At 41.6% G+C, this 72,089-nt stretch overlaps 1 protein-coding gene across 2 annotated transcripts; it reads right to left on the bottom strand.

The window, feature by feature from the left end:
• Positions 1-31,497: 31,497 nt before the first annotated feature.
• On the bottom strand, positions 31,498-67,816 carry NCK2 (NCK adaptor protein 2). Of its 2 annotated transcripts, none has more exons than XM_075265146.1 (5): positions 67,592-67,816; positions 52,692-52,743; positions 38,640-38,879; positions 37,234-37,955; positions 31,498-32,552 (listed from the first exon to the last, which is right to left on the bottom strand). In XM_075265146.1, exons 3-5 carry the CDS (start codon positions 38,863-38,865, stop codon positions 32,358-32,360), a joined length of 1,143 nt encoding a protein of 380 aa, XP_075121247.1. In that variant the 5' UTR covers positions 38,866-38,879; positions 52,692-52,743; positions 67,592-67,816; the 3' UTR covers positions 31,498-32,357. The 2 variants fall into 2 exon arrangements, with proteins under 2 accessions (XP_075121247.1, XP_075121248.1); XM_075265147.1 differs by lacking the exon at positions 67,592-67,816 and adding an exon at positions 67,202-67,250.
• Between the last annotated feature and the right edge of the window lie 4,273 nt (positions 67,817-72,089).

The raw sequence follows: 72,089 nt of genomic DNA, 5'->3' as shown, positions 1-72,089 counted from the left end.
ACTGCGTGGGAACCACCACTGAGCATATAATACTATGTGGGAGCCACCACTGGGCATATAATACTGTGTGGGGGCCACTGCTGGGCATTTAATACCGTGTGGGGGGGGGACACTGCTGGGTATATAATACTGTGTGGGAACCACCACTGGGCATATAATACTGTGTGGGGGCCACTGCTGGGCATTTAATACCGTGTGGAGGGTACACTGCTGGGCATATAATACCATGTGGGGGGGGGGACACTGCTGGGTATATAATATTGTGTGGGAGCCACCACTGGGCATATAATACTGTGTGGGGGCCACTGCTGGGCATTTAATACCGTGTGGAGGGTACACTGCTGGGCATATAATCAGTGGTGAACCTAGCCTCTCTGCTGCCTGAGGCGGACGATCGAAAGACGACCCCCCCCCCCCCCCAAAGACAGCAGGGGGGGGGGACATTGCAATAAATACAATGCAGTAATACTCACAGGACACGTCTCGCCACATTTCCAGTCTCTTCCCTTTGGACCACCATAACCACTTCTTTCAGCTGTGACTTGACTCCATAGAAGAGCACTATCAGGAGAGGAGGGAGCGTTCCTCCCCGCTCACACAGCACAGCACTATAGGCGCTGCTGGGTAGAAGGACATTCCTGACAGAGTGTCAGGAACGCCTTTCTGACTGTGAAGAGCTACGGTACCGGCACTGCTAGCTCTTCAACCGGGGCACAGATCGGGAAAGCCAACAGTGCGCTGAATTCAGCGCACTGTCAGCTTTCCAGCGGTATATAAAACTGCCTGTGCACTGGTTCGAAGTAAAAAAAAAAAAGTAATAAAAAAAAAAAGTCGCCCGTGCGCCGCCCAAAGCGACCGCCTCAGGTCGCCTCATTAGAGGTGCGGCCCTGCATATAATACATATAAAACACGCAGCTGCCAGTATTGTTTTTCTATGCCGGGCACTGCGCTGTTCGCTCATCATATTCTTGATAACTGCAATTGTGGGTACGCCTTTCAAGTATCTGAGATACCGCTGGAGCATCTGTAACCGTCACTGTCACGGGGGCCCCGGACAAAAGTTTGTGCATAAATGTTTTATCTTCATATTGCATTTACATTACACACAGTTCGACAGTTAGAAGTCATGGGATAAGTATGTAGCATGTTGACAGCCTGTGGATATAATGTTTACATATAGTTTACACTGTTCTTTTTCCCCTGACAACTGTACTTAGCAGGTATTAGTTATGCAGGACCAGTCGTGTGCTAAATTAGATGTGTTTCTTAGTGTTATGAATTAATATCTTCTGACTATCTTGAAAAACTCTAAGATGGTGCACAGGTGCAGATGTAGAATTGATATTTTGCGCTTGGCTGGTTTTGTTAATACATTGCTGACATTAAAGCTCTTGTAAAGCTCTTAATACGCATTTGATTTTACAGTCTGCGATTTTGTGCCTCGATCTCTGTTAATTCCAAAGCCTGTTGGCACTAAAATGTGCGACTTTTCCCCTATTCATGATGTACTCAAAAATAGTCTTGCGAGTGGATAGGGTATGGGTTGACTTCTGTCGCCCAACAAATTTAAGATTTTTAATACTAGTCTTGGTTTTAACAAAGTAGAATGAACATGGACATAAAATACAACCAAACATGCAGCCGTAAAATGAGATTTATACTTATCTTCTTTTTATTCATTAAAAGTACTTTAAACATATCATGTGATATAAAAGGGTCCAATATTTTTGGTTTACTTGCTTTGTTTGCGTGTAGGTAATATATTGTACTAAATAACATAATTTACAATGAAATAGTCAAGTAACTTATATGACTTTTACTCTTTATAGTATAGCGGTCTATCCTCGTGCCTTCTTTATACAGCATCTTGTGAAGGTTCTTACATTTAGGATCAGAAAGTAACATTTCTGTAAGTACAGTATAGAAACAGGCAGCGGTAACAAATCTATGGACTGCATCTTATATACAGTACAGTCAGTACAGCCTCAGAAACAGGGATGAAACTATTCTTCGTCCTCAGGATCATCGTAACCTAAATGAGATGCAATAGGAAAGTGAGCCCAGTAGGTCCGGGCCATTTCATTTGTCTTGTCATAAGCAGCCAGTCTACGGAGTTCATCCACCCAGCCATAGAAATCGGAAGCGGACATACTCCAGTTCGGCATGGCTCGCTTTTCTCGAATCTCAGCTAAAAAGCAATGAAAGAAAATAATCAGAATCCTATGCATGTATTATTATAGTGTTTATTGCTGTTACACGCAAAACATACCTGTTCTCACCAGTGAGCCCCATAAAGACCTGAGGGCCAACCCTCATAGCTATTAGGTATAAAATAAGCTTGAATTTCTTATGTTATCTGATTAGATACTTACTATGCTACAGAGTGGTGATCTATGCCTAGCCATGTACACCCACATACGCCACTAATAATGGCCTAGTTATTGTGTTTTTGTGCTACAACTGGCAACTCTTTACTTCGTGACATGTTGTAGTTTAGCTTAATATGAACTCTTTTCTTTTACTTAGTTTTCATCTATTGCTGACCACCTGCCTGAACCTGACTATTGCTCTTGTTACATGAGTTAGCGCACATCTATACCAAACATCCCTCCATTCAGAATGTATGACAAAACTCTGTTGATCTTCTCATCGGTGGGGATTTATGTAGTCTACCAATCTGCAAATTATCCCTTATCCTATGGTTAGAGCATAACTTCTTAAGGTGGGTATATCCCTTTACCATTACATATAATTACCAACCCAAAAGACCAGGAGGATTTCTTCAATTCTGTTTATTTTAGGAATGTGCATAAAATCCTGCAAATAGATTATGTTCTATTTATTTTTATCATTCTCATGTCTCCCAACTGTTCCAGATTACAGTGGTCAGTCCCAGATTTCAGGAGGTCTTCTGCTGTCGAGGGTGGTGAGCGGTATATTTTGGCTTCAAGGATACAGATAGTGCAATGGTGCATTCGTGCATTCACCCCTACCGCTGTCTCCAAAAGACCAGTATTGGTTCAAGGGCATGAAGCAAGGTGAGGATTACTGGGGTTATTTTTGCATTTTTCTGGGCCTAAAAGGTGGCATTTATACTGGGTGGGAGCCACTGAGAGGTATACTAAACTGAGGGGGCCGTAAGGGATGTGCAATGCCAGTAAACTGTGTCAGATTGAGTGTGGTCAAAGGGGGAATGCGAAGAGTTGAAGGCTTAGTTTAATATAATTAAATTTGCTGTAGATTATGTCCCTATTTCTGTCATATGAAAGTTGTGAAGTGTGTTCATTTCTAGGTATAGAGATGCCAAGGACATAAAGTAACTCATATATCTTGGCAGAGATGAACTTCAGTTGCTGAAGATATATCTGATATACAATTGCTATTAACGGCTCCAGATCTGTTTAGATTGTGGCTAGAACTAAGATTCTTGTAGGAGAAATTGGGGGCTGAAGCAGGGGATATGCTGGCAATGTGCATTCTCTTCACATAGCTATGAACTGCTGCATAGCTATACTTAAATAGGAGTCGGACCTTTCATGGGTTTGGGCACAGGCAGTTTTATATACTGCTGGAAAGCCAACAGGGCGCTGAATTCAGCGCACTGTCGGCTTTCACGATCTGTGCCCCGGGTGAAGAGCTATCGGTACCAGTACCATAGCTATTCACAGTCAGAAGGGCGTTCCTGACAGTCTGTCAGGAACGTCCTTCTTCACAGCAGTGCCAATAGCACTGTACAGTGGAGCGGGGAGGAATGCCCCCTCCCTCTGCTCACAGTGTTCGCCCATACACGAGTATTATCAGGAGGGGAGGGGGCGTTCCTCCCTGGTCTCACAGTACAGCGCTATTGGCGCTGCTGTGAAGAAGGACGTTCCTGATTGACTGTCAGGAATGCCCTTCTGACTGTGAATAGCTATGGTACTGGTACCGATAGCTCTTCACCCGGGGCACAGATAGTGAAAGCTGACAGGGCGCTGAATTCAGCGCCCTGTCGGCTTTCCAGCAGTATATAAAACTGCCTGTGCCCAAACCCATGAAATGTCCTGTTTAAGGTAATGGGTCTGGTTAGATTCCCTATAAAGGAATACACTGCCAACATATCTCACACTGACCCCCCATTCCTCTTGAATATTCTCAGTATTAAGGGCTATATGGGAAATTGTCTTTTTCTAATCATTTTGGATAGCATTTTGTATTTCAAAAGTGGAACAGTTATATAATGGATAAGACCTGGTATACATTATTTGCAAAAGTATTCATACCTCTTGAACTTTTTTTTTTCCTTTTTTCACCTTACAATCACAAACAAAATGCATTTCATTGAGATTGTAAGTGATAGACCAACATAAATTAGCATATAATTGTGAAGTGGAATGAAAATGATACCTGGTTTTCAATATTTTAATCAAATAAAAATCTGAAAAGTGTGATCTGCAAAATCAATCAGCCCCTTGTACTCTGATACCCCTAAATAAAATCTAGTGCACACAATTGCCTTTAGAAGTCACATCATTAGTTACTAGAGTCCATCTGTGTGTAATTTAGTCTCAGTATAAATACACCTGTTCTGTGAAGGCCTCAGTGGTTTGTCAGAGAACACTAGTGAACAAACAGCATCATGAAGACCAAGGAACTCACCAGACACGTCAGAAATAAAGTTTTGGAGAAGTTTAAATAGGTTTAGGTTATAAAAACATATTCCAAGCTTTGAGCATCCCAAGGAGCACAGTTAGATCCATCATCCTAAAATAGAAGAAGTATTCTACAACTGCAGACCTACCAAGATATGGTCATTCACCTAAAGCAACAGATTGAGCAAGGAGATCCAGAAACGTCAGCAAGAGACCCATGGTCACTCTGGAGGAGCTGCAGAAATCCACAGCTCAGGTGGGAGAATCTGTCCACAGAACGACTATAAGTCGTGCACATAGTAGGATGGACGGAGCTAAATACAGGGCAATCCTGGAAGAAAAACTGTTGGAGGCTGCAAAAGGCTTGGGACAGGAAGATTCCAACAAGACAATGACCCTAAATATACAGCCAAAGCTACTATGGCTTAGATAAAAGAATATTCATGTGTTGGAATGGCCCAGTCAAAGTCCTGACATAAATCTCATTGAGCATCTGTGGCAAGACATGGAAATTGCTCTTCAGGGCTCGTTCACATCTGCGCCCAGGTCTCCGTACTTCAGGTTTCCGTTTCCTGCCTAAAACAGAGGCAGGAGACGGAAACCTGCAGGAGTCTCTCACCCATTCATTTGAATGGGTGAGAATGCTGTCCGGCCGTGAGCGGCGGTGAGCGTTTTGCGCTCTCTGCCGCGAAACCAGGTTTTATAATCCGGACACAGAGTCGGACATGAAGTACTCTGTGTCCGGATTAAAAAATCCGGTTTCGCGGCGTAGAGCCTAAAACGCTCACCGCCGCTCACGGCCGGACCCGGTCTATGGTTTCCGTCTTCTGGCATGCAGAAGACGGAAACCATAGAACGGAGACCCTGAACGCAGGTGTGAACCCAGCGTCACAGACACTCTCCATCCAATCTGGCCGAGCTTGAGCTATTTTGCAAAGAAGAATGGTCAAAAATCTCAGTCTCTAGATACGCAAAGCTGGTAGAGACATACTCCAAAAGACTTGCAGCTATAGGTGCTGCGAAAAGTGGCTCTACAAAGCATTGATATAGGGGGGCTGAATATCTTTGCATGGCATACTTTTCAGATTTCTATTTGATTAAATTTCTGAAACCATGTTTCATTTTCCTTCCACTTCACAATTATCGGCTATTTTGAGTTGGTTATTACTTAGAATCTCAATAAATTACATTTAATTTTGTGGTTATAAGGTGACAAAATGTGAAAAAGTTCAAGGGATATGAATAGTGTTGCAAGCCACTGAAGTTAGCGTCTTATGACTGGCTGTAATTAAAGGCCCAAAATGACAACATGAGCAATGAACACTACCTTACCCGCACACCACTTTCTCCCATCTGTGCAGTTTAATCCATTCTTTGTACGAGATTACACTATTACATAGATTCCACACATTACAAATAACCCGCAAGAAAAACTAGCCAAAAAATAATTTCAGGATTATTCCTGGAGCTGCATTACTTTTATCCCTAACAAAGTACAAGGCGCCATCTTGTGGACTGAAGGTGTCATTGCATATCACTAAAATCAGGGAACGTGTTAGAAACAGAGAGATCATATAATACAAATATAATAATAATAATAATAATAATAATAATAATATTACTACAATCTATATACACACTAAAATATTGGGGAAGAAGGCTAAAAGGTAAATCCTTCATAGTCTTCTTACTGGAATCAGCAACGTCGGTCACTTGATCTGAAATGCACTAAACTTTTTTCAATATTGAAGACATATCATTGACATATTGTATGTTATTTATCATACTGTGTTTCCCCAATAGTAAGACACCCCCAATAGTAAGACGTAGCGGGGGTTTTAGGGAGGTCGGCTAATGTAAGACATAGTGGGACTTTCGGGGTAAAAAGAATGTAAGACACTGTCTTACTTTCGGGAGTGTGTTACTGTGTTACTGTATCGGGGAAACACGGGGCTCCGCTGTGCTGTGACAGCTGGGGGGAACTCCCCGGAGAGGGAGGGGGCGTTCCCCCCGGCTCTCACAACAGAGCGCTGTGAAGAAGGACTTTGCCAGCGGCCGCTTAACCCCCCGCGTGCCAGCCGCTTCTATTCATTTCAATGGCACGCTTCCATTGAAATGAATGGAAGCGCTCGGCACGCGAGGAGTTAAAGGGATTCTTCCATTAAAAGAAATTCTTTCCACTGACCACGTCGGAATAGCCTTAAAGGCTATTCGTCTCCTACCTGTTGGCATATCCAGCGCCGCCTTCTTCCTCAGCTGCGTCGTCCCCGTCGGGCCTCATGGATGACGCATGCGCAGTCGGCTCTGGCTGCGAGAGCCTGTTAGAGCCGACTGCGCATGCGTCATCCATGAGGCCCGACGGGGACATAGACGGGGCGGACGCAGCTGAGGAAGAAGGCAGCGCTGGCTACGGCAACAGGTAGGAGACGAATAGCCTTCTTTAAGGCTATTCCGACGTGGTCAGAGGAAAGAACTTCTTTTAATGGTAGAATCCCGTTAAGCGGCGGCTGCCGGCAAAGTCTGCCTGCCGCTTCCATACATTGCAATGGGAGCGTGCTATTCAAATAGTATTCACGCATCTCTAACTTCAATTGTAAGAAGTTATCCATATGATTGATGATGATGATGGGGGGGGGGAGAGGGTGGTTGGTTTTCCCAATATAAGACATACCCCGAAAGTAAGACATAGTGGGACTTTTGGTGGTAAAAAGAATGTAAGACACTGTCTTACTTTCGGGGAAACACGGTATTAACATACCATGGGGGTTTAAGAACCATACATTGAAGGGGATGAAACTTATGTGGCAGATATATAATCTATCTTTATAGTCCCCAGGAACCAATAACAGCATGGCAGCATTTTCAAGATCACTATAAGGCCTCATGCACACGACCGTAGTTTTGGGCCCATAGAAATGAATGGGTCCATACTTTCATCTGTAATTGCAGATCTGCAATTCATTTCTACAGGCCCATACACAAAACTGCATTTTTTTTGTGGCAGTGTGTTAGTGCTGTATTCCAGGTCTGCAAATTATGACGCTTGTCCTATCCTTTACACAATAACAATGTGCCAGTGTGTAATAGAATATATTATATCAAAAAAAGAATATACACTCAGCTACAATCTTAAAACTATGAAGTTTATTAATAATGTTTAAAACTACTGTAAACATATAATACAAAGATACATATACAAAGTAAGGGGAACAGAACTATACCCAACCAGATGGCTGAGCGTGTACGGTAGCATACATATAATGACAATCATATATTGAATGTATACAATATGGGTATATTTTACTAGCAGGAGGACCCATATTTAATTTTTTGTTTGTGTAGAGGCCCCATAAGAATTGTCCAGTTTTGCCCTGGTGTATTTTGTATATTGTTTGTGTGTGTCCCTAAGCGTCATGTGATCATGTGTATCTCATTTTGGATATCAGTGAAAAACCTACGATCGGTTGTTATGGAGACCTGGAGTAAAGCTGTGTGTATGTGACCTTGTGTAACAGTGTCATCCGCAGCGCCCTGCCCCTTTAAGTAGTGAAGAAAAATGGCTGTGTTGCTATGGAAACCTGGAGTAAAACTCTAATATGTGGTACTCTGTGCAGAGCCGTGTATTTAATCCTCCGGCGTGTGTTACTGTGTGTTGACGCATGTATCTATTCCACTGGCATGTGGTACTGTGTGGAGTGGTGCGTATCTAATCCTCTAGCGTGTGGTACTGTGTGCAGTGGCATGTATCTAATCCTCTGGCGTGTGGTACTGTGTGCAGTGCCACGTATCTAATACTCCCCTGTGTGGTATTGTGTGCATTGGTGAATATCTAATCCTCTGGCGTGTGGTACTGTGTGCAATGGCACGTTTCCATTCCTCCGGCATGAGGTATTGTGTGCAGTGGCGCATATCTAATCCTCTGGGGTGTGGATTTGTGTGAAGACACGTGTATCTACTCTTCTGGCGCTTGGTACTTTGTGCATATGCGTGTGTCTAACACTGCAGTATGTGTAACTGTATGGAATTGTGTGAAGATGCGCATATCTAATCATGTGGCGTGTGTAACTGTGTGCATTGGCGTGTGGTATTATATGCAGTGGCGTGTATCTAATCCTGCGGTGTATGGAACTGTGGGCAGACTTGCATATCTAATCCTCTAGCGTGTGGTATTGTGTGCAGTGGCGCGTATCTAATCCTGCAGTGTGTGGAACTGTGTGCAGACGTGCATATCTAATCCTCCGGCGTCTGGTACTGTGTGAAGACGCGCATATCTAATCCTGTGGCATGTGATACTGTGTACTGACCTGTGTATCTAATCCCCTGGCGTGTGGTACTTTGTGCAGATGCGCAAATCTAATCCTCTAGCATGTGGAACTGTGTGCAGACACGTGTATCTAATCCTTTGGCACATGGAACTGTGTGCAGACGCACGTATCTAATCCTTTGGCATGTGGAACTGTGTGCAGGCGTTCCAGTCCTGATGGTTCCGGTGGTATAGGTATATTTTTTGTGGGGGTTCCATCTCAGCACACTTCAATAAGGCTACATAGGGGGTTTATGCACTTACTGGGTTATACAGTGGGTCCATGCATTTATTATGGTCTGTTATGCCGGCATTCCTTTGCATGCATACTGTTATATATTCCCACTGACTTGCCACTTCTTGTAGCTGATATTGGGGCTTATAAAATATATATACCCATATTGTATACATTCAATATATGATTGTCATTATATGTATGTTACCGTACACCCTCAGCCATCTGGTTGGGTATAGTTCTGTTCCCCTTACTTTCTATATGTATCTTTGTTTACAGTAGTTTTAAACATTATTAATAAACTTAAGATTGTAGCTGGGTATATATTCTTTTTTTGATATGATATTGTCCTATCCTTGCCCACATTTGTGGGACAGACAAGAATAGGGGATCTTACAAGTCTTTTTGTGGATTCATGACTGTGGATGACTTGTTTTTTGCGGATTGCGGGTCAGTATTTGTGGACAGTGAAAACCGCTATAGTTGTTCGCATGTAGCTGAAGAAATTAAAGCTGCACTGGGAAAGCGGGCATGGCTTATATTGAGTAACATTTTGCAATACATTTACGGTATTGTATAAAGAGACACAAATTCAGTCCAAGGCTTGACCAGTGGAAAAAGCCCAAACCATCTCACAGCAGTATAAGTCTCATGTATAAGGTGGTTGTGTGCAATATTTATTACGCGTTGTGCACCTGTCAGTATGTAAAGGGACATGGAAACTCTATATGTAAAAAATTACATGTCCTCCGCATGTCTCGTATTCAAATTCATCTTACTGTATTAAAGGCTTTATTGCTTTTTGCAAGAAGAGTAATTGTATTAAATTGGAAATCATTGAATTCTCCGACAGTTAAATCTTATGAATATGGAACAGATGTTGTCATATAATATACAAATTTAAAGAGTAACTAAACTTTTGGACAACTTTTGATTTTCTTGCAGTGTTTGCATCATTAAAAATATGTAATATACTTTATTAACAGATTTTGGCTCCTTTCTGTGAGATCCTGCATTTTTTTCACTCTGTCCTTTGTTTCTGTATGGAGAGCTGTTTCTGTCTCTCACTGAATGTTACTGTGTACAGGAATACATAGTAAAGCAAGTTTGTGTGCTTTATAAGGTCCAAGATATAACTGTTTGAAATAACTCTCCCCACCTTCATTCTCTACATATTACACAGCCCCGTACTCCAAGCCCATACTGCATACACAGTAACATTCAGTGAGAGGCAGAAACAGCTCTCAATACAGAAACCAAGGAAAGACTGAAAACATGCAGGATTTCACAGAAAGGAGCCAAAATCTGTTAATAAAGAATATTACAAAATGTATTAATGATACAAATATTGCCAGGGGATATTCATTACATCCATTACAAATGCACCAACTAGAAACAAAGCATTTGAAAAATTCTGCGCTTTTGTCAGGATTTTCTTACAGGTATATGGTACAATGAATGAAACCAATCTCAGAATACAGAATGTCAGATGTGAAACACCTACCTTTATTTCTTATGACAGCAGATGAGCCTAAGGGCAAACAAAATACAAAAGTTCATTAATAATTCGTTATTATAAAATAAATACAGTGCCAGCATTACTGACATCTCCCCTACCCAATAATAAGCTAATAAAGTCCTAAATGCATGGATACTGGTCAGTATTACAGGACAGGTCACAACTAGACAGGTGATAATTTGCTCTACATAGTTAACCACTTCAGTACCAATTTGTGGTCCAGTACCAGACACATTTTCAGTTTTTTTTGGTGTATTTTTCGGTGACACACAGGGCTTTATTTTTATGTTGTTTTTGCAAAAGAGAAGGGAAATCGTGTCTGTTTTTCACTTTTCTTTTTTTTTTTTTATTAGCAACAGATAGACCAATAGGACACCATATATGAAGGTTTTTACAGATAGAGAATAGAGATAAGCGAACAGTGAAATATTCGAGATTCCATATTCGTTTCGAGTAGAGCCTCAATATTCGACTACTCGATCGAATATCAAATCCCATTATAGTCTATGGGAAAAAATGCTCGTTTCAGGGGAAACCACTATTCGACTAAAGGAAAGTCACCAAGTCCAAAAGTAGCAGGAGGAGAGTGTTTAGGAGGAGCACTGTGCAGTTAAAGCGCGCACGGACCCTATTATAGTCTATGGGGTCCATGCACTTTAACTGCACAGCGCTTGCAGTTGCGCTGATAAAAAGTCAGCTCCCTCGTAACCGCAAGCTGCCAGCTCTCCCGACTAGCAAAGACGAGCCTGTGGCAAATCAACGCTGGTTCTGCAGCAGGCTCGTCCTTGCTAGTCAGGAGAGCTGGCAGCTTGCTGTTACGAGGCAGCTGACTTTTTTGTCATAGGAATGCATTGACCAGCGTTGATTGGCCAGTGTACAGCATTCAGCCAATCAACGCTGGTTCTGCCGGAGGCTCGTCTGTGAGGAGGCGGAGTCTAAGAGCGGACCATAATGGAGACTGCTGTGGTCCAATCTTAGACTCCGCCTCCTCACAGACGAGCAGAACCAGCGTTGATTGGCCGAATGATGTACACTGGCCAATCAACGCTGGTCAATTCATTCCTATGAGAAAAAGTAAGCTCCCTCATGACAGCAAGCTGCCAGCTCTCCAGGCTAACAAGGACGAGCCTGTGGCAGAACCAGCGTTGATTGGCCGAATGCTATACACTGTATAGCATTTGGCAAATCAACCCTGGTTCTGAATCGAATATTTACTGCGAATAGCTAGTAGTATTTGATTGAGTATGAATATTTCGAATACCATAGTATTCTATCGAATACTACTCGCTCATCTCTAATAGAGAACAAACTGTCCAACCAAAACCCTTCAGATATTTAAAATTGAGATATCCTACAAGTTTGGATATTATACAGGTCATTCCATTCTATAAAACCTATTGCCTTTGTCTTGTCTTTTTAGGGTCAGTTCACACAGAGGAATTTGTCATGGATTTGAGGGCGGATTTTTCCCTCAAATCCGGAGTAGATTCCTCCCGAATCCGCCTTCCATTGTATTCAAAGGGAGTTATAGTTCGCAGCAGGACGCGGTAAAAAGAAGCGTCCTGCTTGATCTATGCGCAGATTCCACAGTTGATCCCGCAGCTTGAGACTCCTTCCTGATTAGCCCCATTCATCCGCACCCAATCAGGAGCGAGATGCTGTGACGGAGTGCTGATGTATTGCATCGGCATTCCATCGCCTGCCAGGAAATGCCGATGTGGAAAATGAAGAGGAATTTCCTTAGGTAGTTCTGATATAAAGTAGAAGTATGTTTGGTTCATTGTCTCGCTGTAATATGAATCCCTAGCTAGCTAGGTGGACACCAGAGGGTATTGCATGACAAATCAAAGTGCTGTGGTAGCCCTTTGTCCAGTGTGCTAGTCGCCCTATGAATGTTTGACAGATAGAAATCTTCTCTTCAGAGGTAAAATAGAAATGCTTTTATTTCTTGTCTTGCTTGAAAATCTAGTGCTGTGAGGTGCTAGTCATGCAAACTATGGACTTGTCATTTGATTTTGTAGTGGCATTTGGTTTATTAGATGTCAGTGTTTCCTCAAGTTCTTTTTGATGGTGTAGGGGCAACTGTACTGACTGCCACCTTGACATCTTAGAACAGATGTACAGTTATCATTGCATGTCTGTCTTGTTGCCTTTTTCTTGCTATTATGATAACAATGTGCTCAGTCATGGGCTGCAAAACTCTCCAAATCCCACTCTGGATGGTGTTGTGACGCAGTCTGTTCCATCACTGGGTATTTAGAATCAGAGGGTTTGAAAGTAATCTACAAGAAGTTGAGACAACTCCAAGCATAGTTTACATCAAATTTCATACCATAACTTGCTTTCTTTGCAGCTGTCAGCCGTCCTTTAAAGGGGTTTTGCCGGGCATAAAATGTTTTGTTTTTTCTTTAAAAAAAGGTCTGTTAGTGCTACTAATGGGTGATAAATGTTTCCACATACCTTTAGCAGTGTTTTGAGTGATTTGTGGCTGTGTCTCTGGAAGCTCCTGTTATCTTCTGCATTTGTTTACTTGGTTCAGCTTCCTGCTATGAAGTTTCCACACTAGCATCCTCTCACCTCAGTCCCTCCCTCCTATACAGTCCCTCCCTCCTATACACTCCCTCCCTGTCTCTCTAGCTATTCTGCCCACTACCAGCCCTTCCCAACTAACTCAACCCATACAACCCATCATACTTAGCTCTCTTCCTTTCAGGCTTCCTCCTGCAGGTTGAACCATCCTTCTTTTATGATTCTGCCAGCGTGTGCGGAATAGTTCCAGTGCTGCTCTGTGTGCTGCAGCTGATAATCCACCTCTACAGTGCAGGTATGGGAGCTGTGCAGCAGAGGTGGATTATTGGCTGCAGAGCACAGGACAGTGCCGAGACTATTGTGCGCGCCAGCAGTCAGAAAACAGGGAGAAGCAGTGCCGCAGGAAGAGAGGTAAATATGATGGGGTAGATGGGGGGAAGGAGTAGTAGTGATGTTCCAGTTATGGAAATGGATCGTCACCGGATAACTAGAAAATGTCCGTGGCACAGCCACATGACCACCCCAGGGATATGGGTAAATATACATTTTTGATAAATTATGTTATTGGGAAAGTAGGCAAGGGAGGGCGTTTAGATTAGTGTTGGAATTAGCTTTTATCCCGGACAACCCCTTTAATTTCTTCCCTGGAAAAAATGCCCTTTGGTTAAAATAAGAAATTAAGACTATTGTTCAGTTTTAGGTTTTCAACTTACTTTTGAACCTTTGGAACATTTTACATTATTTGCTTTATTAGAACTATGGTTATGAAAAAATAACTAGAAATATTGAGGTATTCTAGAGCTTCTGACCGTTATTGTGTGTGTATATCTATGTAGAGAGAGACATTACTAGAACTTTAATATAGGAAATTAAATCACAGCCGATTCTTCATCTATATGAAGGTTTCCCTAAATCTATCCTAGGACATTCTGTATGGGAGTCACAGACTCAACTATCCTTAATAGAAAGATTTTGTCTGACTATAAGCCTGAGTATATCTCTTCTTTACCTGCATAATGTACTGGTATGTAGAGATATCATGCTAAATGCCAGTATGTTTTATGCCTAAAATAATATAACATACAGTATACTGACATATAGAGATATATTTCTATTTATCAGTCCATTATATATGTAAAGAAAAATACTATGGAGGTGTTTAAGTTAGAGAAATATCATTAAGAGCAGATGAGTCCGCAACTGTTATATTCACATGACGGTGAAAACTGGTAAGAAGAAACAATGGTACTGCACACTCAGAATTTGTTCTAGTGTGGTGCTTAGCAGATATAGGTTCCTTTAACCCCACAGCAAATGCAAGAAAATTCTGCTGCACTTACTTAGAAAAGGTGCAATAATTTATTAAAGAAGCAAAAAACATTACAATTGTTGTGCCATGGACATAGATAAAAATGGGCATGTGAAAAAAACTAGATCAGAGGATAATGTTTTGGTCATGCAACCTTCGTCAGATGCGATCTAGTAAGGGGCAGCCCGGGATATGGAATCCATAGTTTTTTTCACATGCCCATTTTTCCTATGTCCATGGCACAACAATTGGAATGCTTTTTGCTTCTTTAATAAATTATTGCACCTTTTCTAAGTAACTGTGATTATGGGGATAATGTTCCTCCTTAAGGAGAAACCACCTATTAGGTGTGTGGAAACTTATACAGCCATAGTTGCTCCACTGCAAGGGAGCATGGGAGGAATATGCCAATCTGTCTCCCAAGATGTAAATAGGGAGACAGTGCCTCTGTTATACTGCCCTCTATAGGAAGCACCCTGAACATCATGCCTGACTTTCCCAGAAGCCTTTACTGCATAACATGGGGTTTTTACCAAGTCAATTTCTCAGCTACGGACGGCCGTTTCGGTCTGGTTGGACCTCGTCAGTGCAGTGTAGAGAGAACTGACTTGGTAGAAGTGAGAGGCTGAGAGACCAGATTATGGGGATAATGTTCCTTCTTAAGGAGAAACCACCTATTAGGTGTGAGGAGACTCATACAGTCATAGTCGCTCCACTGCAAGGGAACATGGGAGGAATATGCAAATCTGTCTCCCAAGATGTAAATAGGGAGACAGTGCCTCTGTTATGCTGCCCTCTATAGGAAGCATAACTTCTGGGAAAGTCAGGGATGATGTTGAGGGTGCTTCCTATAGAGGGCAGCATAACAGAGGCACTGTCTCCCTATTTACATCTTGGGAGACAGATTTGCATATTCCTCTCTAAGTAAGTGTGTGCAGAAGAATTTTCTTGCAATGACGGTGAAAACTGGCCGTGTGATGTCCAATTTTTTTAATGTAAAAAATATAGTTCATGTCTTATTTATGGCCGTTTACATTCTCACTGAAATGTTTTTGAGGCAAAATCAGGAGTATCTAGAAAAGAAATGAGAAATACAAAGGGGACACTTAAGGCCCATGCACACGATGTAACGCGGCGCTGATTCTGACACGTAAACTCGTGTCAGAATCAGTGCTTCAAAACAGAATCCCATTGACTTCAATGGGTTCCGTTTAACAAGCATAACACATTGAAATCAATGGGAGGCTTTTTAACCCATTGATTTTAATGTGTTAAACGGAACCCATTGAACTCGATGGGATTCTGTTTTGCAGCAATGATTCTCACGCGAGTTATCTTGCCAGAATCAGCGCCGCATTACTCCGTGTGACTGCCCCCTAACTGCTTGGCTGTGGGCGATTGAAGGGTACTGGTACGGTCATGGCCAAAAGTTTTGAGAATGATACAAATATTAATTTTTATTAAGTCTACTGCTTCAGTTTTTCTAATGGCAATTTGCATATACTCCAGAATGTTATAAAGAGTGATCAGCTTAACAGCAATTACTTGCAAAGTCAATATTTGCCTAGAAAATGAACTTTATCCCCCAAAACACATTTCAACATCATTGCAGCCCTGCCTTAAAAGGACCAGCTAATATCGTTTCAGTGATTGCTCCATTAACACAGGTGTGGGTGTTGATGAGGACAGGGCTGGAGATCAATCTGTCAGGATTAAGTAAGAATGACACCACTGGACACTTTAAAAGGAGGCTGGTGCTTGGCATCATTGTTTCTCTTCTGTTAACCATGGTTATCTCTAAAGAGACACGTGCATTCATCATTGCAGTGCACAAAAATGGCCTAACAGGGAAGAGTATCGCAGCTAGAAAGATTGCACCTCAGTCAACAATCTATCGCATCATCAAGAACTTCAAGGAGAGAGGTTCCATTGTTGACAAAAAGGCTCCAGGGCGCCCAAGAAAGACCAGCAAGCGCCAGGAGTGTCTCTTAAAAGTGTTTCAGCTGCGGGATCGGGCTACCAGCAGTGCAGAGCTTGCTCAGGAATGGCAGCAGGCAGGTGTGAGTGCATCTGCACGCACTGTGAGGCGGAGACTCTTGGAGCAAGACCTGGTCTCAAGGAGGGCAGCAAAGAAGCCACTTCTCTCCAGAAAAAAACATCAGGGACAGACTGATATTCTGCAAAAGGTACAGGGAGTGGACTGCTGAGGACTGGGGTAAAGTCATTTTCTCTGATGAATCCCCTTTTCGATTGTTTGGGACATCTGAAAAACAGCTTATTCGGAGAAGACGAGGTGAGCGCTACCACCAGTCTTGTCTCATGCCAACTGTAAAGCATCCTGAAACCATTCATGTGTGGGGTTGCTTCTCAGCCAAGGGAATCGGCTCTCTCACAGTCTTGCCTAAAAACACAGCCATGAATAAAGAATGGTACCAGAATGTCCTCCAAGATCCACTTCTCCCAACCGTCCAAGAGCAGTTTGGCGATCAACAATGCCTTTTCCAGCATGATGGAGCACCTTGCCATAAAGCAAAGGTGACAACTAAATGGCTCAGGGAACAAAACATAGAGATTTTGGGTCCATGGCCTGGAAACTTCCCAGATCTTAATCCCATTGAGAACTTGTGGTCAATCATCAAGAGACGGGTGGACAAACAAAGACCTACAAATTCTTACAAAATGCAAGCATTGATTGTGCAAGAATGGACTGCTATCAGTCAGGATTTGGTCCAGAAGTTGATTGAGAGCATGCCAGGGAGAATTGCAGAGGTCCTGAAGAAGAAGGGTCAACACTGCAAATATTGACTTGCTGCATTAACTCATTCTAACTGTCAATATAAGCTTTTGTTACTCATAATATGATTGCAATTATATTTCTGTATGTGATAAAAACATCTGACAAACACACATAAAAACCAGAGGGCAGCAGATCATGTGAAAATAGAAGATTTGTGTCATTCTCAAAACTTTTGGCCATGACTGTACAGGTGTGAACATAGTTTTATGAGGAGGTAATGTGTGTGAGGCTAGGTCCATACCTGCGCCTGCTCTATGTTTGGGGTTTCCATTCCCAAATCCGCTTAAAAAATGCAAGCAGGACTTTTCTCTTTGCATTTTGCTCCTTTTTCGGGCAGAAACCCAGCAGATCAAATTATAGTCAATGAGGTCTGCGGGTTTCCGCAGGTAACCACTTTTTAAAGTGTATTAGGTTTCCACTTGGGGACCCCACGAACAGAAACCGCAACGCAGGTGTGAACCTAGAAAAAGCGTACTTTTCTACTTCCATACGGGTGTAACTAGCTACTGTATATGAGCTGCCGTTCTGTTTTACAACTGAATGACGTCTGTCTAATGAGCTATAACAGATTGCCCTAGAAACAAGGAATCTTAATGGAGTTTGAGTCACATCTCCACAATATATAAACAAGCCTTTATTGCTTGAAAATATTTTCACATATAAATTCTTTCTAGAGAAAGTGTGAAATCTAATTAAAAACACTTCTGTTCACATGGCAAGGAATTCATTGCATGCACAGTCTGAAGGTCAGAGGAAGACATCCGCTAATGTCCTTGAAGATGTAGAAGGCTGATGTCATCCGTGTGCCAAGGTTACATAGCGCTCATATGTTTCCTAGTCACTTGTGTGATTTAGGTGTGAAGGATCATCACTTAATAGCGATTTGTTGCAACTCACAGGAGAGCCGAATGATCTCTGATAAAGTGAAGCCTTCATTTATCAGAGATCATTAACACTGCGTTAATTAAACTATCCCTCTCCTGCCGATACAGCTGACAAGATGGCCCATAGATGAGGAGCAGTCCATCAGCAATGAACATGCTGAGACACAGAACTTTCCTCTAAGGAGAGGCATCCATGTCACAAAATGACAGCTAACCTTCATCCACAAACATTTCATAGTCTTTAACTTGAAGGATGTCATGAAAGGCTGGAAAAGGAATGGCTGCTATTTAAAAGAACTGGCTGAACAATATATCAGGAATGTTTATTTTAGTATCTAAGGCCAACTCAAGTGTGAGTTATATTTGGAATAATCTCAAATTTGCAACTTCCTGAACTCAAGGTTAAGAAAATCTGATACTGTGTTATACCTAGTGCAGGGTGTTAAAGGGGTATTCCAGCCCCATTGAAATGAATGACGTGGCAGCTTCTACCACTGCTCACTTAAAATTAGAGTGAAAATCCCCTACTCCTTGTAAATCAGTGGGGACCCCAGCAGTAGGAACCCTACAATCAGCTGATGATGGAGGTAAGTTGTTGTGACAGGACTATCCCTTTAAGGCTAAGGTCCCACGTAGCAATTTTTCCCACAGTGCTTTTCACAGAAAGTCTGCACAGGTTTCCTCTGTGGACTTTCTGCTTCAATTAAACCTATATGGAAAACGCCACCATTCTATAGATATAATTGACATGCTGCAACAGTTTTGGAAACTAGAGATGAGCGAACACTGTTCGGAACAGCCGTTCCGAACAGCACGCTCCCATAGAAATGAATGGAAGCGGCCAGAACACGGGGGTTAAGCGGCCGGCCGCCGGCAAAGTCTGCGTGCCAGGTGCTTCCATTCATTTCTATGGGAGCGTGCTGTTCGGATCGGCTGATCCGAACAGTGCTCGCTCATCTCTATTGGAAACCACAGCATTTCCGCTGCGGGTATTTTTCTGCAATGTGTGGATGGGACTCACTAGTTCAGGACAGTGATTCTGAGTCTGGCACTCTTAGGCCGGGGCCCTACAGGACGGAAATGCTGCAGGAAAAAAATCACAGCGTTTTACAGTACAGGCAAAGTAGATCTTGTGAATCCCATGCCCATGTTGCAGTAAAAATTTCCACGCAGACACGCCGCCGTTTTGGAAATTGCAGCATGTCAATTATACCTACAGAAATGCCATATAATTATAACAGAAAGTGAATTTTCTATTTAAAACAATGCAGGAAGAACCGGGATACATTGCCGCCGCGGTTCTTTGTTGCAGGATGTCGCGTGGAAACTTAGCCTTAGATTACTAGCCATGCTCCTCCCACTTAAGCTCGGCACCACGCATAATGTGGTATATTTTCCCAAAGTGTTTTTAAATGTGCTATTCACAACTGAAATGTAGGTTTGTGCTTAGAATACACAATTTATTGGTATCCATTGATGCTGTATTCCTCTCAAAGATGTCAATGTAACTTGAAAAATAGAAGGTCTCTTATTCTCATTCATATTTTTATCTAAAATATGGGATATAATGGCTGAAAATACAGATGTAAGAACTGAGACTCCCTGGAGGTGAACAATAAATATGGAGAGAAACTTGGATGTAGTCCATACTAGTAGCAGCAAAAATGGCACAAAAAAGTGTTGTGTTGTACAATTCCTACTGTAGTAGTGCTGTTGGGTCATTGTCCTGTGTCCCATGAGGACGGGTGGCAGGGGTGGGTATTTTGTGGTTTGACTTTGATTGTGAACCTTGCTGTGAGACGATAGCAGACAGCCCATACTGCAGACATGGCGTGTTGTAGCCAGACAAACACAATATACTGCATGAAAAAGTCTGTTACAGTAAGTAGCATCAAGGCCGGGTTCACCTCTGCGGTGGGTGTCCACAGGGCGCAGATCCATCATACATCACTAGACTATAAAGAACCTACTTTTTGTGTCTATTTTTGTTAAAATGAATGTACATACAATGGATGGCATCTCTTGGTGATATCCACAATTTCTGCAGTCCGTTTGTCCATTCTTTTGGTCCTGACAGACCAGAACAATTGACGACCTATGCACAGGGCCGCTATCATGAATTTTGGGGCCCCATACAGCCTAAGTGTCTGCCCCCCCACTATTTTAAGACTACTTCATTTTGCGACAATAAACCAGTGATTTTCAACCTTTTTTGAGCCGCGGCACACTTTTTACACTTCAAAAATCCCGGGGCACACCACCAACCAAAATGGCACAAAATGACACTAAAACAGTACATATTATACATATAGTTAATAATATAGATTCTAAATGGTTGAATCTTTGGTTGAAATAAACTGCAGCAAAATCTGCAACAAAAATGCTGCGTTTATGCAACGTGGGGCCTCAGACTTACGCCTCCTGCATACAAGTGGCACGCATGTGGTTTTCACTGATATAAACATTAAAAATTAATTGACAGGGCCACAAATGCAGACAGATATAGGGTATATATAGGACAGATACAGGGTACGTATAGGACAGATATAGGTGTTGTATAGGACAGATATAGGGAATGTATAGGACAGATATAGGACCTGCTCTATAATTTTCAGCTCTTCAATTTGGCCCAGATACACAGCCACAAAAAGAATGGCTGTATATATGGGTCCTTAGAAATGTATAGGTTTGTACTTTTATCCACAGTTGTGTATAAAGAGTCTGGTCATGTATATTACAGGTTACAACTCAATGTGCCTCATATTAATAGCAGTGAACCCCATCATGTCCCTCACATTAACCCCCTGTGTGCTTTACATAAGGGACACTGATATGTGAGACATATGGAGGTAATAATTAAGTAAATATCTTCATACAGGGGTTAATATGAGGGACATGATGGGGTTAATTGCTATTAATGTGAGGTACATGGAGTTACTAAAACTAAATTAATAACCCCAAATGCCTGACATTAATAAGAATAGTTACTAACCTGGTGTTTTCTTTTACTTTCACTTTGTTCAGCTTCCTCTCCTCCTCTCCTATTCAGGGCTGCAGACGGCAGGAGCTCCTCCTCACGTGTAGCAGCAGGTCCCTTATTCTGTGCAGTGAGAGGCTCATCTCTGATTGGTGGGCAGGGAGAGAAGGGGGCGTGTCTTACACCTGAGCTCTAGTATAGCAGTGAAGGGACGCTACGTCTACATTTACAAGTACACGGGACTGGCTGCTGTGCCTGCAATATACAGTAGGTCTCCCGTGCCAATCTTGGCACGCATTTGGGGAACTTTCCCCGCGGCACACCCGGCACACTGGCTTAAACAACCTCCTCTGACCTGGGGCCTGGGCAGTGGGCACTGCAGGGGGCCCAATCGAAATGTCAGGGCCCCGATCTGCCCCCGTCCCCCAATCCAGCCCTTGGACTGCTGGCGCCAGGGGCCGGGCCCCCCCAATTTTTCAATTTGGCCGGGCCCCTGACGCCAGTAGCGGTAGTACTGCCCTATCGGCGGCCCTGCCTATGCAGATGTGAACTAAGCTTAAGTGCAATTTACAAAGACAATACAAAGCAGTATGTATTGTTACTAAAGGAGTATAACAAGTAAGCAGCGTGGTGAAGTTAATCCTATTGCCGCACAATAGGAATAGAAATATGCTAGGAATAAGAATGTAATAGTGTAAACAGGGCACACCCTCATGCACATGGCCGTAATATATTATCCACAATTATGGATCATATATGGGCCCAATATTTTCTATAGGCCCATACACACACCTGTGGTTTTTGCAGCTGTGTGTCAGGGCCATAGAAAAGAGCCACAAAATATGGAGCAGGTCCTATGCCTGTCAGGTGCCCATTCATTCAAATGTATGGGCAAGTGAAAATCATGGACAGAATACAGATACTAATATATGTGCCATTCATTCCATATTCACAGACTTGTACACTGCACACAGTTCTATGCATGGGGTCTACCTTAGGTTAAATTCAGTTATTTTAGCATTGCAGTACAGTATGCTGGATGGTGGGTCTTTAAATATAACTGCAGGGTCTCCACTGTTTTACACAGCAGAGATACAATGGTAATGTCCACAATCAGAGTCCTCACTGTAAGCCTTTTTCCACCAATTCCCACCCATTGGGGCTTAAAAATTGCAGCCTTGAAGTTACTATGCCAGCCTGGAATCTTCTGAAGGGTCCCAGGCCTGAAATAGCAAAATAACTATTGAGGCCTGCCTGCGATGTGTTACCCTGTTTCCCCGAAAATAAGACAGTGTCTTATATTAAATTCTCTTCCGAAATATATGACCTGTCTTATTTTCGGGGGATGTCTTATGGAGCGGCTGGAGCGGGGGACAATCGGCAGGAAGCGCCGGCATGACTGCCGGTTGTAGGTGGTGCTAGAGGTGGTGGTGGGGTATGCTAGTTACCAGCAGGGCTGGTGCTGCTGTTGGTCACGGTGGTGGAAGTGGTTGGCGGGGCTTAGCAGAGATTAGCGAGGCTTCCGGCCGTTGTGCCGGAGAGCCTCACTTAGTGGGCATTGCAGCCGGCTGAACACTGTGCTCCGTGTGCACAGGAAAGCTGGCTGCCTCCTCTGCTGTGATACCACTGTTCCGGCTGCTGTGGGATGAGCTGGGAGAGTGAGTGAACGATGCTTTCCCAGCTCATCTTATAGAAGCAGGAGCAGTGGTATCACAGCAGAGGCAGCAGCCGGCATACATGTGCACACGGAACATCGTGCACAGTGTTCTGCCGGCTGCAGTGTTTTTGGGGATGTCTTATTTTCGGGGGGTGCCTTATATTAGGCAATTTAACAAAACCTCCCCCCCATGCCTTACTTTTGGGGGATGTCTTATTTTCGGGGAAACAGGGTAGTAAAAGGGTTTGTGCAGGATAAGGATAGCTGCACACAACAGTATTTCACCCGTGAAACTCAGTCCATGTGTTAGCCAGATTTACCGGCTTGAAATTCATGCTGGGAGTGGGACTCCTAGTTATCTTTGATGGTAGGAGTGCTTAGATTCCATACTGTACCAATTCCAGTATGGGACAGTTTGTTGCTGGGAGGCAAGGACTCCTAGCATCATAGAACAAAGAAAATCCAGCTAGCACACGGGTGAAAGACGGTCATGTGCATTTACCTTAGGAAATATATGCAGTAGCTGAAACCACCACCATGACACCTGCTGATATTTCAGATACAATCAATTGGAGTTTAGGGTGGTTGAGCTATAACTATTTGTTTTTTGGAAGAAAGATGCCATGTTTTTCAGATACTGAAAATCTATTTAAGGCCAAGCATTTTAGAGTCCATCCACACATTGCGGAAAAATACACGCAGTGTCAATTATATCTAGGAAACAGTGGTGGCTTCTCCATAGGTATACAGGAAAGAGAAAGCCCAGAGATAAATCCCAATGTGTTGCCACTGCGTTTTTTTCCTGCAGCGCTTTTTTTGCTGTGGCCCGCTACGTAGGGACCATAGCCCAACTATAATGAAGCAAATCAGTACTTTTAGGGAAAATAGGGTTAAAAACCTGTATATTTAAAACAGAAAATATAATGTTATGGTGCCACATCTTTGGACTTCTATCTGGTCTATTAATTCATGACTTCAAAGACTTCATTAGTAACTAATCTATCCAATCCCCTATAATTATGGAACTGCGCTCTACTCCTATAATAGCAATTCCTATAAAAACAAAGCAGTATCTACTTACATTGAAAATAGAAGCCAGGGCCCCACCCATCAGAGCTTACGCTCATAAGAGACTTAAAACCAGAACACTGTTACTGAGCAAAATCTGGGAAGTTAAAGCAAGTGGAAAAACTGGAAAAATTAAAGAACAATGAAAAAGGATCATAGGTCATTAGAAAACAGGTCACATAATTTTATAGGATTATGAGCTCAGATCATAACTGTAATACAATGAGTAGATATTAGCATGCCTAAAATATGACATCATAATTGCTTTAAAAAAGGGAATGTTTCAGTACGTCGTCCTTTTCCAACCTCAAGCTGCTAATATTGCTAATTATATGCCAAGTGCAAAGCATACCCAATGTTGTCATCTCGATAAAACACACATTATATATATATACAGATAGATAGATAGATAGATAGACACAGTACAGACCAAAAGTTTGGACACCCCTTCTCATTCAAAGCGTTTTCTGTATTTTCAGGACTATGAAAATTGTAGATTCACACTGAAGGCATCAAAACTATGAATTAACACATGTGGAATTATATACTTAACAGAAAAGTGTGAAACAACTGAAAATCTGTCTTATATTTTAGGTTCTTCAAAGTAGCCACCTTTTGCTTTGATTATTGCTTTGCACACTCGTGGCATTCTCTTGATCAGGTTCAAGAGGTAGTCACCGGAAATGGTCTTCCAACAGTCTTGAAGGAGTCTTGAAGGAGTTCCCAGAGATGTTGAGCACTAGAGATGAGCGAGTAGTACTCGATCGAGTAGGTATTCTAAATACTCGTACTCGAGTACCACTCGCTGTTCGAATGTAAAAGTTCGATGCAGAACCAGCATTGATTGGCCAAATGCTATACAGTCGGCCAATCAATGCTGGTTCTTCTCCTACCTTTAGAAGGCTTCTCCGTGCAGCTTCTCCGTGGCGTCTTCTGGCTCTTCATTCACTCTGCCAGGCATTGGGCCTGGGCAGAGCCGACCGTGCATGTCCACTTGTAGTGCGGGCATGCGCAGTCGGCTCTGCCCAGGCCCAATGCCTGGCAGAGTGAATGAAGAGCCGGAAGACGCCGCGGGGACGCTGCAAGGAGAAGACTGCTCGGAGAATCCAGCCCGACCGTCACTCGTGGACTTGGTAAGTATAATTTGATCGAACGTTGCCTACCCCTGAAACGAGCATTTTCGCCCCATAGACTATAATAGGGTTCGATATTCGATTCGAGTAGTCGAATATTGAGGGGCTACTCGAAACGAATATCGAACCTCGAACATTTTAGGGTGCATTCACACTGAGTAAACGCTAGCTTATTCTGAACGTAAAACACGTTCAGAATAAGCGGCGTCTAAAGCAGCTCCATTCATTTCTATGGGAGCGGGGATACGAGCGCTCCCCATAGAAATGAATGGGCTGCTTCTTTCACTCCGTGCAGTCCCATTGAAGTGAATGGGGAGTGCCGGCGTATACGGCAAGCTCTGCTCACGCCGGAGCGTACACGCCGGCACTCCCCATTCACTTCAATGGGACTGCACGGAGTGAAAGAAGCAGCCCATTCATTTCTATGGGGAGCGCTCGTATCCCCGCTCCCATAGAAATGAATGGAGCTGCTTTAGACGCCGCTTATTCTGAACGTGTTTTACGTTCAGAATAAGCTAGCGTTTACTCAGTGTGAATTCACCCTTACTGTTCACTCATCTCTATTTAGCACTTGTTGGCCCTTTTGCCTTCACTCTGCGGTCCAGCTCATCCCAAACCATCTCGATTGGGTTCAGGTCTGGTGACTGTGGAGGCCAGGTCATCTGGCATAGCACCCCATCACTCTGGTTTGGGGTGAACTGGACCGCAGAGTGAATCCAAAAGGGCCAACCAGAGTGATGGGGTGCTACGCCATATGACCTGGTCTCCAGTCACCAGACCTGAACCCAATCGAGATGGTTTGGGGTGAGCTGGGCCGCAGAGTGAAGGCAAAAGGGCCAACAAGTGCTAAGCATCTCTGGGAACTCCTTCAAGACTGTTGGAAGACCATTTCCGGTGACTACCTCTTGAAGCTCATCAAGAGAATGCCAAGAGTGTGCAAAGCAGTAATCAAAGCAAAAGGTGGCTACTTTGAAGAACCTAGAATATAAGACATATGTTCAGTTGTTTCACACTTTTTTGTAAAGTATATAATTCCACATGTGTTAATTCATAGTTTTGATGCCTTCAGTGTGAATCTACAATTTTCATAGTCATGAAAATACAGTCCTATGAAAAACTTTGGGCACTCCTATTAATCTTAATCATTTTTTAGTTCTAAAGATTTTATAACTGATAACTGATGGACACAGTACTATTTCAGGATTGAAATGAGGTTTATTGTACTAACAGAAAATGTGCAATATGCATTAACCACTTCCGGACCGCCCATAGACTATATACGTCCGGGAAGTGGTTGCCTAGTTCTGACAGGACGTACCGGTACGTCCAGTCAGAACACAGCAGCTGCACGGAGATCGTGCAGCTGATTTCAATGGGAGCCGGCTGTAACTTCAGCCAGAGCTCCCAGAGAGAAGACAGTGCAGATTTATTACCTCCCCTGCCTTCTCGATCGCTGTGTATACAGCGCTCAATGAGCGCTGTATACACAGCTATGGACGCTGCCATAAATCAGCTGCCCTCTGACCCAGCGGACACGTGATCCGCCGGGAGCAGAGTCTTACAAGAGCTGCTGGGTCCTACAGGACTCAGATCAGCTCAGTAAGCTGTATATACAGCATGCAGGAGGCTGGATTTCTCCTGCAACTGGGGTTAAATGTAGCAGCCCCAGTTATAGGAGAAATCGGCCTAAAGTTCAAAAAAAAATAAGTGATCAGATGTCCCCAAAGGTCTCTTATCACCTTATGGGGACACAATCTGTAAAAAAAAATTAAATGAAAATAAAAAAGTTTAAAAAAAATGTAAATAAAATAAAAAATAAATAAATAATACGCTAATAAAACGCTGTTATTAAAGGTTATAGCCCCACCCCCGACGACACCATACAAAATAAAAATTACCGTAACAGAGAGGAAAAACTATATTATAAAGTTTTTCAGTGACACTTTGTGTTATTAAATTTAAAAAAAAATAATAAAGTGAAAACCAGACACAATTTCCCTCCTATTAGGTTTATATTTTCCTGGATATAAAAAAAATTAAAACACATTCGAAAATAAAGATAACATAAAAATAAAGCCCTATGTGTCCCCGAAAAAAGACGCAAAAATTAGTTGACTGAGACATACGAGAAAAATGTTACAGACCTCAAAACCGCACATACAAAATAAACCTAAAATGTGTCTGGTCCTGGACCACAAATTGGCCCGGTACTGAAGTGGTTAAACCAAAATTTGACCGTTGCAAAAATTTTGGTACCCTTATTTTATTGATTTGAATACTCCTAACTACTTTTTACTGACTTACTGAAGCACAAAATTGGTTTTGTAACCTCACTGAGCTTTGAACTTCATAGCCAGGTGTATCCAATCATGAGAAAAGGTATTTAAGGTGACCAATTGCAAGTTGTTCTCCTATTTGAATCTCCTCTGAAGAGTGGCATCATGGGCTACTCAAAACAACTCTCAAATGATCTGAAAACAAAGATTGTTCAACATAGTTGTCCAGGAGAAGGATACAAAAAGTTGTCTCAGAGATTTAACCTGTCAGTTTTCACTGTGAGGAACATAGTAAGGAAATGGAAGACCATAGGGACAGTTCTTGTTAAGCCCAGAAGTGGCAGGCCAAGAAAAATATCAGAAAGGCAGAGAAGAAGAATGGTGAGAACAGTCAAGGACAATCCACAGACCACCAAAGAGCTGCAGCATCATCTTGCTGCAGATGGTGTCTGTGCATCGGTCAACAATACAGCGTACTTTGCACAAGGAGAAGCTGTATGGGAGAGTGATGAGAAAGATACTTTTGCACCGGTCAAATTTTGGTTTAATGCATATTGCACATTTTCTGTTAGTAGAATAAACCTCATTTCAATCCAGAAATATTACTGTGTCCATCAGTTATTAGATATATCAAACTGAAATGGCTGTTGCAAACACCTAAATATATAGAACTAAAAATGATTAAGAATAGGGGTGCCCAAACTTTTTCATAGGATTGTACAGAAAACTCTTTGAATGGGAAAGTGTGTCGAAACTTTTGGTCTGTACTGTGTGTATATATATATATATATATATATATGTGTACGTACACTGAAATAGATTTAAGAAATAATCCTCTCGCTGTCTCCAGCGGGAGTTTATTGCATACTGTGTAAAAATCGAATATAATCTAAAAACACTATAATTTTAGCTCCTTCTAAGAGCAGATTGCTGCATGTGAGAGGATATAAGTACACGTGAGCAAGAGAGTAATCTTGAAGACAGAAATAAAGATTGAAAAGCAGGGGAAGACATGCATCGGTGCAACACCTAGCAGGAAAAGCAAGACCTAGCTGATGACAGGACAGTGAAGATGTCTGGTAACACATTCAGGGCATAGATAGACGTAGTCACACAAAAGAAAACCATTACAAATTTCTTATTAAATCCATATTCCCTTCTATTTTAATTTCCTCCTCCAAGACACTTTTGTCCACAAAAGTGACTTCAACTGTATAAAGCTGAAACTGCAGCGAGCTGTGAGCAGAGTTACTATTAATCGAGATGTCAATGCTCAGTGTAAAGCCAGGGCTAATATATACAGTTTATTCACAGGGAATGACAATGCTGTAGAGCATCTGTAAACACTTAGATATGACTGATGTCAATACCTGCGTCACATTTGTTACACTGCATACCTCTGGCTGCCTTACTAAACCAAAGTGCTCCTTGACAAATGCAACCCAAGGACATTCTCTATTCAGGACAGAAAATTACAAGGACAATCATCTTCAGATTTCATCACACATGCTTTCTGAGCCAAGTAGCAGGTCTACTGTCTTTTCTTACTCATTGAAAAGGTATACTAGAAAATTTTTAAAAAAAACAACAAACAAACAAACCCCAAAATAAAACCCTTCAGAATAATAGGACCAATGGGTGTTACTATCATCCCCGTAGTGTAAGTTTTGCAGTCTCATAGATAGGGTTATAGTGATGTAATTTACAACAAAATCCCTGGATAAAATAAAAAGGGGTTTCCAGCTCTAAAGAGAAGACGCACTCCTGATAAACTGTATCTGTTTAAGGCAACATGACCGTGTGCATGTCGCAAGGCCGTAAATGAACAACATGGATGACGCCACTGTGCAGACCATGCCTCCATTCATTGAGGTCAGTGAGCACAGTTTGCAAAATGGACAGGAACAGGAACTGTCCTGAGTTTTACTCCTGGTTCCATACATGGGACAGTGAAAAATCACAGTTGTGTGTCTCAGCTTTCCCTCTACATAACAGAGACCTGTCAATCAGGGAGAAGCTGGACGTAGGCTGCTCAGCAATGACTTCATCCTTTGCCTGGATGTTTATAAGGCTGGGCCCAGATGTGGCAAATAACTTCCTACAAAATCCTTATGTTACATTTGCAGCAGATTTCAACCTTTACTTTTCAAAATCTGCATTGAAAATCTGGAACAGGATAAGAATGATCCAAAGTCTGTGCAGGAATTTTTGGTATATGTATCATAGATGGAGTTTTGAAAACCGCTTTTACTTATGTTGTGCTAGAAGTTGTTTCAAACCAGGCCTAAAACCAAGTTCTCTTAATGGCATCATTGTGTCTGAGCACAACAGAACAGTTTGTATGGAGGGAATTTGGTGACAGGTTCCCCTTAACTACTACTTGTATTCCTTATGAGATATGTATTCTGGAGCAGTTTTCGGTTATTCCTCCTGGTAATGTATGGATAAACTGACAACTGGGAGTTACTAATTTATTGTCCATGGAGCATGTCCTGACAGTGTCAGATCTGACTGGGCAGTGGATCCATTACAAGGGAAATGGCCAAACTCACTAGTCATTCTATCCATACAGCTTTAGAAGAAATATATTCCAGATGTAAATATTGCATTAACATGGTAATCAATGAAGCTTACTATAAATGTATCCAGTATTTAAAGTAGTTCTGTGTAAAGACCAAAGGGGAGGTATTTTTTAACCCTTTCAGGTGATGCACAAATGAGGTTTATAAGTTGGAGGTATATTAGTTTTGTTGATATATTCTAAATTCTTACCAATTATTAAAGAAAAATGGCACCGCATACAAATATATTAAATGTACTTACTGAATGAAGCCAGACAGACCAGGCAAATGGCGGCCAGCAAAAGCACTTTGGTAGTACCCATGGCTCCTGTTTTCACAATACAAGAATATCCCCACACACAGTATTATATACTGCAGTTAGGCGGACAGCTGCCTTGTTAGACTATGTGATGGTCACCCTTCTAGAGCAGATATACAACTTAGTTTTTAACATGTAACATAACCTTGTGAGATTTGAATGGTCAGAGAGACATGTTACAAGGCAGTGTTAAAATGTGACTCCAAAACCTGGACTGTAAAGAATATAGGGACCTAGAGCATAAACTCATGAAAACGCTTCACAAAATAACACATTGTGCACTACACATCGTAATATTATATACACACGCGGAGTGAATCATTTATTTTTGTCAATTAACAAAATGCAAAGAGGATGAACAAAAGAGAAATCTAAAGCAAATCAATGTTTGGTGTGACCATCGGGGGGCGCCTGATCGGCTCTAAATTTATTCTACAGCAGGACGGCAACTGCAAATATACAGAGAGTGGCCTGATTTACTAATACTGTATATAAGCTAACATACTGCACACTAGACTGCACTAGACTTAGTCTGTATCTGATGCCAGTGGTTACATCTGGAGTATTCTTTAACCGTTTACACCTCCTATTAGTTGGCTTAAAAAGGTCTTGATTAGAGATGAGCGAATAGTATTCGATCAAATACTCGTATCGGTCGAATACCACACAGGAAAATTCCATTGAATTCAATTCAAAAACCTCCTCGTCCTTGCTGAACTTGGAGGATCCAATGTGTCGAACTATGGTCTCCATGGAAACCGGAACAACATTCCCGTTTTTTCCGTAGACTGTAATGGTATTCGACATTCGAACGAATACTAATCGCTCATCTCTAGTCTTGATGCTTTTTTTTTTCTTGCACAGAGGTGTAAGTTAGGCCATTTCCTGTGAGGTCATATCCCTTTTCGGTCAATTTGGGTATACAACATTTGATAAATGTGTCACACAACAAGCTAGACAGTATTTTGGACGCAAGAGAAAGATTTGAACAAGCCTACATCCTCAGAAGACCTGTGCTAAGTTCTCCAAGATGTCTGGAACAACCTCCTGCCTAGTTCCTTCAATAGCTGTGTAGCTACAAAAATACATGCCATTTTGAAAGCAAAGGGTGTATAAAAGTGTAGTTTATTATATTATTTTGTATATACCACGCAGACACACACTTTTGCTACATATCAGGCCCCAGTCTACAAATACCTTTGGTATATTCAGTCTGCCAAGTACCACATACATGCTGCTGAACAGTATTTGTATTAGAAAAGACACTGATGCAGTTTCAAAAAACAAAATTTTATTTGTCTGTATTAGCATAGACAGCTACACATAACATTTTACTTTCAGAATTAAATACTTAATTGTATATTTAGAACAGGCAGGGGACGGGGCATAGAAAAAAATGAGGATGGCACATTTGGTTACTTTTTATGTAGAACTTTGAATTAAATAACTTGCTTATGAACTTTCTATTATTTTGCAGTAATTACCAAATACACTATTGACTACAATCATGTTACCAGGGTATTCTGAGATATACTGCCACAATATGGTGTACCCAGCTGAGAGGTGTGGAGGTATTGTCATAGTGGCAGAGCACTGTACAGTGTATAGAGTGTTTTCTAGAGCCTAGGCGCTGTTTCAATAAACTACCTGGTAAGCAACAAGGCTACAAGTTTCACAGCCACAACCGATACAGCAGGACTACATTATTATTACTATTCGCTGCAGCTTCAGTGCATGTCATTGTGCCTAACGTCTTTCAATAAAGATTTTATGTTTTTATATGATAACAAAAAAATCTGAGCGTATCATAACACTGTTTCAAGTCGCCCCCTATTCCTCTTGCTAGCCATACCTAGCTATGAACTGTAAACATGTGCAGAATAGGAGACTTTCAACCAAGGCATGACAGTGAGTGCTTACAATGGTCACTTAAGTGAGGTCTTTAACCTGAGGGCAAGATGACTTACAAACAGAAAAGACAGAACAGACACACAAATAAAAAAGATAAAAGTACTATGTCAGAGTGTTTGTGGTACCAGAGGAGCCTGCGTTGTAAGACTGATTCCTGTGTAATGATGGCTCTGTTCCATGGAAGTCATTTTTCAGAACTAAGGCTTGAAGATTGAGGGCCATGGTGAGGGAAGCCACGCATCAGTCCGATGTCACTGTAGTGCTTTCACCAGATACAATTTTTCTCCATGTTCACTAGTAAAGATGGGGGCTTTTTTGTAATGTTCCACCAGCTCATCCATGCTCTTAAACCTCCTCTGTCCAATACAATAGACACTGTCCACCAGCTGCACTTTGAAGTGTTTGTTTTTTCCTGATGCCTTTAGTGATATGGAGAAATCACTGGGCTGTAACAAAAAGGAAAAAAAGTTATTTTATATGAATATGTATATACACAATCATGGGTGTTATGAGTATAGGCTCTATCGGAAGATTACTAAACCCTGACTATTATGGGTTAGATTTTTTGCAGCGGGCCAGTGTACAGGTACACGGATTGCTGCCTTTCCATAGACATGAGTCCCTCTAAGAGAAGCAGTACAAAAGGCATCTGAAATAAGTCCCCTTCCATCCATTGTAGAAATGTGGTCAATCCAGTCAGGATCTTCCTGGGATGAGATTTATTAAGTAAATTACTTATATTCTGCAAAAAAGAACGCCATCTCACTGATCTGTAACACCATCTCAGGGGCTGAGGCGGGGCCAGTGCCAAGGCCTAATAGGTTACCAATGAGGGCTATACTGACAAGCAATTTGTATGTACCCAAAATGTTACCAATGACAACTACAACTAATCCTGCAGAAAAGAAGCCCTCATATGATTATATTGAAAGGAACATTTACAGGTCTTGTCTCGCAAAAAAAAAAAAACCCTCATACAAAGTACATTGATGGAAAAATAAGTTATGGATCATGCAATGCAATAAAAAAAGAAAAAACAAAATAAAAACCCTGTCTTTACACCCAAAAAGACAAGACCATAAAAGATTAACTGATGGGGGTCAGCCCACTGGGAACTTATGCCAGCAGCACACAAGAACATTCTAATATGGCTAAAGACTTTTTGTTTTGCACAGTGTTACATTGATGTGGCCATCCATTGTGTGATTTATGGGGGTCCAAGAAACCCCACAAAGAAGAACAAAAAAAAAAGCAGTTTTAGAGCCCTTATTTAAAGGGGCTTAGCTGCATTACCAGTCACCAGGGCTGAAGAGTCAGTAAACCAGACAACCAACTCGGACACCAGCATAAATAGCTGAGAGTTATTGTCATACAAAACCAGTAAAGCTTCTCTAATTTATGAGAAAATACAGAGATTGAATCCTATGAGAGTAAATATGTAACAAGCTATGCATATAATCAACAAAATATCAATAATGGTCTGACCTAATTGAAAATAATTATTAGACTAGGAGTCAGTAATTTTTCTTTCCACCTCTGAGCCCTGTCAGTAACAGCACTAAGCACCTCTGTCCCCTCATTCTTCTAACTCGTGCAGCTCCTGGAGATTACAACAAGGCGTTATTTGCCAAGAACGCAATAAAAGAACCTTATACAGGAGGTTTGTTGCAAACAAAGGTGAAAAATATTGCTCACTCCAGAGATGACTTTAGGAATCAGTTTCATCACCCAGGGGGGAAATTGTACTTTTTATTAGTGGCTAGGCAATTGGAAAAATGTTGGCTACCTGGCTCCAAACATACCTCCACCTTCTAATTTGTGATAGAAATCATCAAAAAGCTTTTCTCTGAACTAGTTTTTACAAAGTTACAAACTCTGCCAACCTTTAGCTCTAACATGCAGGTAATCTGGAGGCGGCCCACTACATTGTAGTCGACTTAGCTCACCTGGTAACTGAATATTCCAAGTTGTCTCACAACGCTTAAAGGGGGTGTCCTCTTTCAGACCGATAATGAAACACAAATGTTTTTGTTTGTGTAATAAGTTCAACAATTTCCCAATATCATTTCTGTATCAATTCCCCACAGTTTGTTAGATTTCTGCTTGCTTTCATTCATTCATTCAGTTTACATACAGTGGATACAAATCAGTCCATGGTCATGTGATATACACTGTATGGTCATGTGATGGACACATAGGTGCAGATGTCTGATTACTGAGCTGTGTACCTGTGTATCATTACATGACCATGACAGTAAGCCATGTGGAAATGATACAGAAAGTATATGGGACAATAACATGTCACTTAATATGAAAATGACCAATCCAATTACCTAAAGTTTTTTTTTTGGCGGGGGGGGTGAAAATATAGTTTAAGCTCTGAAGAAACCTTCTCACTTTTTGTCTGTACTGGCCATACATGGAAGATGGATGTTGGCCAGTGGCTCATTTGGCTACAACTACAGACCTGCCATAAAAATTCTCAGTTGAATGTCCTTTTAAGCTGGCGGAAAGGTGCTTGAAGCTTCAAAGGGATTCTACCATTAAAACACTTTTTTTTTCTGGTTGGCACGTAGGAATAGCCTTAAGAAAGGATATTCTTCTCCTACCTTTAGATGTCTTCTCCGCGCTGCCGTTCCGTAGAAATCACGGTTTTTGTTGGTATGCAAATTAGTTCTTTCACAGCACCGGGGGCGGGTCCCAGTGCTCAAACAGCACTGGGGGCGTCCCCAATGCTGCGAGAGAACACTCCAGCACCGCCTGGCAGGCAGTGAAACTTGTAGGTCTCTGGCACAGCCGACTGCACATGCCTGCGGCCACAAGAAAAATGGACGCTTACACAGTAGAATGGTAGAATCCCTTTAATTCTGTGCATGTAAAACAATGATTGCAATGGCCTCTAAAGTGATGCCAGATTTCCATAGATCAGATATTGATGGCCAACCCTAATGAAAAGTCCTCAACATCACAATCCTGGAAAATCCTTTTAATTGAATATGTGGGCTGTCTTATTTCTGCCTTTAAGTAATAAGGGAAGAATATGCAAATCTGTCTCCCAAGATGTTAACAGAGAGACAGTGCCTCTGTTATGCTGCCCTCTATGGGAAGCACCCTGAACATCATGCCCGACTTTCCCAGAAGTCTTTACTGTATATATTGTATATATACTGTTATATATGTTATAACCAAATCAATTTCTCAGCTACGGACGGCACCGTTTCTGTCTGGTTGGACTTCACAGCGCAACCTAGAGAGAACTGATTTGGTAGAAGTGAGAAGCTGATAGACTAGATTATGGGGATGGACGTTATCCCCATAATTTAAGTAATAAGAAGATGATCCAGTTGCCAGGAAAGTGCATGTTAATATAGTTAATATGATTTGGTTGTTAGGCGCCTCTCACTAGTCCACTGTAGTTGTGGTCATTTCTTTCCACAAATACAATTTTGTGCTTAACCCCTTCATGCATTTTCACATACATGTACACAAGGAAATATGGGTAATTTGCACATCCCCGCCATACAAGTAAATGATGTGATCACGTGCGCCCAGAAACAGTGCCTGTACAATTATGACAGGATCTTGGCTGTAACTGACAGCCAGGACAGTAATAACACCAATATTAGGTGTCTGTCTATCTGTTAGAGGCATGTCTTAATAGAATACCAGTTGCAATTCAGAAACAGGCACAATACACATCTATTGTAGTGTATTGGACAGGTGATCGAGTCCCCTAGGAGTAAAGCACCCTCAGAGGAATTGAAAAAAATAAAATAAGTTTTTAGTGTCAAAGTAGAAAGACAAAAAAAACACCTATACATATTTGGTATCGCCCTAATCATTCTGACCTGAAGTTATTTTTATCATGCATGACCAACGCAAAATTTATACTGCAAAAATCCATAGCAAAATTGTTGTTTGTTTCCCCATTCTCTCCCGGAAAGTTAAAAAAATGTTAATCATTAAATGATGTGTGGTAAAAATTACACTTCCAAAAAAAATACAACTAATCCATTAAAAACTAAGCCCTCATGGCTAGGTTGACATTAAAAAAAAAAAAAAAAAATTACACCTCTTGGAATATGTTGATGATAAGAAAATGACAAATAAAGTTTTGTCCTTAAAGGGGGTTTCCAGGCAAAAAAGTTTTGTTTTTTAAATGCCTGTTACTGCTATTAATGTGTTAATAAATGCACCCATATACCTTTAGCTGTGTTTTGAGTGATTTCTGGGTCACTCTGGGAGCTCCAGGTATCTTCTGCATTTGTTTACTGCTTCAGCTTCCTGCTATGTAACTTCCTCATAGCAGGAAGCTGAAGGAGGGTGCTTAGGTTAGTGTAGGGATTTCCAGTTATCCCAGACAACCCCTTTAAGGCAAAAATAGGCTGTGTCGTTAAGGGGTTAAAGAACTTCTCATACTATATGTGCTATTAGAACACTAGACTTTGAAAGTCAATTTAACCAAGCAACAAAAGGTGGAAAAAAAAGAATTTTTTTTTTTTTACCAGCACAATCAGCATTGACAATGTCTTGCATATAGAAAAGCAAGTGGACTCATGCAGCAGAAAATCAGAGAACTCAAACAGTAAATTCCCAGAACACATCTAGAAACAGACTTCAAAGCCTTGAGAATATTTTGAAGCTTTTATTCTTCCCATGTAGATTAGTCTTCCTAGAGAAAAGGCTGACAAGTCCCAAATGTGAGAGCAAAGTGGCCAAACGTAAGCAACATGATGATGCCAGAGTCCCTTAAAAGACAAGCACTAGTATGTGATGGTACACTTGGTCCCGCAGTGAAAACATTACATTACTGGTATTTATTAATAATTTTCACCAATCTGAGAACAGATGTCTACAACTATAATTTGTCATTAGGGGATTTTTATGGCGCATAAAACACTAAATCTAGGCCTCACATATGCAAATAGCTTTTAAACATTACAGCATAAAGGAACATTGATCTTTTTCACAATTTATGGAACATTTTACCATTTTCCACAAAAGGAAATGACAGTACTGAAAGCTGATGCTATCGAGAATGAAATGAGAATGACATATTACATGTACACCTTCATATATTTAAGTCACAGACGTTGAAGAAAATGGAGAAAAAGAAACTATACTCACTGAAGACTCACTGTCTCGGATAAGAAAGTCTCCATCCACTCCTCTCTCATTCAGGGCACATTCTGCTTGATGCCTTGTGACCCCTCCATAGTACCATGGTTTCCCAGCAAACCGTCCAGTGCACGCAGGACCAGTATAGCTTATTTGGTGAACATGAGAACTATTTATGGAAGGACCATCATTTAAAATGACCACATAGTTTTTGGGAACAAGGCCAATCTGTCCACTGGAATTTTTACATTTCCACCATTCAGGGTCGTTCTCGGGCTTCTCAATGACTTCCATGATCTCTCCTTTCTCAAAGTTCAACTCTTCTTCCGTTACTGAACTAAATGGGTAGAGTGTCTGAACAATGTGGAGGATTTTAGTGTTCTGACCATTGCTTAGAGATGCTCCTTTCCTCAAACTGAGAAAACTAGGGGATTCAGCTGTTGCTTCATCGACTTCTTCCACTACATAATTTGATGGAAACCATCCAACCTGTCCATTATGTGTGCCCCGCCACCAGCCATCACTACACTTTTCCATAACAATAACCCGTGAACCCTTCACAAGGGAGAGTTCATCATCTCTCTCTGCGGCATATGCAAATTTCACATATGCTGGAATGTTTAAGTCATAAATCCTATCTGCATTGGTACCATTGGATGAATATTCTGCATCAGTGCTTGGAGTGGGTGAGGCATCTCGAGTGCTAGTCTTTCTCTTGGTCTTCCCAAGCCCTGGGGAAAAAAAAAAGAAGAAGAGGAAACATAATAAAACAGTAGTAATACTAAACCACAGACATTAGGACAATAGCTGACAAAAGTAAAAAATTATTTAGTATTAAGATTTTTTTTCATAAATCAATAGTAAATGTAGACTGTCATGCGCTTTCCCATCCCCTGGTTGAACTTGTGGACACATCTTTTTTCACCCATACTATGTAACTATGTAATAGTGCAGGTGAAGAGAGCACAATTTGCAATATATACTTTGCCTATGTATACTTATCCATTCTCTGTACACTCACGAATAATATTACAAAGCAGTCTATGGAAAGGGGAGGGGGCAGGGAGGAGACAGATATGAGGCAGTCTTTAGCATTAAATGAGCCTCCTTTTTCAGAAGGCTAGAGAGTAATTCCAGATAAAGCAGCAAATTATTAACCCCTTCCCAATGTCTGCCGTAATAATACAGCGGATGTCAGGCATTTAAATATGGTGGCCGATAGCTGCAAATCTCTGCTGTATTATGCCGCACAGACCCAGGGGCTATTGCTAGCACTAACTGCAGACTTTAAGGCCCCTGGAGCCTCAGTCAAAGCTGACCAACACTCCATTTTCAACAAGATCCAGGGCCAGCGATCCGTAGCCCTGACCACCAGCTGTCTCAATACTGTGTTACTTTATAAAAAAGAGGCTTACCTAAGGTGTCTTTCAAATTCTTAACCAATGATCCTTTCTTTAAACTGTTTTTCCTCTCTACGTAGTTTGACGGTACATATCCTGTCTTGTTAGCCGCATTTCTAACTCGCCACCAAGTTTTGGAGTCATCCAGCAACCACAAGCGCTCATTTTTCTTAATATCAAGTTCTTGGTCCTGCTGTGCCATATAATCCCATTTGGCAATAACAATGACCTCCTCTGTCATTTTTCATGGAGTCACTGTCAATAAAAGTTTGAAATTAATTAGTAACTATAATTGAGAGGAAAGGAACAAGTGCAAGGGGTATTCCCACCTCTATAGTAATAGCATACTACAAACATCTCATTTTTTTTTACCTCTGGGACCTTTAGAGATTATAAGAATTAGGACCCTTCATAGTCTTTCCCTGTACAAGTAACATCTAGGTCTCCCATTGTGCACGGGATCAGAACACAGCTCCATTTAGGTGAAGTGGATGAGGTTAGACCCCCACCAATCATAAAGTGATGGCGCATCCTAACAAAATGTCCACACTTTGTAATACTTTAACATGGTTGTAGTATACAACAATACAACATTGAAATAAAGATGCATATCCATATTATCGTTCACTGCATGGTACATACTATTGGAAGGTTTCAAAATGAATATTGGCAATACTGTGACATATCCATCACATCATCTATATACTCCCCAACAGAGGGAACATAAACCATGTGTACAGCATATGCCAAAAACAAAAGGGCCTGTTAAATGGTCACCATTGTTTCAGACAACTTAGTCTCATTTAAAAGAGAGACCAAAATGTAATGCCCTTTATTTAAAAATGTTGCTTTTTTTTTTTTCGTTAGAAACCTTTAGCTGAAGAGGTATAGAAGGAATAGAAATGGGAGGGTCAGGTCTTTTCATAGCATGTACATGTTTACACACTGCTACTCTGTGCTCCCTGTCTGTACACTGCTCAAAAAGGAGTTGGCAGCTTCTTATAGCTCACAGTAAGTGTAAGCTTAGTGTGTTCTTGTGACTAGTTACTTCTGTTATTGCAGATAGCAAAAAAGATAGACAACAAGTTACTTTCCTGATTTGAGCTCACATTTCTAATTTTTCTGTGCCAGGGATCTTTTTAGTTGCATCATAACCTGGATTTGCAGTCCATTATCCCAGGATCGCCTATATTATGGTCACTTGGGCTTTTCTGAGCTTTTTGTTTAATAAAAGTTACATGTACTTCTGCCAGGAGAACTGGTGAAAAAGTAGTAGTAATAATGGACAGAGGAGCAGACTGTTCTGTGTTTAAAGGGATTCTATCATTAAAACTGCATTTTTTCTCGCCAACAGGTAGGAATAGCCTTAAGAAAGGCTATCCTTCTCCTACCTTTAGATGTCTTCTCTGTGCCACCGTTCCGTAGATATCTCGGTTTTCATCAGTATGCAAATTCGTTTTCTTGCAGCACTGGGGGTGGTCCCCAGCGCTCAAACAGCACTGGGGACATCCCCAGTGCTGCAAGATAACTCTTCTTCCTCTGGAAAGCCCTCTCCGCGACGTGTTCTTAGGATGGCATCTTCTGGTTTTAAAAGGGACCCATGTGCAGTCAGCTCTGCCATACCTGTGGGCATTTTCTTGTGGCCGCTTACACGAACATACTGTGTAATCGGCCACAAGAAAATGGCCGCAGGCATGGCAGAGCCAACTACGCATGTTTCCCATTTAAAGCCAGAAGATACCATCTGAAGAACACGTCACAGAGAGGGCGTTCCAGAGAAAGAAGAGGCCAATCGCTGGAGAGTTCTCTCGCAGCACTGGGGATGACAGCCGTGCTGTTTGAGCACTGGGAACCGCCCCGCTGCTGCGAGAAAACTCATTTGCACACCAATGAAAACCGGGATGTCTATGGAACGGCGGCACAGAAAAGACATCTAAAGGTAGGAGAAGAATAGCCTTTCTTAAGGCTATTCCTACGTTTGAGCAAGAAAAAAAATGCAATTTTAATGATAGAATCCCTTTAAAACACACCCTGCCTCAGACAGAAACGTCAAATGGAGCAATTAGTAGCAGAAAAACTCATAGGACACCACATATAAAGGCTTATACAGCCAGAAGACAGACTGTCCAGCATGATCCTGCAGATATTTCAACTTTTGATGAAAACTCAGGTACCCTTTAAGGCAACTGTGAAGAAAAAGTGATCACTAAAAGTAGGGAAAACACGATAACTGCATCAGACTATAATTAAAGAAATGACACAATCTTGCTATTAGCATATTTATCTCATGGTTTATGACTCGGCATACACAGTTAATCTGCCTAAAAGATCCAAATTAGAATTCTGTCTTGCATATTAAGATGACTCATTAAAGTGACAGAAGTAATAACCAACATTGCTGTGTTACGGTTATCACTTGCATCTTTATTTCCATATGGTGAGCTAATCTGTGTTATCAAAGTGGCTTACACGTTTAGATACAAAAATGAATTATTAAGTAAATGCAATGAAAGAAATAGCATTATACATGAAAAATAAGCTTTTGCAATTTACAACTCAAAAAATCTAACATTAGAAGATTCTTTATGGAAATGTAATAAAGCATCAGTCACATACAGGCGCTGTAATTAATCCAACCTCAAGGATTTCACCAGCAGCAGAGAAATGTCATTTATCTGGAAATTAAAAGTGACAAAATCATTCCAATGTCTGGGGCTGTACTGCAGGTCGCAAATTATTCCCTCAATACTGTTGGTAGAAGAAGGTAGCTGTAAGCAAGTCTATAATAAATGTGGTGGTTAATGTACGCAAAACTAGACATTGGCACAATAGCTATAATGCCATGTCCAGGCATATCTATCTATGGTCAGAGTTCTCACCAGAATGAGAAATCGTATTCCTCCTTGGGGTAATAAAAGCATGCTGCTGCTCATGCAGTTCTGGATTCCGAATCACATACTAGGCTCTATTAAGATCACGTTTTTTACATCAATTTAAAAGGATGCAAAAAAAATTAAAGAAAGAAGCAAAAATGGATGGTCATCCAATTACATAGACAGCAATGTTATTTAAAAAAAAAAAAAAAAAAAAAAAAAATCAAATACCTTTTTGTTTTGAAGGACACAAAAACGTATCATACATCTGGACAGAAACGGATCTCTTTTTTTTTTTCTGTCCCCATGACCATCAGTTTGTTTGATCTGAATAGAGCTTAACATTGTGATGGCTGTATCACTGGCTAAACTCACACAGATCCTTGAAACTTAGTGACAGTGCTGTCAACATAAGCTCTCAGACCAAGCTGTGTTGCCAAACCACAGCATTCTCTGTACTTGGCATTTAAATAGGCACTCACGCTCTCTTCTACAAACTCTGTAACATCAATAGTACTTTCTAAGTATATTATAAGAACTTTGTAATATATAACAGAGGACCCCACTGCGTTACCTAACCACTTTCACTGAGGCTACTCCTTAGGGGTTGTTTCATTGATCCCTTAACCATATCTATTCCTTTATCTTGAATTGTCTAAACAATGGTTACATTTTAAGTATGAGTTTTTATCCTTTACCAAATGAATATATGGTAGGATGTTTTTTTTCCCCCTCTTTTTCAGTAAAAGTTTAGAAAATGAAGCGTAAAACCACCAATAGGCTAAGGCCCCATGTTGTGGATACACAGGTTTTTGGTTTTTTTGTTGCAGATTTTCTTTCAGTTTATTTAGTGAGCATCTTTAAAAAAAAATTAAAAAAAAAGTTTCTGCAACATGGGATTTAAACTTTAAACAAAAAAAAACGTTCAGGGACAGGAGGAAAAGACTTGGGTGCTGGCGGACAATGCAACATGATAACGACCTCAAAACACACCTTGAAGTACCGAAATGGCTGATAATAATCAATACTTTCCAATTACATCTCAGTCTTAAATTGTTACAGATCACCTGTTTAAATCCAGCAGCGGACTCCATGAGAAAAGATGTAACAAACCCAAGCTGGAGCAGATCTTTAGAAAGAAGAAGGAAAAAAAAATACAAGATTCACACTACTATGTTCTGTTCGATTTTTGTTGCTCTCCAACAGTAAAAATAGCAAAGCCTGTGTGTACTGATTTTTCCTGTAAAAACCACAGAAATACAACAGATCAATTACAGGTCAGAGGGTATCTGTCATGATCTGACACCCAACAAATTCCTATCACCTGTTATAATGGGAGTCAAAATACCTACAAAGTCTTATTGCAATCACTCTAACCCCTTCCCGCTGCAGGTATTCTTCAATTTTTGTTTTCGACTCCCCACTTACCAAACCCCATAACTTTTTAGTGCTTCTGTTCACAGAGCCACACGGGGCCCTAATGCTTGCAGGACTAGTGGTTCTTCATAATGGTACCATTAAACATTCTGCACAATATACGGGAAAGCTGGAAAGACAGAAAAATTCCCCTAATCACAGCACATTGTACAGGTGATTCTACAGTTTCCAATTGTGCCTCTGCTATTCAGCTTTGAAGTCCTATTTTATATAAACTGTGGTGTTCTTCATAAAGAGCTCAACGGAAAAATGGCCTAAGTCCAAAAATCAATATTGTGAGAAAAACGAAATTTAAAGTTTTAGCCTAAAGCAAACGGGCATTATTGTGGAATATATCTATCCAATGTAATCAGCTAATGAACACCGTTAATCCTAATCATAAATTGTATTATTTATTAAAAAAATTGCAGCTTCATGTATAAATATTATTTATTTAATATTATTAATTACTACTATTATTAAACGATGAAGAATAATAATTACCTGCCTCCCTTTTCGGCGCTAAATATGTGCAAAAGTCGATTTAGAGCCTTTTAAACAATAAGACAAAGTTTTTACACTAATATAAACAACAGACCGGAAGTCACGATTTCAATGAAAAAATGACCAACGAGAGTGAAGTAAGTTTGTATTGGACTTAGGCCATTATTCCATTGAGTGTAAATTCTTCTGCATTGAAATATATGGACTTAGGTCATTAATCCTAGGTACCTTGTAAACCCAATGCATAGAACGAGGTACAAAGAAGCTTTCTAGGTAATAATTTGAAATATGACAAAATGTGGACTTAGGCCATTTTTCCGTTGAGCTCTTCAATGTAAATGGATCGCAAAGTGTTTTGTCTGGGAACCTAGAGCTGAGACTGAAAGTGGAGTCCAGAGCTAAATAAATGAAAATGTAGAATCACCTCTACAAGGTACTAGGATTAGATTTATAACCAATTTACTACTGACAGATTCCCTTTAAGACTTTATGCCTGTGACAGAACACAGGGTGTAGGAAGGGTTAAGTAAATAACTCCTTGCAATGTCAGTGTGAGGCTTCTAAGGCCAGTAACATACTGTTGTGTATTAAGAGAGTCATGGACTGAAGAGACAGGGACATAATCTTACAGCTTTACAAAGCTTTAGTGTAGAAGTCGCAGTTCAAATCAGAGCACCAATGCAAAAAAAAGACATTCCCTAGAGTTAAAAATGGGGAAAGACAAATCTAATAAGTGTCGTAATAAATCTCTGCCCACACAAAACGTGGTGAACACCTGTTAACTGTACAGTGACAATACATGACAAGAGGACGCTGCCTGGCGTGAGGAAAATGATATGTAGAAAATGAAAATAAATCAGGATCCGCTTTTGTATAAAACCAAGATGAACAATGAGCAGTAGATAATAGTGAACACAATACAAAACTGAGAAGGAAAATGCATCTAGCCATAAGATGGGTTTCTACACAGCAATGTATAACAATTGTTTCTTGCCCTCCACGACCATTACATGGCACACAGATGATTTCCATAGAATCTGTGTAATGATCCAATTCTCCTTTGGTGGCGCTAGTGAAAAATTTAAATTCTTCCTGCTAGCCTCCTCTACAATTACCATGTAATAGCTGGTCTTAAAAGGAATCTGTCACCAGCTTATAAGGGCAGCATAAAGTAATGACAGACACCTTGATTCCAATGGTTTATGGTTTAATTTTGACAATATGGTACAATTTTTAGAAAAATAAAAATGGATCTGATACATCACAAGCCTGGGCTGTGAGCCGGAAAATATCCTTATTCACGGGCTGGAGGCTCTGCCCACCATAGACTCACAGCTTTTTCCATACCACTAATCATAGGCTGTTCTGAGACAGCAAGATCTTCCTCCTGCTAGAGAGGAGATGGGGAAACATTCCGATGAAGATCTCGCTGCAATGTTCTGCTGTGACAGAATATCCATTTGCATAAATATAAAAAGCAGTTTTTTGTCAAAATCAAGCTGCCAATCTACAAATAAATTATAGCACCGTGCTCTTGGCTTTGGGTAGTATATGGTACTGGGGCTGCTTTAATAAATTTTTTTGTGCTGACAGACTCCCTTTAAACATTTGTATGGCTCCAATCATAATCAACACATTAAATCCCGGGTCAAATGGACCATGGCAACAGAGAAGTTACGATCACTTTCATTCTCAAATTTGATTATAGAATGGCTCTCCCACAAGGATATCGTGAAAGTCAGGAGCTTTCCAATGCCTTTATTACTTTTCAAACCTGACACAAGGCCTTTAACATAGATTGCAATTCTGTAGAATTGCAGTCTATGGCATACACAATCTAACGATTACTGGTTGGATGGCTTTAAAAAAAAACAAGCAAAAAAAGCCCCGATATTTTAATCCTGTTTTTTTAAATATGGAAAAAACAAAAACATAGAAATTCTAAATCACCCCCTTTTCCTAGATCACATATAAAATTAAACAAACGAGTGTTAGGCCTGGTTCACATCTGCATTCGGGCCATTCCGTTCCCCTATCCTCATGATATATGCGGATATATGCAAGCAGCACTTTTCTCTCCGATTTTTTTGTGCGAAAACCAAGCAGAAACTACACAGATCCCATTATAGTCTACAGGGTCTGTGGGTTTCCTTAGGTAATCGCTTTTTTTATGCGGATAGGTTCCATTTGGGGGGTTCCCAAGCGGACTCCTCAAACGGAAAACTAAACGCAAATGTGAACCAGGCCTTATACCCACATCTAACGTTGTCCACACCGCTTTTATTTTAAAATATAAAAATATTTATTCCACTCACTGCAACAGAAAAGTACCGTATTTTGCGGACTATAAGGTGCACCGGACTATAAGGCGCATTGCCCATGAGCGCCTTATAGTCCTGCCTAGGTTCATATATAAGGCGCACCGGACTATAAGGCGCAGCGCTGTCCGATGCGCCTTATATGTGATTGAAAGCGGCGGCACACCGACTTTGCCAGCGGCTGCTTAACCCACCGCGTGCCAGCCGCTTCTATTCATTTCAATGGCACGCTTCTCTTGAAATGAATGGAAGCGCTCGGCATGTGAGGAGTTAAAGGGATTCTACCATTAAAAAGTTCTTTCCTCTGACCACGTCAGAATAGCCTTAAAGGCTATTCGTCTCCTACCTTTAGCCAGCTCCGCCTTCTTCCTGAGTTGCGTCCACCCCTTCTGTGTTGTTTTCTTTGGGCCTCATGGATGACGCATGCGCAGTCGGCTCTAACAGGCTCTCGCAGCCAGAGCCGACTGCGCATGAGTCATCCATGAGGCCCAAAGAAGACAACACAGAAGGGGAGGACGCAGCTGAGGAAGAAGGCGGCGCTGGCTATGGCAACAGGTAGGAGACGAATAGCCTTTAAGGCTATTCCGACGTGGTCAGAGGAAAGAACTTCCTTTAATGGTAGAATCCCTTGAAGCGGCAGGCAGACTTTGCCGGCGGCGGTTGCTTCCATACATTGCAATGGGAGCGCGCTATTCAAATAGTATTTGCGCATCACTAACTTCAATTGTAAGAAGTTACAACTGAAGTTAGAGATGCGCGAATACTATTTGAACAGCACGCTCCCATTGCAATGTATGGAAGCGGCAGGCAGACTTTGCCACCGGCCACCGCTTAACTCCTCGTGTGCCGCCGCTTCACAGGCGCACCGGACTATAAGGCGCACTTACGATTTCTGAGGAAATCGTAGGATTTTATGTGCGCTTTATAGTCCGGAAAATACGGTAAGTCAAAATGGATGAATTTTAGGTTTGTTTGTTTTTTTGCTGTTTGGGCAGTCAAAAATTATTTAATGAAAAGTAATCAAAAGATCACAAATTCTCCAAAAAAGTAAAAACTTTCGTGTCACAATATGACAATGCGAAGAAATGTTAAAGTTTTTAATTTGTTCAAAGTTATTAGACATAAAAACTATATAAATTTGGTATTACTGTGATGGTACTGACCTGCAACAGTGAACACCATTAAAACAATGTACCGTAAATAGGTCATCTGCTTTGTTTTTCCATATTTACTATATTATGATTTTTTTTTCTGCTTCCCAATACATCATACAGAATATTAAATTGTGACATTGGAAAGTACAATTTGTTCTAAAAAAAAAAAAAAAAAAAAAAAAAAAAAAGCTCCCATTTATTTCTGTAAATGTGAAAAAAGTAACATCTTTTGGAAGGGAGGAAGTAAAAGACAAACATACAAAAATTATTTCATGGGGCTGAACCAGGTGAAGACGTTTAATGGGCCAATGCAATATATCATTGGCCCATTTGAGATGTATTGTAATTCACTCACCAGCACAGTTCCATGTGATCGGACTAGAATCAGTTTTAAACCATTCATAAATATACTCTAGGTTCAATTGTACATCAAAAGACTCTCAAAGACTACAGAATACAATTTGGGTGCAGCAACATGGAATTTGCTAGTGCTATATAAATAACTCATGAAATGTTATGACTAAAACATTATCTTACCAGGGACAATACAACAGAATGGGGGGGGGGATTTATTAAGATGGACGCTCCCTACAGCAGTCTTAATAAAGGCCCCAACTGGTGCTGAGGACGTCTTACCAAGATGAATCAGAACTCATACATTTCCCATGCGGTATAACTCTTGCAAGTTTTCTGGCATGAACTATAATAATTATTTGGAATAGAGGCATCCCCACTCTTACAGAAAGTGACGAATAAGGCACAGAATGGGGGATGTGAAGATTTCTTTGGTGCAAGTTGTGCCAGATTAACACATCTATGCCAGAAAACCGATAAATCCCTGCATTGTCTCAGCCTTTAACATATTCTTTACTATATGCACTAAAATATCTCCCTCCTCCTCTCTCCACTTACTGCTTAGATTTGCAGACAATCACAGCGAGAAACATTTTGTAATATTCTCACCTCATGCAGACTTACATTGCCAGAGTGATTTCTGATGTGTGTCACTGATGCGCAATATACCAGCAGCCAGAGAAATACATGGGAGGTGCAAATATCTCATCCTGTCATGTTTTCCATTGCTAAATGCTGACGGAGCTCCATTCACTTGACCAGAGTTATTGTATTGCCAAGCTGTGCACAGACATAAATCAGTGCAGCGAGTGCATCAACTGATGTAGAAAACATTGCTGGATTACGTGAATGTTAAAAGCATTGGATGAGTAGAAAAGGAATCACAGCCTGACAGTGACAGGGCTATGGGGAAGGCAGAAGGCGGCTTCTTTGCAGGTCACTGACAGGCAATGTCCAGTGAGGAGTGGGGGAAACATTCAGGGAGTGTGGCAATTACTTCAGGATGTGCGGCTTGTGTCCTTGACAAATATCAGACTGCTACTGAGGGTTACACGCACACTGCAGAACCATGAAAAGAACTCAAGAGACTTCAGGGAAAAGGAAACTGAACAATACAGGACCTAAGTCTATGCAAATACAGTATATCTTCACAAATCCACCAGAACTGAAGACACTAACTATTTCTGTCATATAGAGGGTAGCAAATACCTGATTCTTGGGGTAGCTATAAGTAGTATACACTGGATGTGGTAGTACCAAAAGCAACAATTTATCAAAAAGGGTACCCCCGAAACAAGAAAAATAGTAACCCTAACACACAACTTTTATTAACACCAATAAAAAAGAAGTCCCTATTAAAATGCGAGAGGAGGCCTCCTAAATTGTATAAAACCTCACTATTCATACATCCATAGGAGGTAGGGCAAGGATAAAGTCCAGACACTCAGACCTGTCTATCTGATCGCTAGGTACTGAGAATATATTGTTAAAGGACTACATATGCATAAGCCCTCCCCCTAATAGACAAACTATCGATAACTCCGAAATATAACTAAAGATAGTGTTGTTCAGGCATACATAGTCTAATTCAGCCAGTACAACTGTATACGCGTTTCACTATTAGATATAGCTCCTCAGGAGAGTAATGACTGTGTATATAAGGAGAAATGATAAAGAAAGTGCGGTAAAAACCGCAGTTCCTGGGGCATTGATGGTAGGTCCCAGTACTTGCATAGGTCAGCGGATTTTGACACGGTATCCGCCTCAAAATCCGCTGCCAAAACCGTCTCCCACTGACTTCAAAGGGAGCCACTTGCTTCTTTTTTCCGCCAGCTAAGGGTGCATTCAGACTACGTAACGCCGGGCGTGTATGAGAGCCGTACACGCCGGCATTACGGCAGACTGCCGAACACTTCCCATTCACTTCAATGGGAGCGCTCGTAACAGCGGCGTTTACGAGCGCTCCCATTGAAGTGAATGGGAAGTGTTCGGCAGTCTGCCGTAATGCCGGCGTGTACGGCTCTCATACACGCCCGGCGTTACGTAGTCTGAATGCACCCTAATAGTGGAAAAAAGAAGCGAGATGAACCTTCATGCCGTGGATTCTGCAACCTTCATAAATATGGAGTGTTTCGAGAAGCTTCAAAATACTGACTCAAATACCATCCGCCAAAGTGTCAAGCTTCACCATGAGACAAATTTTTGGTGCAAAATTCATAGACAAAATACACAGAAAAATACTTAACTCACAGGCTGCAAGGAACAAAGATTTGACACACAAAATACGCAGACAAAAATCATCTCTCTCTTAGTGAGGAGACAAATATTTGGCAAAAAATGGGAATTTGTGAAGTGCAAAGTAAATTTCCATAAATTCATACGTTTACTCGATTATAAACTTGGTCTACTTTGCACAAGAAAATCTGCAATATATTCGTTCTGTTTCATAAATGTATCAAAGTATACACTTCTAGACCACATCGATCCTGGTGCACAAATTTTCAAAACTATTGAGTTAGTTGTATATTTCTGTTCTTTATGGCACACACTGTTCATAAATATGTCATAACTGCAGTGCACCATAAATTTTGGTCCAAATGTGCAAATGTAGTGTTCAAGAGCATAATCTTGGTTTCACTGGAGTTTCTGCTGCTCACTCCTCCTCCGTCCCCTCTCCATAGAATACTACAGACGTGTATAATCTGAGCCATGTGACGTGCAGCACATCTCCAGATGGTTACAGCAGAAATCAGAGGAAATCTCAGTTAAGCAGAAGAGAGGGTGAGCAGAAATACATCCTGATAAGAGGAGAAAGAAGCATTTTCTTTGAGATATATTACAACATTTCAGCAGTATTGAGTTATACAAAGTTTGCGACCACTTCAAGCAATGTTCAGTCAATAAAAATCTGATTGTATTACCTTCCAGAATTATATAATCTCTCTAGGATTGAGGTTAGTAAAACTACAACAGTAGCTAATCTGCACACTAACTCCTTAAATATTTAAGAACCTGTAATAGCAATTAATCTTCCATTATGAAATCCATCTTAAAGCATCTTCTGGCAAGTCACTGCAACATGTCATGGGACGTGCAGACCCTCATTCTCCTTGATTGCCGGGGGGTCCCAGCTATCAGACTCCGAGTGATCAGACACTTATCCTTTGGATAGGGGGAAAACCCCTTTACACATCTGTTCTATGCTGTCGGGACCAACCTATTTCGTTAGTTTCAGACGACCATATAATGTTTTTGGGCTCCTTTAGACTCTTCTCTATGACAGATATCAAGGCAGGTAATGATTTGCCAGTTGAATTTCAACTGCCTGATCCTTTGGTTCATGGGGAGATAACCCTGTGCCAGGGCTGATTGCTCAGCGGTGCTGAGGGTGCACATATATATGGCCAGCCTTAGATGTAGTTAATAGATTCTGGTACTAGAGACAGTGGTAGTCCATTGGGTGACATTTTTATCGGCTAATGTAATATTTAATGTTTTTAAAGAGGACCTTTCACGTCCTCAGGGCACATGTGGTGTAATACACTGCTAGAAAGCAGACAGCGCGCTGAATTCAGAGAAAGCCAGAATGGAAAAGCAGATCGTGCACTGAATTCAGCGCACGGTCGGCTCTCTAGCGGTGTATTACACCGCATGTGTCCCGAGGACATGAAAGGCCCTCTTTAACAATTGCCACATTTCCCCCTGAAGAATGTTTTTTGTCAAATTAGGTTTAGCATGGAAGATTTCCTACTCTGATTCTACCATTTAATAGAAGCAAAACTAAGGATCTAGGACTGCCTGACATATCCAAAGGACAAAAGACTTTTATATTTGTCAACAGGATGTGTAAAAGTCACTGACCAACTTGCTACTTAGGTAATCAGTATGTGATTTGTGTGGACCAGACACTCAGACCTTGCATAGAGCCGTTGTTTATTCCAACAGTCTCCAGATGCTGAAACCTGCTAGCACATAAAGAATGTGCAGAACCGCTCCTGCGGTAATAGAAGCGACGCAGCAGTCCTATCCACTGCATAGCGGTGGTTCTTGGTGATTCAGCAGGAGAGGTGCTACACCTGCTCCCTGTGCATTAGCAGCTCCCACCACCCAAAAGCTGCAGGAACAGCTGATCTGTGTGGGGACCTGGAGTCCGATGATTAGGTCATCAGTATGAAAAGTCAATTCGGGGGCAAATAACTCCTTTACATACTATCCCTCCAACATGTGTTCCACTCAAATTAACATAGGTGTCAAATATGACAAACCTTGACTGCACAAATTCTCATTTAGATTTCCTATCAATCCATTATATAAGGAGGAATTATTCTGACATTGGGAGGACATCATGAATTGCTCTTTATATAAATGTCTTATCATAAAATCACAGGTACTCAAACAGCAGATTGTAGACAAAGCGATGTATGCAAAATTACCATATTGTTCATTCATGTAGACAAAATCCCATAGGAAAAAAAAATCCACAGAAATATATTTACTCATCATAAACAAAGGTTTAAAGAATTACTTTTATTTTAACCATCAACAATAAAGTGACCAAACTAGACATGTCTGTCAGTAACTACTCATTAAGTGTCTGTCTGAAACGTGTGATCAACAACTATATCATTAGCACTTACTAGTCAACATAACGTTTGACACAACTGACGGTGAAATGTTAAAGAACAGCACCCATAGTTTTTGTTGGGGGCCATTTAATGACCAAGCTGTTTGGAGTTTGATGGCCAAAGCTGAATATTTTTTATTGTTTAGATTTCATAATTATTGCTTTGTATAACTTGAACCTTATTTTATTAGGAAGTGTGCTCCCCCAGTTATCTGTGAAAAAAGATGAGGCAACTGTCCTCAGTATAATGAGACTCAAAGCCCTAATAAATAGCAGAAATACAAAGGTGGACATTTATTAAACACTATAAAGCTTGGTTTACAAGAGAAAGTCCTGCATGGTAACGCTATTTTAGTGATCTGCCTCTCTACTGTTCTGGTCCTCCAATTGACCAGAACAACGGACAGAAAACGCTAGTGTGAACCTAGAGGGGAAAAAAAATGCACTGTCATTGGCTGCTTACAAAGACAATTGTACTTTGAACAAGATTTAAAGAGGTTAAATAGTAGATAGAGATGAGCGAGTACTACTCGAAACGGTAGTTTCGAATAGCACGCTCCCATAGGAAAGAATGGAAACGGCCAGCGCGCAGGGGGTTAAGCCGGCCCCAGCTGCATGCCGGCTGCGTCCATTCCTATGGGGGCGTGTTATTCGAAACTACCGTTTCGAGTAGTACTCGCTCATCTCTAAGAGTAGATTCATGTTACAACTCAACGCTAAGCAATAGAACAAAACTTGGATTTTCACATAAATAAACATACATTTAAAAAACAAACCCAAAACACAGAATGAAATTATACAAATAAAATATTAAGTTTACTTACATGAAAAACAGAACAATCCACTGAAACGCAGAAAAATCACCACATGGATGTACTAAAGGAAAAAAGACAAACAAACATATATTAATCTTTAAATGGTCACTAAAATCTCAAACGTTGTATAATTTAAAAAAGGTGAATATAGGATATGTTACCATAAAAAAAAAAAAATCAACCCCCCCCTCCTCCATCTCCCTAATAAATTTACATTCAGTCTGCATCCATCCTGGTCTCCCAAAAGTGGATAAGTGGTTAGCTCATTGTATGGAATTACAATTGACCCTAGAAGTCTATGGAAGGGGGCTGTGAGCCTGGGGAAAAGCTTAAAAATCCTATTCCTGCCAGTTTTGTGGCCTGGGCTCACTTAAGTAAATGAAACGGTCCATGGAGGCACAGGTGGCACACATATCATTCACGAGCCATCTGTACCATTCAACCATGGACCTGCCACATGCACATGGTTGTGTGCAAGTAGCCTAAATTCCATTAATACTCTGTTTTCTCCTGCTGGTATCCACCCACTGGCTCAAAACCAGGAAGTAGCAATAGAGCAGGCAGAGGGCAAATAAAAAATAAAGAATGCAAAATATACAGTATATTGGTCAGATACAGTGTTACCCTCCAGGTACATTCTTATTGAACCTATCCTGAAATGGTACCTCAAGGTAGAGGGGTATGCTTTGAAGTGGACCTTACTCATGTCCACCAACTCCAGTTCATAGTATCTGTTATTAGGCACAGCTACTCTGATGGAACTGCTGGAATTTTTTCTCTAGACCTTACAGTCCCCAAGCAATCAATATGGTTAGTTTTGGTGCCTCATATGCCATTTGGTCTCTGTACTGTCAGGAGGACAGTGTCAGGCAGGAGCTGGCAAGGGGCGCAATTCTGAGCTCCGATACCGGCTGCCTCTGACTGGAGCTCTGCCTGACATTACAGAGCTTAAAAATAGGACCTTTCATGTCCTCATGAAAGTGTGGCTTTATAAACCGCTAGAAAGCTTACAGTGCACTGTCTGCTTTCCCGGTATGTGCCCCGGTGGACTAGATATCAGTGTCGTTAGTTTCGACACCAATCTCTCCCCACTGTCAGAAGGGCATTCCTCAAAGCTTAGCATCGTCGCGGAGTGGTAAGGAATGCCCCCTCTGATACAAGATTATGTTACAGTACTGTTAGACAGGGCATTCTTTACAGCCCAACGATGACGTTAGATTACCAGGAACAACCTTCTGACAGTGGGGAGAGATCGGTGCCGATACTAACTCCTCCATCGGGGCACATACCGGAAAAGCTGACTGTGTGCTGAATTCAGCACACCGTCTGCTTTCTAGCAGTATATAATATTGCACATCGATGAGAACATGAAAGGTCCTCTTAAAAATTTAGTCCATAGTCATGTTTTGGAGACACAGTTATACAACTTACACGCCTCAAAGACATGGGGGAATTGAGGCTGGAAAATCTGGTTTGTTCCGTACCCAGTGAGGAGACTTCTTGCATCACACTGTTGGCTTTCTAGCAGTATATAAAACCGCACTTTCATGAGGACATTAAAGGTTCTCTTTAAATAGCACATCAGGTACAAAAACTAACTGTGCTTATTGCTCAGGAATGGTGGAGAATTAAAAAAACAATTTATAACTCTGCTGGAATTAATGGAGCAGTACCCATCAACAGATGTTAAGACCTTGAATTGGCAGAGGTGGTGAAAAGTCCTCTTTAAGTACCCTTGTGGTGTTCTTACATATTTTTAGCAGGACAATGCGCAATGCCACACAGCTAGGTCAATCAATGTGTGGATTAAGGAGCACCACATCAAGACCCTGTCAATGGCCAGCGCAATCTCCAGACCTGAACCCCATTGAAAACCTCTAGAATGTAATCAAGAAGAAGATGGATAGTCACAAGCCATCAAACAAAGAACTGCTTACATTTTTGTGCCAGGAGTGGCATAAGGTCACCCAAAAGCAGTGTGAAAGACTGGTGGAAAGCATGCCAAGACGCATGAAAGCTGGGATTAAAAATCATGGTTATGCCACCAAATATTGATTTCTGAACACTTCCTGAGTTACATTAAAATTCAGCGCACCATTGGCTTTCTAGCGGTGTATTAAACTGCCTGTGCCCCAGATGGTGAAAGTTCCTCTTTAAATTGTAGGCGTCAGGGAGGGATTTAGGGAGTTAGACCCCAAGGTATTTAATAGCTTTGGGAGACAAGGAGAAGGGAAAGGAAGAGCACAGTGAGGGTTTTTTGGTTTTTTTTAATCAATTTACACCAGGATCTCCATTTGCTTTCTTTTGTTAACTTATTATAAGGCGAAGTACGGTATCTCAGGAAATGGTCAATCCAGCTATAAAGTACATATTCAAAAGAGGCGAAAGAAAAATCTCACACGGATTTACAGTGAGGACAGAGTAAACGGCTTTAGAAAAAAAGGCGGTGAGAAGTAGTACAGGCGATGCTATTTCCAGCGTCACCTGATTAACGGCCTCGTTCACACACAGTATTTATAGATCCATTTCATTAAGGAGGCAGTCATGCAAATTGAAAGCCCCGGCTCTCAAGATCTTTTCCAGTTCCTCAGCCGCTTCTGAAGCGCCAAGGTTTGATTTCATCTCATAATTAATTCCTTGCAGCACACGATGCCACATCTTGCCACGGCTTACTAATTGGTGACATCAGTAATACAAGTCTATTTTTAGTCTACTCCTAAAGACCAAGAGGATTTAACTGCATCCAATCATTGTACTTCTATGGCCCCGGACATGAAGCTTATCTATCAATAAATATTTCAGTTCCAGATTTGCTTTACTATAATGCTGGGACTCAGAACCAAATCCAGATCCAGTAAATAGAAGTCGGCAACTGGTATCGATGATGATAGTGACAGAAGTTCCTGGTCCCCCAACTTACTTTGCAGACCTAGAATACTAGTATCCTCTTATGGGTCTTTGGGCCCCCTTATTAGGTTCTGAGATATAGTATCGATTGCCACAGCCTTGCATCTTACATTTAACAACCACATGAAGTATATCTCTATCTAGATTAAGGATTAGCAGGGCTGTACCAAAGCTGCAATATAAGGGATGTGTAGTATTAACAGAAGCCCCATTTAGATTTTATTCCCGTTGAACAACGTAGGTTTTATGTGTGACCTAGCAGAACACATTTCCTTGAAAAATCCTGGGCTAGAGACAGATGATAGTAGTGTGATCTCTGTCAGCTTCTATAGAAAGCAGTCTGTTCACCATTGTCTCTGGAGGCAGCCGCTGAATGAACACACTGTTTATGAAGGCTACCACTGACCTTTGTGACGACATCAGCAGGATTCAATGGCTTTACTAACTGAATACAATGGCCATTTACTGAAGGAAACAGCAGTATATTAAGATTAATGGAACACAGCTTAAAGGGGCTAGTGCTGCTTCTGGTACATACTCTTCTGACGGATAAGCCTTGACACCACGTTTGTGCCATCTCTCAGATGTATTCAGTATTTTAAGAAAAAAAAATATTTATATTAGCATGAAATATTAAATGAAAAAAGAACTTTGTTCCAGTAGCAAACCCACAAAATGTTTTCTATAGCTGGTTAAAAGGGTATGATGTAAACTGTAGCAAAGGTAATCTTACCATTGGCTGTCGGATATCTCTTTATCTGGGCACATAACGGGAAAGACGATAGTGCGCTGAATTCAGCAGTCGGTTTTCTAGCGGTAAATAAAACCGCTGGTGGCTGAGGACATGAAAGATCCTCTTTAATGGGACAGATTTTAAAGTGTAGCATATCGCGTCGTTCTGCAATAACATAGTTTTATATAAAACCAAAAGTATGGGACAACATTAGGGCTGGTCAATTATTATTTTTTTTTTTTAACACAAAATAAAATCAAAAGTTTTCTCAAGCTTATGGGCAATTTAGATTTTAATCTTTATTCTCATTTTTCACTTAAAGAAAATTAAAAAAGTTCAGTGAGCTGGCTCAGGAAAACGTCAGATGTATTCCCGACCGTGATGGTGGTGTTGATCATAGTTTGCAACATGGAGGACAAAGCATACATGGAATATATATACTCTGGCACAGAGCAAACAGTGATTTCCAAATTTCGGTAAGTATCAGGATCTTGGTTTTTAATTTTTTTAAATGGCAAATTGAATTCAATTAACTGCAGATCGCTAGATATAGGGCATGCAAATGTGAGACACTGCATAAAATATACTACTGTGGAGCCCCAGCCTGAGACCACAGTTATGCTCAGCTTCAAAAGGTATTGGTTTTTAAGGCTACATTCACTTCTGTCGCAGAGGTTTAGGAGCCTCAGCACAGATACTGTCAAAAATCATCTTTTTTTTTTCCAGCTGAAAAAACAAACAGCAAAACAAAAACCCAATGGGATCTGTCAAGCTCTGTTGGGGTCTATCATTTCATGGATTAAGTGCCCATTATGTTTATCTGCTCATATCGGTTTGGGAAAGAAAACAGAATGAACACCATACATGTGAGCCTAGCCTAATTTGTGTGCAATGTTTTCACCACTCGTCTTTCTTATTGATATATGTCACATGTCGATTACAAGAAAATCCCAATCTAGATGTAAGTACACATAGTTTAGTATTTATCTATGTAAAATAAGTATAATATAACAATAAGTCCTTTATTTAGATGGTGAGACTGCATGTACCTTACAATAAAAGATAAAATTTACAAAGCACTTCTGCAATGAAGAGGATTTTTCTATAATGAGAAAACTGCATCAGTGTGTCAGACAGATGAGCAGCAACCTTATACCTACTAAAAACTGCAGAATATGGAGACAGGAGGTGTCATAATGAGAAGTACACAACACCTATCTGGATAAAAGCCTAACACAATTATATAGAAAGAAGATACATCAATAAGGTTAGCAGATGCTCACTGTGTATGAAAGAGTAGGGAGACACAACACATACCAGATACGTTACCAATCCATACAAGCTGCATTTGACACTTTTTATTGTTGAATTAGTTAGGAGGGGCTAGTAGTGGATGGGCTAGCTAGGGAAAGAGGGAGGGGGTAAGAGTGGGAAAGGGAGGGGGAGGGAGTCAGCTCTGGGTGAAGCGCAAGACATCATGGTAGTCGTAGGAAAACAGAAGAGGCAGCTACCCTGGTAAACAAATGCAGGATATGCCAGGAGCTCATAATAAAGTCCAGAAAAATCACTCAAAACACTTCTGAGGCCCCATTCACACAGGGAGCGGAAAGGCGGATTTTGGCACAGAGAGTGACGCAGGGAGCCGCGGCTTCCACCTCCGGAGTAGGCTCAAATGAATGGGCTGACTCTGGAGGTTGCTGCCGCCTGAAGAAAGGGCAACTTGCTTCTTTTTTTTACACTAGCAGTCTCCATAGACGGGTCATTCCGTGTCAAGTGAACCAATGATTTTTCCCTCTATTTTTAATTCTTTTGAGATTTTGTCATTTGGTAATAGTGTGTCAGAGAATGCAAAATGTGAAGAAAAAAAAATTTTAGAAATTTTTTTGGATTTTTAATTGATTTTCAAAGTTCAGAAAAAGTGCGAATTTCGGTGTTTCCTGCCTTTACATTTCTCCTCATAACTTAGGCTAGAAAAAAGATAGAGAAACAAAATAAACGCCATTCTACTCGGAACTATACAGGCTTTCACCAAATATGTCACAAGAGTATCTTTGTTAATATTTTACCCATGTGAACGCAAACGCAAAATTTTAAAACGCATTTCTGAAAAAAACGTTTTATTTTAAAAAAAAATTAAAAAATGCACATGGGCCTGCTATGCCCTTAGCCACATCTGTACCAAAATTCAAGTTGGGATCCTGATGGGATAATATTTTAAAATATAACTATTACAGTGTCATTCCGAAAATCTTGAATTCAGATCTGTTCAGCCTGTGGACAGTGAAGTCCATGAAGTGGTAGAAGGCGGCACAAGATTGGCAATGGATGACATAACTGGTTATGTGACCTGTGAATATGCTCGGCGCTGGTGGCTGGCTACTGTACTCTCCAAAGATTGTGAAAATGAAGACAATAAAATTGCCTTTTTTGCATCCTTCTGGTCCAGCACCATCCTTTGTGTATCCAAGAAAACCAGACATTTTACAAGTCAACAAAAATCAGATATTAACTCAGGTGGCGCCTAACACCATGACGGGCCGTACATACTCTTTGACACAAAAGGAAATGGCCATTGCTAGTAAGCGCTTATGGACAAGATTACATTTCACTCACTAGAAAGGACAAATTGATGATAAAAGGCCAGTAGTTTAAAAATGTCCTATTAATTGTTTGATTAGTTCATATTTTATAGAATGAGGATTTATCTACTGGACTATTTTTCTTAATTAATTACATGTTTAGTGATATAATAAAAAACAATTGTTACATGTAGAAATAGGTGTTATAAATATTGGTTCTTGTACTCTTGTTAACATATAATTAGGATGAGACTATTTAGAAAATCGCACTTGAGGATATGAGCAGCTTTTTTCTTTCGGTTTGTTCAATGCATTCAGGTTGAAAATGCTGGACAAGTTGTGTTATGATGATAAGATGTATTTGTTCTGGCACTTATGGGATTTGTTTTTTGTTTCTCTTTATTGTTGCATATAAATGTTGAATTCAGCAAGTTGTAATTTGAAAAGAAAAAAGGAAGAAGCTCACACAAACATAAAATCAGATGATTCAAGGCTTAAAAAAAATGTAAAAAAAAAATTGATCCCAATTTGGTCCCAAGTTGAAAACCTGTACAAATAGAACCAAGAACACAAGTAACACAAATGCATTTTTTCACAATTTTAGAACATACGTTTTTTTCACAATTGCGCATCAAAATTTTGAATTTGATTTCTCCAAAACAAAATATAAAGAAACATCGTCTTGTGACATATCAAATGAAAGCCGGTACCGCTCTGAGAAAAATGATGCCTCTCCCACCTATTTATCTTAATTCTAGCCCAAGATATGTTAAAAAATGTAAAGCCATACCAGGCCAAAATTCACACTTTTTCAAAACTTTAGAAGTCTATAAAAAATTAACTGATGAAGAAAAAAATTCAAAACTTTTTATTTGTAATTAACTTAAGTTGTACTTCATAAAAAATAAAAAAAATCTAAAGACATCAGGTAAAAAAAATATTCCTATTTGGATCACTTGATATGGAATGACCCAGACCACCATTGTGAGGGGGCGGATTATGACGTGAATTCCGCTCCCTCTAGTTCTAAAGGTATTTGGATGTACTTATTAACCTATTGATAGGACTAAGACTTTTTTGAAAAATTATTTTCAGTCCAGAAAACCCCATTAACTTTTTGGGAGTGTAGTTAGTAAAAGAGGATGACCTTTTATTGTCTTTTATATGTTCTCTGCTTGACAGGCCAGCTCTCTTCTCTTCCAGAGCGTCCCAGTAGCTAGTGCGCACCAGGAAGGTAAAGGAGGGTAACTGCAATAAGTGTAATAAACAGAGACATGGGGCAAAAAAAAAGGAAAAATATCAATGTCTGTTTAAGACAAATGATGCTGTTCAAAAAAAAAAAAAAAAAGCACTGTCAGCCTTTATTCATTAGAAACTCAAAAATTGTATGAATAAAAAAAAATTGAGACTTTACTCTGAATTAATAAAAAAATATTTATAATATATTTATAACCATTGTTTGTGAGTTTCTGCTTACGCTAGGTTCACACCTGCGTTCGGGGTCTCCGTTCTATGGTTTCCGTCTTCTGCATGCCAGAAGACGGAAACCATAGACCGGGTCCGGCCGTGAGTGGCAGTGAGCGTTTTAGGCTCTCCGCCGCGAAACCGGATTTTTTTTTATCCGGACACAGAGTACTGCATGTCCGACTCTGTGTCCAGATTATAAAACCCGGTTTCGCAGCGGAGAGCATAAAACGCTCACCGCCGCACAGCTTTCTCACCCATTCAAATGAATGGGTGAGAAAGCCTCCTGCCTTTGTTTTAGGCAGGAAACGGAAACCTGAACTACGGAGTGCCAGCGCAGATATGAACGAGCCCTTAACATCTGTGTTGCACAGATAAGTGGAAATTCTGGCACTTATGAACAGCTATTCTAGTACATGTCACAGTTGCCCTGCATTTTTGGGCTTTACCTAAAACTGCTAGTCTGATGTCACCCCACTGGTCCTTTAAGGAATTGAGGTCAGGGGGATTGGGCTGATCATTCCATTCCCTCAATCCTGTTTGCCTGTAACCAAGATCATGTTTGCTTACTGTATGTATGTATGTATGTATGTAAGTATATTTTGGATCATTGTCGTGTTGAAACATTCATTTCAAGATATTTGAATATATTCCAAATGATCCATTATCGCTTGTAGGCAATAAATAGGCCTTCTAATTGTAGTAGTACTCACTGTGAAAGTCAGATCTTCTTTAAAGAGAGCCTTTCACCATTTGGGGCATATACGGTTTAATACACCGCTGGAAAGCCGACAGTGCGCTGAATTCAGCACACTATCGGCTTTCCCGTTCTGTGCCCCTAGTGAAGAGCTATTGGTGCCGGTACTGTAGCGCTTTACAGTCAGAAGGACATTTCTAACAGTCAGTCAGGAACGCCCTTCCTCACAGCAGCACCTATAGTACTGTACGGTGAGAAACGCCTCCCTCCCCTCCTGATAGTACTCGTCTATGGACGAGTACTGGGGGGGGGGGGCGATGTTCCTCACTGCTCATCGTCATCGCTGGGTGGAAGGCAACGCCCCCACTCAGTACAGAACTATAGACACTACTGTGATGGAGGGCGTTCCTCACAGGAATGCCCTTCTGACAGTGAAGAGCTACAGTACCGGCACTGATAGCTCTTCACCGGGGGCAAAGAAAGGGAAAGCCAATACACCAGCTTTCTAGCAGTGTATTAAACCGCATGTCCCCAACATGGTGAAAGGTCTTCTTTAATCTTTCTGGGGGTGATCATAGGTTTTTATCATTTTGCCTATTTTTCTATCCATTCACATAGTAGTATTCTGTTCCCATTTTTTCAGGTTGTAGTTACCGCTTCAAGGAATTTTAGATCATTTTAGCTATAATATGTATTATAATATATTTTAGCCTTTGCACTTCTGTATGTTTTTCCCTCTCTAACCAACTTTTTATCAAACTACATTTTTCAGTGGAACAATCTATTTTCCTCAGTATTTCATAAGGAAATGCACTACCGCCAGCATGTGCAACATTTGTCACCCTCCTACCTTAAAGAGGCTCTATCACTGGGAAAAGTCATTTTTATCTAATCACATCCTTACATAGGCTTTAGAAATGCTATTTCACACCTACCTTTAGTATGTAAATCGCCTCAGTGGTGTCTGAATAAGTCCGTTTTTATTCATATGCTAATGAGCCTCCAGCCAGCTCAGGAAGTTCCCAGCAGCCTCCTCTCTCCCATTATCTTCTATGTGTGTGAGGCAAACAGGAAGCGAGTCATCATCAACAGCAGTCTCCCATAGAAAACAACAGGGAGAGGTGTGCACGATCTATCGTGCACCAGTCTAATCAGCATATGAATAAAAACGGACTTATTCAGAAACCACTGAAGCAATCTACATACTAAAGGTAGGTGTGGAATAGACTTTCTAAAAGCTATGCAAAGGTGTGATTAGCTAAAAATGACTTTTCCTAGTGATAGAGCCCCTTTAAATAAGGACCAAAATTGCCCAGTTATTCCATAGAATAAATGATGTCACTAATGTAACACCTCACTGGTATTATTTACGGTATCAGATACAGTAGGTTCACACTAGGGTTTGAATCTAAGTACGAGACTCCATCCCCCATTCTGCTTAAAATAGGAGGAGTCAAAAATACTAAAATGACTTTTCTCTCTGTGTTTTTGGCAGAAATCAGGCGGAGCCCAGATGCACCCCATTATAGTATAAGGGGGCTGCAGGTTTCTGTGTGTAGCCGATTTTTAAGCACATAGGGTTTCCATTTTTCAGACTGATGCAGACTGAAGGATGGAAACCAGCACACTAGTGTGAACTAAGCATTACTCTGAATGAGCTGCATACATGACCCAACTGCAGTCACTTTTTTTGTCTACTAAAAGCATTACTTTATCAGGTGTTGTACTGCTATTTCTATTTAGACATTACTACTACTTGGCTGAATTGTACATAGCATGTTAGTTCAGTACAGCCAAACCCAGCCTTATACCCTCAGACTTGTCATTTTTTTCAAGTTGATGTGTTGAACAAAGAAAAAAAATGGACATCACTTGCTGCACATTACATCACACATCCTGACAGGTGCCATTGTAAATAGACAATCAAAGAAATTCACTTTAAGGCTAAGGCCCCACGGGACGTGCCGCAGAAAAAAGCGTTGCAAGAAAAATCGCGGCGGCAACACATCGCGGTTCTTCCCGCAGCACTTCAAACAGAAAGTTTGGAGTTTTCCTCCCTGGACTTCCTGTTCCAGTTATACCTATGGGGAAACTACCGGAGTTTCCGTAGGTATCATTAACATTATGTGATTTCCAAAACCGTGCCAGTTTTGGAAGTTGCAGCATGTCAGCACCATGGTTTCTACTGCAAAGTGAGCATGGGATTCGCTAGAATCCCATCCACTTTTCCCTTACTGTAAAACACTACAATTTATCCCACGGCATTTCCACCGCAGGCAAATTACAGCGTTTCCATCCCGTGGAGTCCCAGCCTAAGGCTGAGGCCCTACGTTGCAGAAATGCAGCTTTTTTTGTTGCAGATTTTGATGAGTTTATTTTTGAGCCCAAGCAGGAGTGGATTGAACAGAAGGTGAAGTATAAGAACTACCTAGATATTTCCCATTCCTATTGTAGTCATTCTTGGTTATGGCTCAAAAAAACGCTGCAAAATCTGCAACAACAACAGCATGGGGCCTCAGCCTAAGCAAATGCTTTCTGCATAGTTTCATTCTCCCTACTACCACCACACATGGCTGAAGCACCACTGGTCTGTAGCTGCCAATGAATGTCTGCCTATATTGTATACTTATAAAATAGGCGGAATTTCAGCCACATGTGGCTACAGCTAAGTACGCATACACCCTTGCTAATTTTAGGAAGAGGAGCCATGAATATCACAGGATGTATACACAACTTGTATAGACTGCACATTTTCCTCTGCTAAATTGTGTGTAGAAAATGACATTATCAGCAAAAACAATGAGATTTAACCAAATATCATCCAAGCAGCAGTGAAACCTGACCAGAGGGGTGGATTTTAAATCTACAACATGACAATTTATGCTGCAGTTTCAGCTTTTGCAATGCATAGGTTGAAATCTGCCACAAAAAATACATGACAATTTGCCATGCATCAGTCCTGTGTAGACATACCCCGAGATTCCCCTATATACATAAGCACTCTGTTCAGTCGAGCATGTGTGTTAATTTCAATATGAAGGGGGGATAAAGCCGCTGTCAGCTCTTATATCCTGCAGAACAGAAGGGTTAGTGATGGAGGACAATCAGAATGACGACTTATCCAATCTATAAATGCTAGGTTACACAGGAATCACCTGGGACTACTGCAAGCCAACACGTCCAGCAACTACTGGTGGCCATGCTGGGTCTCCGCACTACCAGATGGCATATGTTACCAACATTTCTGTTAAATGCCCTTTGCAGAAAAAGATGGCTTGTCACTATGTGGGGATAGTGAGGCATCCACAGGATGTAGGATAGGTGTATTCTATATATTTTTAATGATACAACTTTTTGCACATCACCCCTGAGTGCAAACTTTACAGAAGAAATCCAAATTGTCACCAGTTTCCTAATCTAAGTACTTCTAAAGATGCCAATAGGAATCAACTCCAAAAGGCAGGTGCCAGGTACAAGTATTTATCGAGTCCTACCACAGCACAGCATTAGTAAAAGGAGAGGGGTGGGCATGTGACATCACTAACAGGGGTATCTGTGCCATTCAATTAGCCACAATAGACTAGCACAAGGCTACCATGCTCTACAGCAAGTGTCTGGTAAAGGTCAAGCAGACAAAACATCACGTCTTGTAGTTGTCTTCTCAGTAAATACATGTTCACCTGCATTCATCTAGTCTGGAGTGCGGAGTTTCCCTTGATCCATTAGACCAAATTCATTCTACTTGTTGGTTACATTTAGGATTGTTGTGTGTGTGAGAGCAATGGGAGCTGCAACTCAGACTACTACCCGCTCCTGTGTGGTACCAACATAAAGCAGCTCTTAGTAGCCACACATAGTCCAGGGCTCTTCCACAGTGATCCATATGGAGTGTATGTGTAAAACCAGCTCTGCACAACAGCTGCTTATTACAGGGACGGGCCAACACATGCCATGCACACCCCATAGACATGAGGACTCACCCGATCACCTCCGCCATGTACACCCTATAGACATGAGGGCTCACCCGATCACCTCCGCCATGTACACCCTATAGACATGAGGACTCACCTGGTCACCTCTGCCATGTACACCCCATAGATAGACCTGAGGGCTCACCTCCACCATGTACACCCCATAGAGATGAGGGCTCACCTGGCCACCTCCACCATGTACACCCCATAGAGATAAGGGCTCACCTGGCCACCTCCACCATGTACACCCCATAGAGATGAGGGCTCACCTGGCCACCTCCGCCATATACACCCCATAGATAGACATCAGGGCTCACCTGGCCACCTCCGCCATATACACCCCATAGATAGACATCAGGGCTCACCTGGCCACCTCCACCATGTACACCCCATAGATAGACATGAGGGCTCACCTGGCCACCTCCGCCATGTACACCCCATAGATAGACTTCAGGGCTCACCTGGCCACCTCCACCATGTACACCCCATAGATAGACTTCAGGGCTCACCTGGCCACCTCCACCATGTACACCCCATAGATAGACATGAGGGCTCACCTGGCCACCTCCGCCATGTACACCCCATAGACATGAGGACTCACCTGGTCACCTCCGCCATGTACACCCCATAGACATCAGGGCTCACCTGGCCACCTCTGCCATGTACACCCCATAGACATCAGGGCTCACCTGGCCACCTCTGCCATGTACACCCCATAGACATAAGGGCTCACCTGGCCACCTCTGCCATGTACACCCCATAGACATAAGGGCTCACCTCCACCATGTACACCCCATAGACATGAGGGCTCACCTGGCCACCTCCACCATGTACACCCCATAGAGATGAGGGCTCACCTGGCCACCTCCGCCATATACACCCCATAGATAGACATCAGGGTTCACCTGGCCACCTCCACCATATACACCCCATAGATAGACATCAGGGCTCACCTGGCCACCTCCGCCATGTACACCCCATAGACATGAGGGCTCACCTGGCCACCTCCGCCATGTACACCCCATAGACATGAGGGCTCACCTGGCCACCTCCGCCATGTACACCCCATAGACATGAGGGCTCACCTGGCCACCTCCACCACATAGATAGACATGAGGGCTCACCTGGCCACCTCCACCACATAGCTAGAGATGAGGGCTCACCTGGCCACCTCCACCACATAGATAGACATGAGGGCTCACCTGGCCACCTCCACCACATAGCTAGAGATGAGGGCTCACCTGGCCACCTCCACCACATAGATAGACATGAGGGCTCACCTGGCCACCTCCACCACATAGATAGACATGAGGGCTCACCTGGCCACCTCCACCACATAGATAGACATGAGGGCTCACCTGGCCACCTCCACCATGTACACCCCATAGACATGAGGGCTCACCTGGCCACCTCCGCCATGTACAGCCCATAGACATGAGGGCTCACCTGGCCACCTCCACCACATAGATAGACATGAGGGCTCACCTGGCCACCTCCACCACATAGCTAGAGATGAGGGCTCACCTGGCCACCTCCACCACATAGATAGAGATGAGGGCTCACCTGGCCACCTCCACCACATAGATAGAGATGAGGGCTCACCTGGCCACCTCCACCACATAGCTAGAGATGAGGGCTCACCTGGCCACCTCCACCACATAGCTAGAGATGAGGGCTCACCTGGCCACCTCCACCACATAGATAGACATGAGGGCTCACCTGGCCACCTCCACCACATAGATAGACATGAGGGCTCACCTGGCCACCTCCGCCATGTACACCCCATAGACATGAGGGCTCACCTGGCCACCTCCGCCATGTACAGCCCATAGACATGAGGGCTCACCTGGCCACCTCCACCACATAGATAGACATGAGGGCTCACCTGGCCACCTCCGCCATGTACAGCCCATAGACATGAGGGCTCACCTGGCCACCTCCACCACATAGATAGACATGAGGGCTCACCTGGCCACCTCCACCACATAGCTAGAGATGAGGGCTCACCTGGCCACCTCCACCACATAGATAGACATGAGGGCTCACCTGGCCACCTCCGCCATGTACAGCCCATAGACATGAGGGCTCACCTGGCCACCTCCACCACATAGATAGACATGAGGGCTCACCTGGCCACCTCCACCACATAGCTAGAGATGAGGGCTCACCTGGCCACCTCCACCATGTACATTAATGGTCCCTCCATAGAAAACTTACAGCAGCTGGAAAGTTTGGCCACAAGAAGGAAGACTGAGCTCACACAAGCGCTCCATATGGCCGGAGGAGAGACATTTAAGATGCTACTTATGTCACACGAGGACAGGGAGCAGACCCCCGGGGATCCTGACAGGAAGAGAGACCCCAAGGGAGGAGGAGAGATGGGGGGATGTGAGCGCAGCACACAAGGAGGCAGGGAGGGGGAGGACGTATAACAAAGGCTGGAGAGCGGCGGATCGGGGGGCACCGTGCACGCTGAGGGGCGGCCCATTATAGGAACAGGCCTCGGGGAGACCCATCTAGGTACCTCATCTCCATCACACACATACATGCACACTTACCTCCCGGCTCCGCAGCGCGCACAACCTGGCTAGCTTAGGAGCTTCGCCTTGTTTTCCGGGACTCTCGGTCCCAGGCCCGGCTTGTTCTAGGGCTTTTCCTGTCGGTGCCTGCCCACTTTCCTTCTTTTTCTCCCTCTCTCTCTCCTCCACCTCCTCCTGGCAGCTCTCTCCGGCCAACCGACACAGCGCGCTCCCCGGCTGTCACCTCCCGCCTGCGCGTGCAGAAGCCGGCGTGCCCGCGCCTTCTCCTCACAAGCCGTCACCTGACAGCGGTACTCTCCCGGGACCCTGTGTCACGTGACCGCCCGGCGCCCTGCGGGGTGCTCCAGCGCTGCCAGCCACAGTCTTGTACTGTACACTTGGAAGATGGAAGACACTGAGCAACCTCCAGTCAAGTTGGCTGGATGGACTTCATTGAAAAGATTTCCTTATGCTATTTCCTTCATGTGTCATTTTTAAGCGTTTTAAACACCATTGAGTTTTTTTTCAAGCGGTTTTTATGTCTTTTTTGTAACATTTTAGAACACGTGTTTTATATTTACATCCTCTAGAAAAAGCTATGGGGGAAAAGTCCTCAATAACACCTTCCCCGGAGCATGCTGTGCCCTGTGCCATACTGTGTGCCCTGAGAAGGTGCCACAAACCCTGGGAAGGAATTTACTAAGACTGACGTCTCATACTCCAATCTTGGGCTATATGCACACTGTAAATATGGATCGAACTGACGGTTTTTAATGCACATTTTCTATCAGTTTTTCATCAGTTTGTCAAATTACTGGCACAAATGAGCACACAACTTTTCATGCCAGTTTTCTCACACAAAACTTCAGTGAATTTTCCCTTATGAATGTAAACTTTTCAATAAGTTTACATACATAGAATTTAACCACTTCATGACTGTGACATTTCTCCTGTGTCTAGATAGATTGTCCGAATTTTATTTTATTTTTTTTTGGTACACATGCTTTTGATGACAAACATTTTTTTCTTTATGGTTATTCATATCATTTTTGCATTTTGGGGGACTTTATTTTTGCATATTTGCTAGGAAAAATTTTAAAAAAAAGTGTCTCTGTATTTCACATTTTTCCTGTTTTTTTAAATAATATGAAATGTTACTAAAAATATTCTGAAAAATAGTTTTACCTCTCTGTTACTATTATTTATACTTATATTTTATTGTTTTTTTTTTTGTTTTGTTTTTTTTTCATACACATTGTCCCTATATAAAGTAGACAGGCACATCTACTTTGCAGAGATATGGAGACAAAACCTGGATATATAGATATTCAATGGCCGGTCTGCAGGAGGTTAATGTAATATCTGGCCAAAGTATAAAAACAGTAACAAAAATGCAGCAAAAACACCTAGGCATGTTAGTAACTAAAATGTACTAACAACAGGCTTACATTCATTGCACCATGCATATTAAAGGGATCCTATCATTAAAGCTCATTTTTTTCTGCCTACCACGTTGGAATAGCCTTAAGAAAGGCTATTCATCTCCTACCTTTAGATGTCTTCTCTGCGCCGCCGTTCGGTATATAATCCGGTTTTCGTCAGTATGCAAATGAGTTCTCTCGCAGCACTGGGGGCGTCTCCAATGCTGCGAGAGAACTCTCCAGCGCCGCCTTCGGTAACGGGTCTTCGCGTCTTCTTCCAGCGGTGGTTTCAATCTTCTAGGCCTCGGGCAGCTGATTGCCTGCCTGCCACAAGAAAATGGCTGCTTGCAATACCACGTAAGCGGCCATTTTCTTGTGGCCGTCAGGCATGCGTAGTCGGCTTTGCCCTAAGCCTGAGGCCTAGAAGTTTGGAGCTACCCCCGGAAGAAGACACAAAGAAGTCCCATTCCTGAAGAAGACAGAGGCGGCGCTGGAGAGTTCTCTCGCAGCATTGGGGACGCCCCCAGTGCTGCGAGAGAACTCATTTGCATACCAACGAAAACCGGATTATATACCGAACGGCAGCGCGGAGAAGACAACTAATGGTAGGAGACGAATAGCCTTTCTTAAGGCTATTCCAACGTGGCAGGCAGAAAAAAAATTAGTTTTAATGATAGGATCCATTTAATTGTTTAAGAGTTTTTTTGCACACAGTCTGACAACAGGGTTAGGTTTTTCTGAAACCCATTTGGCAGAAGGGACTTAAATAGGACCTTTCATGTTCTCTAAGATGTGCCATGCTACATATTGCTGCAGAGCTGACAGTTTGCTGATTTCAGTGCATTATCAGATTTGATAACACTGCACTGTCAGACGGGCCGGTGTTATAGCTCAGCTTCATTGTTGGATGGCCCCCTTCAAAGTATAGGTGTATAGAAGAGTACCGTGGGGGCGAGGGGGTCTCACCCTGATAGTGCAGTAATATTGTTATCAAAACTAATGCCACGAATGTCTGTGGCACTGGTGCACATACCTGAAAAACTGTCAACTTTGCAGCAGTTTGTAACATGGCACATGCTAGAGGACATAAATGGTGCTCTTTTAAGTGTGCCATAGTGTCTCTCTATTTTGTATGTTTAGACAATCTGGTCTAAATATAAAATAAGTAACTAAGGCAAAATTACTAAATCTGCTGCACTGTGTGTGAATCCAGCCTGTAGCTAGTCATTCACAACATGGCTGACATGTTTGCTTTTAGATATTCTGACTGCTCATTGAAAACCTTCTACCTACCTTCATTTTTCAGTAGTACCAGTTCTCAAGATATAACTTGAAGTTCAAAAGAGTTAATAATTGACAGAAGACTGTGTTCCACTGTATTCTGAGCTGATTGGACTCTGCCCTATAGATATATTGATTGTAAATGCTTGTTATGGGGCATAATTGTAGATATAAGCATATTTCATCATTTAGAAACGATTCATGCTCCTTGACACTTCTGCCCATCTTACCCCTCCCCTCCCCCATTCCAGATTGGCGGATGACAGTTCTCACTCTGTATGTGCATAGCTCCCAAATGGTCCAGATTCTGTGGGACAGTCCTGGATTTCGGGAGCTGTTTCAGGTGGTTTGTCCCAACTACTGGTTTGTCTGTGTCCTTGGTAAAGGGGAGAGGCATCCCATTTCAGGGGAATGGGACAAGTTAAATGCGGTTGTGCCGGACTTTGAAAACATGACTGCTTTCTTCTTCTTAGAAAGTGACATCATGTCCAGATGGCCATGCTGTAGTTCAGACTTATTCATTTTAATGGTATGGAGATGTGGTGTTGCCATGTGACCAATGGACGTGATGTCACTTCCTGAGAAGAAGAAAACATACATGTTTTTGAGTCCTGCATAACCCCTTTAACTCACCCCATTCCCCGAAGTAGGTCGTCTCTGCCTTTTGCCATTTATTTTTTTTGTAATTGGTATAAGGGATAAAGCAACAGTGTGTTGTACATTATACTGTGTATAGGCAACTAGAGATATTATATTGTGCATGAACCAAAAGGGGGCCTTATAGTATATATAGGCCTTTAAAGGGAATCTATTATTGGCTATAGTGATTTGTAACTAAGCATATACTCAGACACTTCAGGGTGCATCGTGGTGACTAATTAGCATATAAAAAAAAGTGGGCTAATTAAAAAATGGCTGGGATGATTAATGAATAAAAGGTATGTCTGCAATAGCCTTTCTAAAGGCTATGCAAGTATATACTTAGTTAAAAATCACTATAACCAATGATAGAGTCCCTTTAAGGGGGCATTAGACCTTAAATAGCACTAAAGGGTGTCATCATACTATGAGTGGGTACTATACCATATGACGGGCATTATACCATGTGGATACCACTAAAGGCGTATTATACTGTGTGGGTGCACTAAGGGGGACATACTGTATAGTGACCCCTGTGGTATAGTCCCACTCCCCATTTTTTAAGGAGATGGGTATCTAGTGGACTGTGAATGCCATCGGTCATCATATTTTTTTTTTATAATTCAGTCAAAAACACTGGCATAAGTTACAGCTGAAATCTACGGCAAACAAAAGTGTATTTGAATGTCTGTAATGGAAAAATTGAGCTCTGAACCCTATAAAGAAATATCTAAAAAAAATAATCGATTCAACAGCATTTTGGACCTATTAGATTACAAAATACAATGAAAGGAATGATATGCAGCGCATATTAAATAGATATTACAGCAATCTTTGTATGGTGAAATGAGATCCTATTCATTTAAAATTTGAATTAAATTTATTAACAGGTTAAAAAAAAAATGACATCCCAAAACTCCTCCTCCTCCCCAATACCTTTCTGATGTTTGCGCTCTTCCTGAGACACTATTATTATGTAGTGTCTACTCTCAGTCACTTATTATACCGAGCATGTTTCATACACCTAGCAATGTAAATGAAACATCAAGAACATATCCTTATCTGTGTCTGAGTACAGAGAAATCTACTTTTGCAGAATTAACTCCTCTTGGCAAGGCTGTAATTGTTCAATTGGGATAGTTCTAATTCCCTTTCTAGCAATGTTCTACACTTACAAATATAGTTCTCACACTAAC

The sequence above is a fragment of the Leptodactylus fuscus genome, chromosome 2 (assembly GCF_031893055.1).
Source record: "Leptodactylus fuscus isolate aLepFus1 chromosome 2, aLepFus1.hap2, whole genome shotgun sequence".
Lineage (NCBI taxonomy): Eukaryota > Metazoa > Chordata > Amphibia > Anura > Leptodactylidae > Leptodactylus > Leptodactylus fuscus.
Note: the sequence above shows the minus strand (reverse complement) of the source record. Positions and strands in the feature narration are given on the sequence as shown.

Coding starts and splice junctions, on each gene's coding strand:
- NCK2 (XM_075265146.1), bottom strand. CDS start 38,865: ATGACAGAGGAGGTCATTGTTATTGCCAAATGGGATTATATGGCACAG. Junction 37,956..38,639: donor GAATTTGAAAGACACCTTAG/GTAAGCCTCTTT, acceptor TTTTTTCCCCAG/GGCTTGGGAAGACCAAGAGA. Junction 32,553..37,233: donor TCCGAGACAGTGAGTCTTCA/GTGAGTATAGTT, acceptor TTTTTGTTACAG/CCCAGTGATTTCTCCATATC.